The following is a 69461-nucleotide window of genomic DNA, read 5'->3' as shown; positions in this document are numbered from 1 at the left end:
AACTTAAGATTTTTTTTTCAATGGAAAGTAGAAAAATAATTTTTACATAGAAAAATTCAATTAGGATATAATACTATTTTGGCTCCAACGTTTGAGCTGATTTGGATCTTAACATTTCAAATGTCTTATTTTTATTTTAAAAGGTTTCAAACGAGTTCAATTTTGTCATATCATTAAATTTGACACGAATAATTAAAAAAATGACTAACGTAGATGTTAACAACATTATTGTTAAGTCATATATTCTTCTATGTGTTAGAGAAATATAACCAAAACCTTCTTATAATACTTCTTTTTGTCGGCTTTTTGTAAAAAAATGCTAAACTCTATTAATCAATCATCAACACTCCACAATCAAAGTAAAACTTTTACATTAGCAATAGTTAATGGTGGAAACTCAGGTGCAGTCGACTTCACGTGAAGTTGATACCTGAGAGTCGTTAGATGAAAATTTAGTCAAATTAGTCAAATCATCTAACGGCTCTCAGATATTAACTTCACGTGAAGTCTATTCCACCTGAGTTTTCACTATAGTTAATAGATCGATTTTATTTATGTACTGAAATTAAACATTATTACCTCTTTAATATGCTAATTGTTTATGTCAAAGTGAATCGTGGGACAACATTAAACACCTTTAAATATTTTGAGACTGAAATTAAAAATTTAAAACTTTTTAAAATTGAAATAGTTAGAACTTGATCCAATATTAGAACCAAAATAATACTTTGCCAATTGAAAATTATTAGATTTAATAATAAATGAGTTAATTCGCACTTGATTTACTTAAAAGTGTGTAAGTATGCAAATAATAGGCTGAAACAACCGTAAAGAAAGAATCAAGACATATGAAAAACGATGAAACCAAAAGGTTGGTTAATTTAATTTGGTATATATAGTCCGATCCACTTGATTGCCATCATAAAAAGGAATATGGAAGTTAAAGTTTATTAATTATAGCACCATTACTTGTCTTCTCATTAGAAAAGTGATTTCTTCTTTTTCTTTTTTCTTTTTTTTTTAAACGAGTGTTCTAAAATTATTTATTAAAAAGTAAGTAAAATAAAATTTTTAATGAAAATATATTTTTTTAATTTCTTATACATTAAATGTATTAACAACTTTTTATTTATTGTTTTTTTTATTTTTAAAAAAAAAAAACAAGAAACAAGTTCTCTACTATTTCCTCTTGTTTCTAGCACGAGTCACTACTATTGTGTTGGCCACTAGGTTGATAAGGATAAGGATAGCCTCTTTCATGACAAATATAGGAGATTGCATTTAAAATTGGAAAATTTTCAACTATACCGATATATTAGTATTTCAATAATTTTTAATTGTTGATTTTAATTATAAAAAATATATATAATATATAATTAAGATTAATGGTTAAAATTTATTAAAATACAAGTATATTGATACTTAAAGCTTTTCTTTAAAATTAACTACTATATAACTCGTATAGAATATATAAAAATACAAAATTCATTAAAATTATACAAAACAACACACACGTATATGATTGGATTTTAGTTTACACTTTACACACAACATTTTTGAATTAGTAGCTTCCAAAACAAAAGGGAAAAAAAAAAGATGGTATTAAAAAAGAACTTGGTTTAAGCCCAAATTTGTTAGTCTACTAGTGATTCTGATAATTCATACTTTGCAGTTTGCAACTAAATTAAGAAAAAGTGGTCCCTTTTTGCTTGGCTTTGTAGTGAGAATTGATGTTCTCATATAAAGATATATGCTTTTCAATCAGATTATTCATCAAGGTGATAAATGTATAAATCATCAAAGCAACACATTTGAAGTGATGCATGACATTGAGTAAGTATTAAGATTCATCATGAAAACTTGGATTTGTCAATTGCAATGATGAATATATATATATAAGAAAAACAAATTGGACGGTTTCATATTTATTTTAGGATATGGTTCTCTAATTTAATAATTATATTAAGAACCTAAGTTTTTATTTCTCTTATGTCATATAAATATAAAATGTTAATTATGGTCACCACAAATAAATCAACTATAGGCCAAAAGAAGGATTTTTATAAATGAAATAATTGAATGAAGTATTTATCAAATGAAGGAAGATGAGTTAATTTGATTTGTCTCCAACCACAAGGGCCACACCATACCTAACAGCAAAAGTGAATAAAATAAATGTTGTTACCAGAACATATGAATAAACTAAAGTTCTAAAGTACATACCCTACAACCTCACTAGCTTTTGTCATCTATACCTGCATTGCATGCATTAATAATATTGCAGACCTTCAACCTGTTTCTATATTTATTTATTTATTTAAAATTGAAAACGTAAAGATTCAGAAAACTCCAAAAGTGAATATATATCTCTCAACATTGTAATAATAAGATTACCTTGTCAGTTCCACATTGCAAGTAACTTTCATTTATTGCATTAACAATTAGTGAGAAGAGAAATTTTATTGATTATTTTCATAAGAGTATTTATTTTTTGGCCACTTGAGATAATGTTATCTAATAAATAAAAAGTTAAATTATATTTTTAATGAAATTATAAATTGGTCCCTATTTTTTAAAAGTTTGTAATTAAGTTCCTAAAAAAAATTAAATTTATAATTTAGTTTTTGCCGTTCAAAAAGTATTTAATTTAACAGAATATTTTCAATATATTCTCTATTTTAACAGACTATTCTCAACATATGTTGAGAATATTCTGATAAATCAACACTTTTTGAATGGTAAAGATTAAATTACAAATTTTAATTTTCTTTAAAAATTCAATTACAAATTTTTAAAGTGTAAAAACCAATTTGTAATTTCACTAAAAATATAGGAACCAACTATATAATTTAACTTAAATAAAATGACTTGATTCTTCAGCAAAGGTTGATGACACAAGATTGATATAGTTGATTCCCTCTGTCCCTAATTAAAAAAAGTAGTCCCAAAAAAAAAAAAGGGACGAAGAAAGAAAACAACACAAAATCCTTAAAATGAAAGTGAGAATGAGATGGAATTGCTGGCAAAAATAGCAACCCATTTCGTATAATCATATCATTCTAATTTCTATTCCACCCCCATTACCTATGATTGCAAATATTTTTAACTTTTATTTTTGGTATTAAAATTTTAAGTTGGTTTCACACTGATTAATTTATCCAAATTAGACTCTTTTAATTAGCACTTATAAAGAAATACTTAGAAATATTCCACTAAAATAATTAATTGTACCAACCATAGGCCCATAGCTTTGCTAACATGCTGCCATAAAAGGTCACATTTTGAGTCATTACTCATTAGTTAATTATATAATCATGATAATTTCTTTTTCCATTCTCACAATGTTTAGTTTAATTATGAGAAAATATTAGCATCCAAGCTTAAACTTGGAACCAAGTGTCCAAGTCTCAACATTTTTATCTATCTGAAGATCAGAGACGTACAATTTCTGTAGCAAAAGCATAATTTTTCATCTATGCCAAGAGTTGCACGTGAAGTTGTGCCAAATCAGATACATACACGTACACTCAACATATATATAAATTTTTAATTATATTTTTGGGCAAATCACTATATTAAATCAAGGGGAGCAAAAAATTACACAAATTCGCCAAACCAAAAATTATTTCATGAATCAACCAATGCACATTTTTATATAATTCGAATTAGGTTGTTTCGAACTTGATTTACATGTAACACACACCCACTAATTCGAATCAACCTGATTCGAATTACACACATACAATAATTCGAATCAAGATGATTCGAATTACACCATGATTTATTAAAAAAATTAATAATTTAAAATTAAAAAAATATACTGAATTTAAATTTTTAATTATATTTTTTTTTCAAAGATAAATATTATTTTATTAATATAAAATAAAAGTGTTTCCATAAGAAAGTACAAAAGAATTGAGTATTCCCATTTATCATCAGTTGTGACTGAAAGACTAAGAGCTTAAAGAAGAGTAAAGTAAGAGTAAAGAAAAAGTAGCATCTATCAGGTATGGTTCACGAGTTCATGTACTAAATTGCTAGCTTCTTTCACTATCTCTGGTGCTGGGCTTATTACCTTCTCAAAAACACACCGATTCCTCGCTTTCCAAGTGCTCCAACACAACACCGCTATGAGGAGGGTCTTTTGTCTACCGTCGAATTGAGCCACTGCCCAGGATAAGACTCGTTGCCACCAATTGAAAAAAGTTTCTTCTTCTCTCATCCATAGGTCAGGGGTTATTAAGCTTAGGCTCTATATTATTGAAGACAGGGGGCATTGGAACAAAGCATGAGAAATTAATTCAGCCTTCAACATGCATCTTGGACAAGTGGTAGGAGTGGATGCGAACCGGCTATGAACTTGTTGCAACACCGGAAGCTTTTTATGAAGAATTTTTCATAGAAAAATCTTAATTTTATGTGGTAATTTCAACTCTCAAATGCTATTCCAGACTCTGTTGTGTATGTTCTGGGACCTCAATGAAGTAGGAGAATGAAAGAATCCATAAGCAATTTTGTATCCTGACCCAACTTCATATATACCAGATTTTGTCCAGCACCAATTAACTTCATCCTCCTCCTCTGTTGGTTTGATTGAAAAAATTTTATTGCATATATCAATTGAAAAAATCGACTCAATCAGATTTTTATTCCAACTTCTATCAGGATTTAGTAACGCACTAACGTAATACACTTGCATATTTGGCGGGATTGTGAGTGCATTTTGAGGGACATTAAGGGGCACTGGTGGTGGGAGCCAGGGGTCATGGAAGATGCGAACATTAGTGCCAGAGCCTATTTTCCATAACAAGCCTTTCTCGATCACCTTGCGCCCTTCAAGAACACTTCTTCAACCCCACGACGATACGCTTCCTATCTCTGCATGTAGGAAATCTGTATATCTGAAATATTTAGCTTTGAGCATTCTTGATATAGTAGAATTAGGGTATTTTATTAGACGCCAACATTGCTTGCCCAATAAAGCCAAATTTTGCGCCCTTAGATCCTTGATCCCCAGCCCTCCATCTTTCTTTGGTCTCGTCATTGTGTCCCATTTAATCCAAACCATTCTTCGTTCTACGCCTTTTTGACCCCACCAAAATTGCGAGAGCATGCTATGAATCTCAGTCAACAGCGTGTCCGGGAGCTTGAAACAAGAGAGTGTATAAATAGGAATCGCCTCCCACACCGCTCTCAATAGCGTGTGCCTGCCACCTGATGACAATATACTTCTTTTCCAACCCATAATCCTCTTCTGAACTTTATCCTTGATAGCTCCAAATGTTGCTTTCTTTGATTTTTGAACTATAGAGGGCAGTCCCAGGTATTTGTCTTGTGCTCCGATATGTTCAATATTTAGTGTATGAGCAACTGCTAGTCTTGTGTTCTAAGGAGTGTTGTGACTGAAAAAGATAGCCGACTTATTCAAATTGACTTTTTGCCCACTAAAACCCTCATAGGTCTCCAGCAATTCTAGAATGCTTTGGCTTGTATTAGGTGCGCTCTTGCAAAAAAGGATTGAATCATCAACAAACAAAAGGTGATTAATTGTTTGGCATCTCCGATTAACTTGAACTCCTTGGATTAATCTGTTTTGCTCTGCCTTGTGTAGCAAGAAGGAAAGTCCTTCTGCACAAAAAAGAAAGAGATATGGAGATAGGGGGTCACCCTGTCGGATGCCCCTATTTAGCCTAAAATAGCCAAATGGTTGACCTTCCACAACAACAGAGTAAGAAACAGTCGTTACCAATTCCTTAGTCCATTTAATCCATTTAGCATCAAACCCCAGCTTATCCATAATATACCATAAAAATGCCATTCAACCCTATCATAAGCCTTGCTCATGTCTAGTTTAATAGCCATCTCATGCTCTGCCCCACTTCTCTTATTTTTCAAATAGTGCATACATTCGTGGGCAATTAGAATATTATCTGAAATGAGTCTTCCTTTGAGAAACGCACTCTGATTTGGACTTATAATTTTATTCATAATACCTTGTAATCGGTGCACCATAACTTTAGAAATAATTTTATACATAACTGAAGACAAACTGATCGGTCGTACCTGAGTCATGTCACTGGCATCTGGCACCTTTGGAATCAAACAAATTTGAGTATGATTGAAACTTTTTAAAATTCTGTCACTGTGAAAGAAACTTCTCACTGCCTTAAAAACGTCACCTCCAACTATATCCCAGAAAAAGTAAAAAAACTTAGCTGTAAACCCGTCATCACCAGGAGCACTCTGAGCATGAACACTAAATGTAGCTCTTTTGACCTCGTCCATAGTTACTGGCCTTTGGAGCCTACGGTTCATAGAAGCTGTAACCTTAGACTCCAAATCCTCTAAGTATGGATTCAGATCAGCCGAACAAGAAGAAGTAAAAATATCGCAAAAGTAGTCATCAGCTACCTTTGCAATATCCTCCGGTTTCGATGCAATCTCATTGTCCCTCCCCACTAATCTCCAAATTATGTTCCTTCGCATCCTTGATTGAAATTTCTGGTGAAAGAATCTAGTGTTCTGATCTCTTTCTTTTAGCCACTTGATTCTAGATTTTTCTCGCCAATAGCTCTCTTCTTTCAAATATGTCAGCTCCAACTTCTCTTCCAAACTGGTAACCTCCTCTCCCCCATTGATTCCAGCCACTCGCAACTCCTGTAGTTTAGCTTGAAGGTCCTCAATTTCTTTCCGGGAGTTTGCTTTGTGAGTTTTCTGCCATTGAACTAGTCTATGTCTACAAACTTTCAACTTTTGGGCCAAGGAGAACATAGCCGAGCCTACAACTTCCATTCTCCACACTTCACTGACAATTCTCTTGACATCCTCTTCTCCACACCAACGTTCCTGGTATTTAAACCGCCTTTTACTATGCCAGGATTGAGGTTCGGTTTCCATCAAAATTGGAGCATGATCCGAGCCTGACTCTATGAGCCTGTGCACCACTGCATTCGGAAACTTCAACTTCCATTCCATCCCAACTAAATAGCGGTCAAGCCTCTCCTTCACCAAATCCTCTCCTTGTCTTCGATTTGTCCACGTGAAAGGGTGCCCCACCATTCCAATATCCACCAATTCGTTACTGTCAATAAAATTAGTGAATGTTGCAATGGTGGTTGCTGATTTTTGGCCTCCACCCTCCTTTTCCGCTTGGCTTGTTATAGCATTAAAATCGCCTGCAATTACCACTTTTCCTTCCATGTGTTGGCTCATTGTTATAAGCTCCTCAAACTGTAAGGATCGAATTTGTTCTGAACAACTCAAATGGACACCAATGAACGCCCATACCTCACTGCTTCCGACTTCTTTAATTTCGGCTGCCACAAAAACTTCTCCACTGCTAATAATTTGAACACTGATGCTGTCCTTCCAAGCTAGCACAAGTCCTCCTGCCACTCCTGCCGGGTTAACAATATGCCAGTTTTAATTACATTTTTATCGTGTCAAAAACATTTAATTTAACGAAATATATTGAGATATATTCGTTGATGGTCTAAAATAAATAAAAATATTTGTGTAATACTTATTATTAAAATTGAACTAATTACAAATTTAAAAATTGATATTAAAACTCAATTAAAAACCTTTAAAAAAATAAAAATTTAATTATAAATTTTTAAAAAAAATATAAAACTTAACATAATAATTTAACCAAATAAATTTTATCTCTATTAATGTTAGTGATGAAAGTGACAAGAATAGAAAATGAAATTTTAAATTTGTATCCCAACTTATTAACAAGATACTAAATGCATATATTTTTTATATATTGTTAGTTGTACTAATTAAACAAACAGTGAATATGCGATAAGATATTCATGTTATTTTATTAATGATAAGGGTAACCAAACACAGCTTTAGAATCATGAAATTTCAACATCTATTAAAAAATATTCCCACCACTTTTCTGCAACATAGCTGTCTCTGTTACCTAAGCATTTGCAAATTGGTATAATAATTGAAATTAATTACAATATTCTCCAAAACCACTAACTACAACAACATATGACGAATTGAAACTTTGCAAGCACCTTAGTGTAAGTGTGTGTGGGTCAATTAGTCACACCACTAATATGGAAATGGTGTCCCCTCTCTTAATACTTTTGTCATTGTCTCTTTGTTCTTTTGCTATAAACTTATCTCAATGGGGAATTGGCATATTAATCCACGCCATAATTTTCTGATGGAAAAACTTGACAGCTTTGAAAATGATATTTGGCTTGATTGGAATATGAGCCTAAGTCTACGCCTCCAAAAGATATAAAAAAAAATGAAATTTCCCCAACTTTATTAAACAAGTCTTTTTCTTTGATAAATACTATAATATATAACTCAAAACGTGTGTAGAGATTCATGATCCTTATTGTTTCATTTAACTTAGATGGGAATTTTGACTACTACAGGATGTTGGTCATGCATGCACACCATACTTGAATGTAGACTGAATCAAACAATGGTAATATAAAATACTTTTTCATTTTTTTAATTTTATTTTATTTAGGGTATTTTTTTCGAAAATAATTTTGATGTTGGGTTAAAAATGATATTTTTTAGGATTATGAGTTATTAGAATATTAATTTTATTAGAATATTAATTTTAAATATGACACTATTTGATTTAGGGTGTAAAATACAAAATTAAAAAATAAAATTTTTTTAAACTGAAATCAAACATTTTAATTTCTATTTTATAAAAAAAAATAAAAAATAAAAAATTCAAATTGAAACTATCGATTTTTTCTTTAAATTAAAATTTTAAAAACTGAAATTAAATTTTAAAATTTTTTTTTAGAAAATACAAAATTTAAAAATTTGAAATTAGACCCTTTAATTTTACTATCTGCTAAATGGCTCCCATATTTTAAAGAAACACACAAAAAAAGACAATATACTTAAAATCTCACGTTTTGGCCTTGTATTAATTTTTTTTGCTTACTTTTTCATCTTTTTTATTTTGGTTAGGATGTGTGTTGTTGGTTGATGTTTTATTTTAAAATTTTGTTAAAAAAATTATTTTTTATTTTTACTTCTCAATTTTTTTTCACAAAACAAAAAAAAAATTACAAATGAAAATAGAAAATAAAAACATAAAAATAAATGTATGTTTTCTTATTTTTTTATTTATTTATAAATTAATATATTTGGATATAAACTAAGCATTATTCTCCACATACAAGTCATTTTTCGATATAAGTCTATACAAGTCATTTATATTCACGCGCGCACGTTTTTTTATGCCGTTATTGCACGTTATTTTTCTCTTTCGTTATCGTCGTCACCAACATTACCACCTCCTCCTCCTCTTCCTCCTTTTTTTCATTAGAATTTCTTCTCCTCCTTTCTTTTTCTCATTCTCCTCTATCATCAGTTATCTTGTTGTTAAAAATAATAAATAATTCAAGTTCAGATTGTCAATTGAACCAGAACGAAATTGATTATTGTTTTGAATCCAATTATGTGGCTGGGGTATGGCTCAATTCTAGTTAATGTTTTCGTTAGTAGTTTATGATTCTTTAGGTGAATAATATTTTTGTTTGTAAAAATTGTTGTTCATCTTTGATTGTTTGAATTGAATGTAATGTAAAAGTTTTGCATTAGAGAAAATATTTTTCTGTATTTGCAGTAAATTTAGGTGTAACACGGAAATATTTGGGTGTAACACGAAAATATTTTCGGTGTTTGTGTGCTGATAAGTTCTGCATAATTCAAAACTCTTTTTCTTTCTCTTCCTCATCTTCTGCTGCTTCTTCTTCTTCTTTTTCATCATCATTATCATCATATTTTTTTTCTTATTCATCTCAAGTTTTTTCTTGTTTTACTCTCTTAATAAGAAAAAAAAATCAAACAAAGAAGAAGATGAAACACATAATGATACAAAATTACTTGGAAGAGAATGAATTTACATTCATTTAACTAAAAAAAAAAAGAAATAAGAAAAAAAAGAAGAAGAAGAAAATGCAGCATTAGAAGAAACATTTTTCTATATTTGAACAAATTTGGGTATAACACGAAGATATTTGAGTGTATTATTTAAGAATTTTCGGTGTATGTATGCTGATAAGTTCTGCATAATTCAAAACTCTTTCTATTCCTCCTCCTCATCTTTTGCTGCTTTTTTTTTTTATTCATCATTTTCTTTTTGTTTTACCTTCTCAAGTTTCTTCTTGTTTTACTCTCTTAACAAAAATAAAAACAAAATAATCAAACAAAGAAGAAGAAGAAACACATAATGTTGCAAATTATTTAGAAGATGATGAACTTACATTCATTCAACTAAAAGAAAGAAAGAAATAAAGAAAAAAAATGCAGGATTAGAGGAAACATTTTTCTGTATTTGCAGCAAATTTGGATGTAACACGAAGATATTTAAGCATATTGTTTAAGAATTTTCAGTATATGTATGCTGATAAATTTTGCATAATTCAAAACTCTTCTTCTTCCTCCTCTTCATCTTCTAATACTTCTACTTCTTTATCTTCTTATTTCATATTCTTATAATTTTTTTTGGGAGAAAAAAATAAAACAAAGAAAAAAAATGCATAATGTTGTAAAATCAATAAAAAGAAAAAGGGGAAAAAAATGCATCAATAACAACGGTAATCAAAAAAATAATAATGAAGATGAAACACGCGAAAAAAATAAAAAAGAGAAATACAAAGAAAAAAGAGAAGAAGAAGGAAGAGGAGGAAGAGAAAGAATGCAGAATAAAAAGAGAAACAACATGATTTGCACGGGCGTTATGTAAGTAGATTTTGTTGGGGATAAGTTGTATGTGTAGCAGCACTCATAAATTAAATACACCAAATGTGTTGGCTTTTTATATTTTGGCTAAGAAGAAGGAAAAGAAGAATGTGATCATGAAGAAGAGGTTTGGCAACAGAAAGATTATTGAAAAGCTTCAAGGGGACATCAGCAATGTGCCCTTCAATCCAAATTACATTACAACATGAAGAGGGATCATTTCTGAAATCCACAAAAATAAAATAATGAAAACTAACAACAAAATCTACATACATGATCTTTCAATCAAGAAAGAAACTTACAAATCCTAAGCATCTCTGACTCCAACCAATCATAACTAAACAGCCTCAGCAGCAAGAGAATTCAAATTAGAACAAGAAGCACCATTATCATCACCACCAACAATTTGGCCTTTACTCAAATCCAATACATCCTTATAAGTACCACAAGGCTTATAAAAGTTTCTTCCTTTTGTGAAATACCTTCCACTTCCAAACCTTGAGCTTGAAGAAGAAACTTGTTCAGCAGATTTAGAACTTGAACTATGCTCCAAAACACCATTACCATTACCATCAGCATCTCTTAGAAACTCAGGCTCCTCAGTTGTAGCCATAAGATCCATCAAGTTACTACTAAATCCCAAATCAGAATAGACCCTCCTTGAATACCTCATTGCAGATTTAGACAACCTCTCATCCAAGAAATCAAGTTCCAATCTTGAACTCATTTTGTCTTTCTCATTATTATTATTAGAATCATTTCTTGTTGCTGCTTCAACTGGCCTTCCCATAGTCTCAACCATCATGCAAGGATTATTGAAACCATTCCATGAATGAAGAGGAACCAATTTACACAAACCATTGAGCCAATTCACAATCTCACTCATGGAAGGCCTTCTCTCCCTACAATTCCTAACACACTTTGCAGCAATCAAAGCCAATTGCTTCCTCACAATAGGATCCTTAGGAGGAGCAATCCTTGGATCATAAACACTCATAAGCTTCCCTTTCTTTATCAATGGAATGGCCCAATCCACAATAGAAGGTGGTGAATATGTTACATCAATGGCTTTCCTTCCACTAATAATCTCAAGCAACAAAATCCCAAAACTAAAGACATCATTTTTAGTGCTCAAATTATCAGGAGTAACATAACAAGGATCAAGGTACCCCATTGTGCCAGCTGGTGGAGTTGACCTTAGTCTATAATCATCAACATGGCACATAAGAGCCAAACCAAAATCACCTAACCTTGCATTGAAGTTTCTATCAATCAGAACATTTGCTGATTTAATATCTCTGTGGATCACAGGTGGTGTTGATGAATGAAGGGTATCAATTGCCTTTGCAGTTTGCAATGCCAAACGAACCCTTCTTCCCCAATTCGGAAGCTTGTTGTTATTGTTATTATTAGAAGAAGAAGAAGAATGAAGAACATCATAGAGTGTTCCATTGCTCATGAACTCAACAACCAGAAGCCTGTCCTGTGAATCATTTGTGAAACCAACCAGGTTCACCAGCCTCGGGCTCTGGATTTTGGACAAGATATCGATCTCGTTGTCAACCTCGTTGTTGCTGATGATGAACTCTGGTGCAGATGCAGAGGAAGAAGAAGAAGAAACCATTGGCGATGGTTTTGGAGGTAAATTATGATGATGGGGTCTTGATGGTCTTTTCACTGCCACAGGACGGCCACGTACAACAGCTTTATAGACATAACCATGGCTTCCTTTGCCGAGGAGCTTGCGCTCTGAGAAGCCATTGGTGGCAGCTTCAAGGTCACTGTAATGGAAGTGTTGGATCTTGATGGGTTTTTCTTTTTCTTTGTTGTTCTGTTTCTTTGAGGTGGTGGTGGTGGAAGAAGAAGAAGAAGAAGGTGATGGTGTGAGTGAATTGGAGGTTGAAACTGCGGATTCAGCTCTGCAAGAGAAACTGAGGTACCCCATCAATCAAAGTTTCAAGCTTTTGGTGTGAATCAATGAAGGGGTGGAAGAGAAAGAAGCTGATACAACACAACACAACAATGGCTTCCGCTTTGGGCTGCGTGTTAAGGATGTCTTTTTATTCTTTTTCTTTTTTAATATTTTTTTATCCTTAAAAATAATTAAATAATTTTCTACTACTAATGGGGTCAAATAATCTTACACTCTAATTAACACGAATGTAAGAAAACATGAAATTACGGCCGCTAGTGCAATAGATTTTTAATATAGAAAATTTTTATTAAAATATGAATGTTTGCTATGATATATTTATTGAAAAAATAAAAAATTAACGAAAATTAAGTTTAGTCAAAGGCAAATGGAATCTGAATAGAGATTTAATTTTTATGCATTATCTATGAAAATATATTTTATATAAATACGTAATTACATAGTATTTTGAATTTATAAAAATAATTATATTATACTCATTACATGAATTATCACTAAAAAGTAAATTTTAGTAAAATCTATAAAAGCATTTATTTTAAAAAATTTATTTGATTTTTATATATAAACAGAGAAAAATGAGAAATATTAATTAATTTATTTTCAAAAATACAGAAAAAAAAAGTAACGTTTATACAATTTATTTAAATTAAAATGTTAAAAGTTAATTTTCAGTTCACATAAGCTTAATTATACATTTATGCTTCAACAATCGGTTAGGACTGGAAGAAATGTTGTTGAATGTTGATTACTTGATGCTGTCGGGGCAGATAATTAATGATTTGTTTAATGTTGTGTTTATGGGATAACACAATGTGCAGCGGTTTGTTCCTTCATTAATTAAATGGAGTTTTGTTTGGTGAGGTTCTCTCTCTCTCTCTCTCTCTCTCTCGTTAGAAAGTAGAGACAGATATGATGATAGGAATGAAAAAGCAGAAGAAAAAAGAGGCCCTACTTTTTGGAAGGATCCCATAAATGGTTGGAAGGTGCTTTTTTTGTGTGTATTAATACTGATAAACAACTACTATTATTAACAAGGATAAAATAATGTTTTACTATCTGGACAAAATTTATTTAAAAAATATATATATTTAAACAAATTTGTAGTTGAGGTCAAATAATGAAATCATTAAGAGGGGCTAACTTGAAAGAGCAAAATGCAATTAAGAAGATTCACGGATTGGATTAAATTTTCAACTTTGAATTAAATTGAAGGAACCACCCGAAACTTGATCTCACCTGTGACATACATGCACTTTTTTAGGAAATGCATTTGATAGTAATTACTACTTATTACTGAATGTATGCACATACTTGACTTGACTACACTCACAATTCACTTTTCCACATGTTTGACTCAACTGTGTTTTCCTACTCTAACCAAGTCTCTTTTTTTGTTTTTTTCCTGAGGGGTATCTTTGGTAATTTAAGGGGGAGAAAATATTACTTATGCTTTGACACATTGGAGGCTAACTTTTTTTTAGATATTGATCAAATTTTGGTGCAACACTCCCTTATTGAATTTTATGAATAGTACGTATGTGGAGAGTGCATTGTCAATATACAGGTGTACTCTGCTATTTCTAGAATTTGAAAGAACATCATAAAATCTAATAATTAAATATTATATTAAAATTTGATCAATATCTACAAAAATTATGCGTATATTAAAGGTTAATTTTTTATATTAAGATATTATTGGTAATTTTTGCTAATATTACAATATTTTAGTATAATACAGTGATATAAAATTATACCAGATATGAAAAAATCATGAATAATAATTTTAAATAAGACAAAAATTATAAATCACGATTTCAAATAAGATAAAAAGTGATCTGAAAATTGTGAGCACAATTTTAATTATAAAAAAAATGGTAATTTATAAAATTATAAATCACGTTTTTTTGTTATACAAATCAGTATTCACTGTTTGTGTTAAATTAGACTCATATTAATATATTACACAACTTCATTCATCATATAAAAAATAGTTAGCATATATATTGAAAGCTAGGCTAACACACACACACACAAAAAGATATATATATATATATATATATATATATATATATATATATATATATATATATATATATATAAAAGAAGATAAATTTCAATTAATACTATCAATATTACATTTTTATTCTTTTTCTTAAAATTATATTATTATTTGGGTCAAATTAAAAAATAAATTATTAGAAGTAAAATGATAAATGAAAAAACATTTTAAAATTTGAATATTTGCAAACCAAACAAATATTATGAAAGAAGAGAATAATAAACTTTTTAAACCTAAAATTATACGTGATTTTTAGTCATTCCAACGAAATTAGAAAGTAATCATAAACTCAAACGAGAATCGCACAAAATACAAAACACATACAATACTCCATGCTCAAAGGAAATATACATAAAATTAGTCATTAAATTATTGGTTCAATCTTTTTAAAAGTACAATCACATTTCTTTTTATTAAGACGGGACTAAAACACCCAAACAAAACTAAAACATTAGAAAACGGATTACAAAAATTCCTCTACAATCATCAGCAATGATATATTTAAATGTGAGTAAAATATCTACAAATTTGGAGGGGATCTAAGGCCTTCTCTGCCCAACTAATCTAAAGCTGCCCTCTCTATAGATAATTTAGATATGGCTAAAAATTAACGTTTCGCACTCTATGATTAAAGAAATGTTTCTAAAGAGAGGATTAATTTATTGTAAATTTAAATTTTATTTAAAAATTTATTATTAGTTAATAAATTACAGTATATATAAGATAAAATTTAAAATTCTAACACTTATTTAATCAGACGAGTAAACTAACCTAAATCAGTTCTAATTATTAAGTTTATAATTTCATGCTGGAAAAAATATATATAACGTGTTCTTGATTTTGGGTCATGAAAAATGTACATACCCGTGTGGTGAAGCTGGGCCCCAACAAGAGAGATAGGAACAAATTGAAGGAACCCTAATCCAAATAGGTTAGTGGGTATTCGCCACTTTTGGAAGCCCAAATGAGTAATTTGTGGGCACTGCAGTCTGCACCTTACCATGCACGAAAGCCACCCATCAACCTACCCTATCTTATTCTCCCACCTGTCCCATGTGCCACGTGGCTATTCCATCAACCACCCACCACAAAAAAATGCATTTTGCTAATTTTGGGTTTTGTAAAGTTTGCATGTGTTTTTCAATTTTTTTTTAAGTTCTGATAGTTATGTTTGGTAAAATAAAATAAGAGTGATTTTTAATAAATATAAGTTGTAATAATTTTATTTGGTAAATTGTTTTAAAGTTTAAAATAATTTTAATAAACATAAATATGATAAATAATAATAATAAATTTAAATATTTATAAAATTATATCAAGATATTTTAATTTTGAAATGTATAAATTAATTTTGAAAAAAAAAATTATAAGTGCTTTAAAAAATATCCTATCATTTAAAAGCTAAAAACACAAAACACTGACAAAGAAACATTTGTATACTACCAATTAAGAGTTGTTTTTTTTGTTGGTCATTAAGAGTTGTTTGATCTATATTCAGTTCTAGTCAATTTGTTTGTATACTAATGCTAGTGAAAAACTTTGAGATATTATCAAATCTTTGACCTTCCTGGGTGTTTTTTTTTTTGGACTAGGAGGCCCTTTGCATTGTGTGTTAAGGCTTGGAGGACAAATGGAGCTTAACTTGTTGGGCCAGTAATCAGTTAGTTGTGTTTGACAAAAAAAAAAAAAAACAGCCACTAAGGTCTAGCTGAGATGACATATTAACATGTCTTTTTGTCAATGAGCCTTGGCTCTAATGACATTTCTCCCCCCTCCCCACCTCAAGGTCTAGAGTTCAAATCCTAGAGAATGCAATTGAAAAAAAATGTGATAAAATATGTGAGGAGTGTATGAATATATTGTGTACCTAAAATTGGGGGTTGTTCAATCTACGACAAAAAAAAAAAAAACATATCTTTCAATATGCATTCGAATTTAAATCTTGACTATGCTAGGTGGTGGATAAAAATCCTTAAAAATGTTGAGTGTGTAAATGTATTGTATGTGTGAGTTTATGATGCAAGGACCTAAAATTAGAGACGGTTCAATTTATCTACCAAAAAAAAAACAAAAAAAAAAACCATGTACAGTTGTACACTCAGTTTAGGTATATGAATGTGTAGTGTACTAACATATAATGTGTAGGATTAGAAGTTGTTTAATAAAACCCATCCTCCTGAATAAAAAAAATGTTAAAATTTGCATTATAATTTTTAAAATTTTTTTATTTTTAATTTGTATCTAATCTCTAAAACGCTCCTCTTATTAGAATTTTTAAAGACGAGATAGATATTATACAAAAATGTTATTTGTATACTAAATTAATTATAAAGATCAGTCATTAATATATTTATATATAAATACATATTATTTAATTTATCTTCAACGTATATTTATTCAACATATATTTTATAATAGTAACTGATTTTGATATACACCTAGCATGATTGATGTTACATTATATATTAATCATTATAAAAGTTTTCAATGGCCTAAACAATGGGGTTGAATCTATGACTTTTTAAAATTTTATTTTAACTTCAAAATACGGAGTCTACGAAAGTAATTATAAAGGAGACAAATTACTTTTGCCTCATAACAAACACATCAGAAACAGAACAGAGAAGAAAAAAGTATAAAATTATATATCCTGGTTCAACCACCTTATACAATGTGGCCTACATCCAATCTCCACTATAACTATGGTAGAATTTTCACTGTCTTTTCAAAGAGTTACATTAACCAATTTCTTAAGATTCTTCCTAATTCTATCCGAGACAAATCAAACTTCTAACCAAACTTGATTTGGTTCGGTCACTTCCTAGACTATTAACACTAAGTGCTCACCCAACTTAACAAATGATAGATTTCAGATATAAGAAACAAAACAGAACATAATTACAAAGAGATTGACATAATTTTTAGCTTTTCTCCAAGTTAATTCTCTTTACCTTTTCTCTCAATAGTTTTTTCTAAATTCTCACATTTATACTTTTTTCATTAATTAAAACAAAGAAAGATAAACTAAAGAACCAGAATAATTAATAGAAAAATATGAAAGAGAAGAATTAAAACAGCTTGAAAGCTATAAGCATAACCCGATTTTAGAACTCTCTAATGTTGTCTTCCATCTTGGCAGAATGCCCTCTTTAACGTAGGTGCATTGTTTCCAAAATTTCATATTTAAGTGATACGAGTGCTGAGTAGATTTAGATTTATGAGTTGTCTCTCCTTGCCTCAATATTCGGCTAGTTACTCTTTTATGTATGGGATAACGTCTCTAAAACTTGATTAGAGGTAAGAGTCAACACTTTGAATCTTGAACCAGCTGAGTTCTTCTTCTCCCAAGAAATTGAAGCAGAAAATTAGGGTTGAAAATCAGATATGAGAAGAGAGATGGACAGCAACGGTGACTTGATCAAAAAACTTTCAATGTGTTAGCCAAATTCACACTCTTAATCTTATGCTTTGGTCCCAAATTATATTCTCGGCCTTTAATTTGCAGAAAAAAAAAATCTTCATTTTCTTTTTCTTATTCTAATTGTAATTACTTCTTTAAAGTAGCTTCAACAAATTATTGTGTGTGCACAAGAATAATTATTTTGCTTATTTTTTTTTTTAAACATCCTTGATTTAAGAATTTGATTTGAGCTAGTCTCCAATCTTTTACTTTTTTTTTTCTCCTTTTTCTCTTTGGTGCTTAATGAAAAAGTGAAACACTTCTTCATATAGGTTTAAACCAATTCTAAACTTGCTTATTTGTTTGTGAAATTTAACAATGTTGAATATAGTGCAAATTCCAATCTATTTGCCCAAAAACTAGCAGCATTAGGTCTTTTTTCAATGTCTTTGATGGGCCAAGAAAATAAGCACCTAATTACTTTGCTTAGGTCTAAAGTTTAGCCCAATATTTTACTACATTAATACTTATTATGACCTACATAATAAAACACACTTTAAATAATTTTGGACGTTTAATCCAACTAAATATAATATGTTTGTCATAACAAAAAATATGATTATTATTTTTTAAACTCAACACACTGATACAATTTTAAAGTATAATAATGGTAAAAATGTTATATAATCTAAAATTAAAGGAGGCAACATAGAATTTTACTACCAACTTAAAAGGGTAATGTCCCATAATCACGTAAACTTCCAATGAAATGATAATTATCAATTCTTCATGTGAATATAGCATTAAATAAATCGGTGTTACCCGTTACGTATTGTTTCAATGTTTCTACTTAAAAGTAAAAATCTTGGCGCTATAAAAGGGGTGGGGAGTGGGGACCTTGCATAACGCATCCTTTAAACTTTAAAGTAGGTCTATGGGATTCTACGGCTACTTGCCCCTGTTTTTACTCTAGTATTGCATATTTGCATATCACCAATTCACCCACCACGCTCAACAAAATAAAAATGAACCGTGATACAATCTAACAGTTTTTTCATATTGGAAAGTTGTTTGAGTTTTTAATTACCAGTCCAAAATTCTAACAATCCACACTTTCTGGTCAACGCACAGACAGATTTTTTGGTTTCCATGTGTTACATCACAGGATAATGTAATCTCAGCATAAATCTTCTACAAAGATAATGAAAAATTAAACTAAGTTCTAGACCAAAAAAAAAAAAAAACTAAGTTATTATGTAAACCACCGCCAAAAAATGCAACTCCAAGTCATAGGTTCTTAATTTATCATTAAATTTCGAGGAGTGCTAGGAGACCAGTAACTTTTATGATTTGTAGCCATCAAATAGCCATCAATGATGATTTTAATAGTATGAGATTGATATGAGATTTCATCCAATGGCTCACTTTTTTTGCTGGTTACATGCTGGCCAAAATTTAATAAAGCTGCTGGTCCCCTAAACTTTTCCTTAAATTTCCCCAAACACATGGCAAATTGGCAATATCATATTCATATGTCAATGCTACCTTATTTTGTGTGTGGCTTTCTCAAGGTCCACCTTTGATTTTGAGGTATAATTCCAAAGTCTCGTTAATTGTCGAGTCTTAACCAATCTTTAAGGATTGTTCTCACGAATTAGATTCTTAAGCAGTTATGGAGGGTGATATTATCATGGTCATCAAGGTGAACATTTCAGTTGTGATATCTTTATGCTATTGTTATTGGATTGGTAGATCAATCTCTGCAGGAACAAGAAGACTTCTCTTTTTAGCTCCTATCATATGCTTCTTCCTCTTCATCCCTTTCAACTTCTCAAGTGTGCACTTGAGAGGCAACACTGGATTCTTCTTTGCATGGCTTGGAACCTTCAAACTCATTCTCTTTGCCTTCAACAAAGGTCCCTTGTCCTCTGATCCATCAATTTCTTTAGGACGTTTTGTAGCTTCTGCTTCCCTTCCTATCAAGATCCAACAGAATCAACCACACATCAGATCCAAAACCTCTCAAGATGGCAAAACCCCACCACCTCCAGATCCATCAAAACATTCCAAAAGTTCACATTTTGTGACCAATCCATCTTCAGAAACGCCAAAAACCAATGGCCAGAGCAAAGAAAAGACATCTCCTACCAACCCCAGCAAAGGTCACACCCCACTTATACCATATGCAATAAAGGCCATTCTTTTGGCTTCTTTGGTGAAACTGTATGATTACAGTGATCAGATCCACCCAAAAGTCATTTTTGGCATGTACTGTTTCCATATTTACTTCATGTTAGAGCTTCTGTTAGCTACTTTTGCTGCACTGGCTAGAACCATGGGGATGGAGCTGGAGCCACAATTCAATAATCCACTACTCTCCACTTCACTCCAGGACTTCTGGGGCAGAAGGTGGAACCTCATGGTCACCAGCATTTTACGCCCGGCAGTTTACCAGCCGTCATTGAAAGCCACAATGAATGTGGTTGGTCCCAGCTGGGCTCCATTGCCAGCAGTTTTTGCAACTTTTGTGGTATCAGGGATAATGCATGAGCTGATTTTATACTATATGGGGAGGATGCCACCCACCTTGAGGATGATGGAGTTCTTTGTCCTTCATGGATTGTGTTTGATGGTGGAGATTGTGTTAAAGAAGACACTTGGATCCACGCGGCGGTTGCCGAGATTGGTGTCCGGACTGTTGACCTTTGGATTTGTTTCTGCCACCAGCTTTTGGTTGTTCCTGCCTGAGTTCGTCCGCTGTCACATTGATGTCATGGCGTTTGAGGATTATGCTGCCTTGGGAGCATTTCTCAAGAATCTCAGTGCTGCATTCTGAGTTCTCTTTGATGATTTGAGCATTGTTTGAACCTCAGAACAAAAAGGAGTTTTTATAGTTCTCCCCCAACTAAATGACAAGTATTTCATGTTGTTGCTAACACCATGAACGAGAATAGTGTATCATTTTGAATTGAACTAAAAATTTTACATGCTCCATATGATTCTGTTTTTATATTTGGCATATGAATCAATCTATAAATTGGAGTCTTGATTAAAACTAATGAAAATTGAAGGGAAAAGTTCAAATGTATTTGACAAATATCATACTTTGATTACACGTATGATCTTAATATTTGCTATAAGAGGATAAGCTTCCTCAAGATAATACATTATGGATAACTTCTGCTACAACAATGAATCAATGCCTATAGTACAGTTGATATTAAATATTTGGCCTAGGTTTTGCCATTTTTTCAATTTTTTGTTATTAATTCATTAAAATACATAGAATGGAGGTCGAATCACGATGGATCTAAATGCCAGTTAATTTCTAAGTGAGAGCAGTCGAGTGAGCCTTTCACTCTATTTAAAGCTGCTTGCCTGTGTTGCAGCAACGGACGTGAGGGATCTTCAATCTGTTTGGAGCTGCTGCCACCTTGACTTTTGCGGGGAGATTTCCTTGAGAAATCTTTCCATTTTGATTCAAACACACAAGCTACAATGATGAAGGAACACAGTACAAAATACATTAACTGTAAAGACATGAGAAACTACCAATGCTGCAAAGATCTTTGCAGCTTAAACATAACAAGATGAGACAATTATCTTCGTCAATGATGGTCTAAGAGAAAGAGAAAAACAAGTCACAGAATAACACTAAAGTGTAGACATCATTTTCATCTTATTTGCCAGAACTCAGCTAGAACCAATTATTTCAACAACAACAAAAACAACAAAGCATGATCCCGCCAACTAGGGTAAGTTGGTTACATGGATCAAACGATAACATTACACCTTGTCTTGGATCATGTTTGTAGTATCCCATTTATGCTCAAATCTCCTTTTAAATTTCTTTATAATCTAGGATAGATTACTACAGCTGGGAAAACATCCCCTTTAGCAATAAAAACACATTATTTGTATTTGTCAAAATCATTGCATCAAACCACCATATCACATTACACCATTGCAAGAACAGATGAGCAAAATTTGACTGATTTGCTCACTCTTTACAGTTTCTACTCTCTAAAAGCCAATAGTGGCAGAAACTTGCAACATCTTTCAACAATTTATCAATTATCTTACTCCGGAAATATGTTGGGCTTAAAGTTATAACCATGAAAAGAAATCATGCAGTGTCTTGGCAACTGGTATAAACAAAAGCACATGAAAAGTACAAATGTATTAATATACCTTCACTCCGGTCTGCAAAACCACAAATGAGGCATGCACAAATCCATGGCCTTCCAGCACGGGATGCTTTTGCACCACCCTTAAGCTTGCCGTTATGCTGCTTCAATCTACACCAATTAAGATAAGCACAAATTAAATATCTACTCCCTCAACTCCATGGCAAGTTGCAGACAACAGCATTACAAAATAAAGGGCAATAACAGAAACAACTTCATGAAAAGAACAAAATTTAAATTAAAATGCAAAAGCAAGTCAATGGCAAACAGGAAAGTAACAATTTATGCAGCTTTAGTCTGACTGAAAATTAAGTATTCTAAACCAAGCATAGTACTTTTACCATACCAATACCATGAAAATCTGAATTCATTGTATACAATACAGAGAGGCATTGAAGTTTCCATAGCATAATACAAGTTTACAACATGAGTATATTGAGTTTCCTTGATATCCAATCTAACCCCAGGCCCCAACACTAATCTCTGATTAATTTAATGAGAAAAAATAGAAACAAGGTTACATAAGCATGATCAATTTCAAAAATACAAGTATGATTGAGGGATAAAAATTAACAAAAGCAAAACTTTGAGGTCCCAGGTGAACGGATCAGAATCTGATTACAAGTAAATAGAATTTGGGAGCTACATCTATAACGATGCAGCTCAGTAGAAGGTGAAATTGGAGTTACCGGCGAGGGAAATTGGTTGTGACCCCAACGTAGGTTTTGATTGGGTGGTTGGTGGAGAGGATCAGATAAACGCACCAAGACTCCGATTTTGGTTCGGAATTGAAATTCAGGTGTGATGTGGAAGCAGTAGGGGGTGAGGATTTGGATAAATTAGGGTTTACATTTGGGCGTTTGATGGAGCGAAATGCCCCCGATATCGTTCTCATTCTCTACTCTCCATTACATTGCGTATCCTTCGTATTTGTTCTTTCATGCTTTTTCTCCCAACCGTTGAAGACAACTACTTCCAACTTTTTAAATAGAAACCTTTAAAGTGGATTCTCATTTTTTTTATTTGAATAAATTATCATTTTTTCGGGGAGAAAATGATATTTTCAAAAAATTATATTTTAATCCAGTAATTTCATTTTGATAAAATAAATTACTTTCTTTTTTATAAAATAGAAAATAATTTATGTATTTAATCTAATTTTTTTAGAATATTTAAAAATACATATAAAAGAAAAAACACTTACCATAAAATTATCAAGAGCTATTTTTTAAGAAATTTAAGAAAAATCCAAATTTGATAGCTTAAAATATTTTTAAATAATTTTATCAAATTGAAATTATTTTTTGAGTCAGTTTATCAAATTAAAATAATTTCTTATATTAGAAGATCCTTTTATCGAACATTAAATTTTTGAAGCCAAAATAATATTTTATTCTTTTATTTGTTGAAAATAAATTGATAAACGTTCTCCAATAAAGGATTCCATTTTTAATGTTTTAAACCATATACTAATTACTAGCAAATTAATGTCGTGTGCATTGTTGTTGCTTCATAGTTCTACGATTATGTATGAACACGTAAACCATTTTCGACTAAATCACTCTAATCACTATAGTGTGCTATGCCATACCATAGCAAACTGATTCTACAATAAGTCAATTGCACTTGTTTCATTTTCTTTATACACAAAATATACAATTTTTTCCTTATCTTCTCAAGAGGGCATAATTGATCATACATCATTGTTGTGACTTGGCTGCCAAATTCCTTAACTTGGAGCCTGAATTGATGTAAGATATTAGCCTGTCCCACAAGGAAACTGTGGACCCAAAATATCTTACCATCACTGATTTTTTTGAACCTTCTCTGATGTATTCCAACTCCCTAGCAATGGCATTAGTATGTTTCTTGCTGTCTAGCTCATCAAGCAGTGGCAATGAGAGAGAGCCACTGGACTCAAGGTGTCTGATCCAACCCCTTAGTAAGAAATTTATCACCTGCACACAATGATATGATCTGAATGACCAATGCTACAATAATAATCTTGGACGAGAATTTCAGAATGAACTCAAGTGGTATAACACTAACTCAAAGTCGAATAATCAAACTTTTTATTGGGTAAGACACCGAGCCGCGCAAAAAGCGAGTCGAGATGCCTCACTACTCATAGGTTGGTGTAGGGGTCAACTTAACAATATAATAGGGCAATATTGTAGGTACATTTACATGTCCCCAAGACCCCAACTATTCAAACATGGATCCATCATTGGTGTAACTGACTGAATTCATGTTGAAAGTGTCAATAAACATGAGACATTTTTGTGAAAACAAAATTCTAGCAATGCTTTTTACTCTCTTAACCTCTCTTTTATTTTAATCTATTTGTGTATGTTAAGCATTTGCCATGAAGGGGAGCGTTGGAGAAGGGTTGGGTTGTCTCTGTGTGGCCTCAAAGCTACGGATTCAAGCCACGGAATCTAATTATTAGGTTAGACGGTTTACATTACACCCTTGGGGATGCACTTTTAAGCATTTGCCATAACAGTCACATGGAACTAGAAAATGAGGAAGGGATGCTAGTTGCATACCTCAGGGACTTCATCATGAGGGCAGTGACCGGCGGGGCTGATCTGATAGTATGGAGCTTCAGGCACTTGTTTCTTCACTTGCACTCCCCATATTGGCTTCACCCATGGATCTTCTTTCCCATACATCAGGCATATCGGCACATCGTTTTCTCTACATCTACATTGCAAACAACACTCAAAATCCTCAAGGTTTGAACCATAAATCATAAATGCCACAGCAGTATTCAAATTCTTAATGCTATAATTGTTTTAGTATTCTGCTACCTAGATAAAGCTTCAGCAAAAGATATTTCAGCCTGAGGAGCAAACATGATTGAAGCAAACGATGCTGCGGCAGCAGGGTGCCTTGTGGTTTCAATTATGCGCGAAAACACATTATCTACATTTGTCGAATGATCTGCATAAACCTGATTAAGCACCTGAGCAATGCTTGCAGGGTCACTAATTTTCTCCCACCTAAAGGTCAAAACAGAACGTTTTATAAGAAACATGCCTTTTCAAAGAGACAAATGAATAACATTGAATGAAACTTACACCAATTCTGTGAACCTCCTTATACTAGAAGGTAGAGGAAATGTTCCTGCCCATGGAAACAATTTCGCTATCCGTGGATTCTTGATTGGATTAGGAAGAAACCCCCAAAAAGGTGTTGCATTAAGCAATGTGACACCCTTCACCAAATGAGGGTTTCGTGCTGCGAAATACAATGCAACATATCCTCCTAGTGAGTTCCCCACAATATAAACAGGCTCCCGGATCACCTGCCGAAAACCAAAAACACAGTCATTCCACTAAAAATCAATAAATTTTTCAAAGTTAGTAGTTGCAACCAATCTAAGACAATGTCATTTACCTCTTCAATGAAGTATCTAACTTGATCTTGCCACAAATCAGCAGAGTAAACAAGCTTAGTTGCCCAAGGTTCAGCTTCTTCTCCAAAACCCCATGAAGAAGTACTATCCCTATCCATATCCCTTTCACCTTCCTTAATCTTAGGGGCAGGATCTTCAAAAGCAAGGGACATTCCTTGGCCTAGAAAATCCAATGCCCACACTTTATTATCACGCCCCAAATCCTTAAGCTGTTTCTCATAATGGAAAGAACCAACACCAAAACCAGGAAGAAAAAGAACATTAGGTGAACCAATGTTTTCACAACCAGCTTTCTCATAGTGTACATTAAGTTTAGGTTTCCATTGCCAGAAACAACTACTTATAGGAGCACCAAATTCACCATTTGAACCATCTGGTAACCCTGGAACTAGAATCTTAGAAGCAGCATGTTCATCAATCCCTGCAATTTCATCTTCACTACCAATCACATAGCCATCAGAAGTTCCACTATAAACCCTGAAACTCTTCAATCTTCTGGACTCTTCTGGAACACTTAGTGACCTATCATGAAATCTCATGGAATCACTTCTGGGTACGGTGTTGGAACAAGAAATTCCATGATTTACAAAGCTTGGAAACCATGATTGGCGTGAATTGAAGTTCTTTTCAACCAATTTCCACTTTGTCTGCACCACTTGGCAGCATGGTGTGGAACCATAACAGAGAATTTCCATACCCAAAATCTCAAATCTGCACTAACAAGCCATAGCAAGTGAACTCAGTAGAAATTCAACAAAAACTTTTGTGATCATCATATAAAGATTTCAACTTTAACAGCATACATATTTAATTAAACTTAATTATAATTCCAGTGAAAGAGACTATCTCAGCTGCTATTAAAAGCTTTAAATAGTGGAAAATTGAAAACGAAAAACAATAAATTAGTAGCAGTAGTAGTAGTTGTACCTTTTAATTTAATGAAGAAGGTAGCATGAGAATCTTCTTCTCCTTCCGGAAAAACTGGGAAAGTTCAGTGAGGTATTTTAATTAGAAAGATTCAGTTGAGTCAATGGGTTTATTTATTCGTTGCTTGCAAGGCTCTTCTTCTTTTACAAGCCAATTAAAAAAGAAAACAAAAAAGAAAATAGAGAATGGAGAAGGGTCCGAAAATTGGGAAAGATGCAAGACGTAGAGAAAGACAAGATGACACCTAATGAAACACGTGTTCGACATCCACCACCACTATCGAGGGACCGAATCTACCTACTTCTTTATCTCACACTTTTAACACGTGCCAACTTATATTTTTTCTCCTTTTTTTTCTTTCTTTTATATATTTACTTAAGTGCTAACAAATTTTAGATTTATACTAAAATTAATCGTCAAAATCAACTAATAACACGAAAAATTTATTTAAGTATCACTAAATTATAAAAAAATACTTTTTATTTTTTATTATATTTAGCAAAATTGAGTATGGAAAAATTATATCATTTGAGCGTTAACCATGTTAACAAAAGCTAATATAAACGTTAAAAAATTTATTAACAAAATCTTTCTAATTATTATTATTATTATTATTATTATTATTATTATTTATACTTTTTAACTATTATAATTTTGATCTTTGATTGAAGAATAAATATCTATTTTAAATTATGAATAACTTAAACATTAATAAAATTGACCACGAATAATTTAAATAAATTTTATATCTATTAATATTTAATTTTATTAGACATTTTTAACCAATCGTTAATTTAAATAGATGCAATTAGTCTCTTTAATATTGATAATTGGTCATAAATGTCTAATAAAACTAAACATGGATGGATATAAAATTTATTTAAATTATTACAATTAATTGTGGACATCTAAATTATTTATAATTAGAAATGAGTATTTATTCAAAAATCTTTTCCGATCCAGTAGCATAAAATATTACATGTAAGCAAACAGGATTTTTTATTTTTATAAATTAAATAAATATAATAATTATTAAAATAAATAATTTAAAAAATATTTACCAAAAGATTTCTCTTATCTTGTTTATATTGTAAACTAGAGAATTTTGTATGTATATAAGGGTAAACGAGATAAGACAGATGTATGCGACATGTGTTTATCTCGTTTACACTGTAAATAAGATATATGTATTTTTTTTTAAAAAAATTTAAAAATAATAAAAAATATTAATAATATCAATAATCCAAACTTTTGGCATGCAATTAGTACATAAAAAAATGAGTAAAAGAGATTAAAATTAATATGTTTGATCAATTTTAATTCATTTTAAATGATAGAGATTAATACGTTTACTTAAGAATCATTAAACTTTCCACTATTAATACGGTTACTGTTTAAAAATTTAAAATATAATTTAAATACACGTGATTTATTTAATGATCCAGTTAATTCATATATCACTACTCTATTGGTATATAATATAAAATTTTTTTTACTTAAATTATATTTCAAAATTTTTATGTACTCTCATGTAATAAATAAAATTTATATGTACTCCCGTACAATAAAAAAAGTATGTAAATATAGAAGAAACAAATATATTAATAATATATAGTTAAAAATATATTTGTAATTGCTCATTATTAATAATGTACTAAAAATATATTTGTAATTACCTATTATTAATAGTGGACAACATATTTTTATTTAGGAAAGTTTTAGAAACATTAACTTTATGTTGGACTTATTCTCGACTCTTTGTATACTGAAATTTGTGGAATAATAAGGTAATGTGCAATAGAACGACTAGGGTTGTATGATTGATTATTAGCTTATGCTTTTGAAATTGTTTATTCTGTAAAAAATAATTATATTATTTGGTGGGATGCCTTTACTTTATGGGGATATTTTGTAGAACTTTTTTGAATTTCTGATGTCATTAATGTCTTGATTGCTTCTACTTCAATTGGATGTTTTGTTGAAATTTTGAAAAAAAAAAAAAGGTCATATTATTGAAGCTTAAATGGTTAGCACTTTGCGACAATGTTTTCAATTCATCATTCATGCAGCTCTTTATTATTCATATTCACTCACTCCTTTTATTTTTTTTATGGGAGTACATATAAATTTTATTTATTGCATAAGAATACATCAAAATTTAAAACATAATTTAAATAAAAAAAAATTTCATATTATATACCAATAGAGTAGTGACATGAATTAATTGGGTCATTAAATAAATTAGGTGTATTTAAATTATATTTTAAATTTTTAAATATTAGGTAGTTAAAAACGAGATAATCATATTAATAGTGGACAATTTAATGATTTCTAAATAAACGTGTTAACTTTTATCATTTAAAATAGACTAAAATTAATCAAAAATATCAATTTTAATTTTTTCTACCAATTTTTTTATGTATTAATTACATGACAAAAATTTGGATTATTAATATTATTAATATTTTTTATTATTTTTATTTTTTTTAAAAAATACATATATCTCGTTTACAAGGTTGGAGAGAATCGAATAGAGGAGGAGTATCTGTGGCTGCAATTGTTGGGATGGGAGGGGTAGGAAAGACCACTCTTGCTCAGGTTTTATACAGTGACACAAAGGTGAGGAACCATTTTCAGTTAAGATCATGGGCCTCTATTTCGGAGACATATGATGTGTCTGAAATAACCGAAAAAGTTTTTTATTCCTTGACTTTGTCACATTCAAATATCATAGACTTGAATGTACTCCAAATCAAACTCAAAAAGAGATTTTCGGGACAAAAATTTCTACTTGTTTTAGATGGGTTTTGGAATAAAAACTTTTTTGATTGGACATTTTTCAAATGACTTTTATATTATGAAGCTGGAGAAGTAGAATTATTGTCACCACACAGTCAAACCGTTACAATGGCGATTCGTGCTGATTTAACTCATTCTCTATTGCTTCTATGGCGTGATGATGCTTGGAAGTTATTCTCAACTCATACTTTCAAGTGTGGGAACTCAGATGAGAGTTCTGTATTAGCAGAGATTGGCCAGAAAATATTGAAAAAATACAATGGCCTCCCTCTAGCTGTAAAAGTATTGGAGAATTTTCTACGTTCTAAAGATGATGCAGAGGAATGGAAAAGAATATCCAATAATCAGATATGGGAGTTAAAGTGCTAGAAGTAGCATACTTCCTACTTTGAAATTGAGTTATAGTTATTTTCTGGCGCAGTTGAAGCGATGCTTTACCTTTTGCTCCATCTTTCTCAAAGGCTATGAAGTCAAAAAATGGAACTTGATTTATTTATGAGTGAATTAAATTTTGTAGGTACTCTCTTTAGTATTAATTTTAAATTTAAATTATATATATTAATTGAGATATAATTTTTAACTGACAAAATTTTTAAATTTTTTATGTATTCTCTTAAATATTAAATTTTAAATTTAAATTATATATATTAATACTCAAGAGAGTACATCAAAAATTAAAAAATTTGAAGTATTATTTGAATTGATTTAGTGTAAATTCTAGTAAAAAATTGTCAGTAGATAGAGGTCAGTGAATAGAAGAAGCAATGTGTTAATAGTGGATAGTTAAATTAATAGTGGACCGTCCAAAAATTATATTTAAAATGGACAGTTTATCTTTTCTATTATTTAAAATGGACGGTTTATCTTTTCTATTATTTAAAGACGTCTATCTTTTCTATTATTTGAAACGTTTTATTTTTAAGAATTTGATCCAATTTAAATTATTAATATTTTTTATTATTTTTAAAAATTATATTTAATTATTTATAAATGTATACAGTAAACGAGATAAATAAATATAATATAAATTAATAAATAAGCTATAAATTATTTATTTTGGTAATTAAAATAATCAAATTATTTATTTAAAAAAATAATCCAACAAATTTTAGGTTTATACTAAAATTAATCAACAAAATCAACTAGTAATACGAAGAATTTATTCAAGTATCACTAATATATAAGAAAATATTTTTTATTTTTTAGTATATTTAACAAAATTTTAATAGTAAAAATAAAATAAAACTATAATTTATATTTTTTTAAAGATTTTTTATATTTTAAAAAAAAGATATCTTTAACATTATAAGTAAACAAATATTTTTTTGTTGTCATACTCAAATATAATTGTTAAATAAAAAAACACTTTTACATAAAATATCTAAAAATAAAATTATTTTTTTTAAATCTTAAAAAAATCACTTAAAATATTTTTTGTTAAAAATGTATTCAAATAAATTTAAAATACATATTAAAATATAAAATATATATTAAAAATAAGTTAAATAATATATGTATATATAAATACATAATGACTAATTTTAATATATAAATAATATTTTTTAAAAAATTAAATATCAATTTTAATTCACTATAAATATGTCGGAGAAATATGAGAAGTTTCTTTTTATTGGTGAATTTTTTCGTGTTTTCAAAATTTTGTTCGGACTTATTTAAAAGTAGAAATAGAATGAAGTAGAATCTACTTCTTTATTTTTTAATCTTATGAGTAAATATTAGATATTTTTTATTTATTTTTTGGGTGAGAAGTTTATTTATTTATTTTTTTTCATTTTAAAATCTGCCAGTGAAAATTATTTTCAACATGGAAAAGTAGATCAATTTTTTTTTTGGTCTTAAAAGCATATCAACTTTTTTTTTTCAAGTGGATTAAATAGTTTTTACTTCTAAATATTATCCATGCATTACACACTCACACACATTGTATGAATATATTTTTTTTTGTAAAACTTGAATGAATTATGCTATATATATACTAAAATCAACCACTAAAATTATCAGTATAAAATACATATTAGAATACAAATTGTTACGATGGGTAACCGGAGATTATTGGGCTGGACTCGCTGGGTTGGCCCAATCGTCTGTGGAGGGAAGCTTTCGGGCGGATTGGTGTCTTCAGGGCCTCCTTCCGACTTGTGAATACTAGTGAATGGGGGTGGTACCTGCAAAGACACTCCGATGCCTAAGTCAGCAAGGGCGTAAGCAGGTCTAGAGAGTATTGGAACTTAGAGATACCTGAGAGGTGTCAGTGTATTTATAGGGGTGAGCCAATAACCACCGTTGGAGTAGTGCCACCTTTTTAGGTGGATAACCGTCCCTTTTATCTAGGGGAAGTTGAGATATGGTACCTGGAAGTGGGTAGAGAGATTTTAGGGGCAGTTACTCATTTGAATAAGTGTTTATCTGCCAGCTAATCCTCGTCCCCGACTTCTTTAGGGTAAGTCGTGGTAAGAACCGACTTCGTAGAGAAGAGGTCGGTGCTAGGTGAGGCTCAACCCTTCGGATTGGGCCTTTTATTTGTACCTGGGCCTTATCGTTGGGTCAGGGTATGAACAGTGCCCCTACTCGAGCCCAATTTCTTTTAAGAGTTTGGGTTCGAGTATTCTACTCGGGGACGTAGCCGACTTGGGAGGGAACCGACGTATTTGTTTGGAACCGACGTGACTTTTGTGACTTTTGATTTTTCACAGTTACGTCTAATCAAACGTCGCGTCTGTTAGAGGTTCGCGTAGGTATTGATTACCTTGGTAACGGTGCACCCATTAATGACTTCCCCGTTTTTACCATTATGCCCCTAACGTGTTTATAAATACTTTCCCTCTCTTTCATTGTTTCGTTTCTGCGATTTTTCAAATTTCCTCTTCACCTGTTCGTGCTGCACTCTTGCGTTTGAAGGCTTTCATCTCCTCCAACCTTTTTCAGATAAAGGTTAGATTTTTCTTCTTCTCCTTTTGCAACATGCTTTCGGTTTGCATGCTTTTATTTTTCGGATGGATAGGTTGATTCGTAGGTTTCTGTTTGATTCCGTACTTCCCCCTTAGAGACCATGTTTTTTATTTTCTTTTCTTTTTCCTTTGTAGGTTTTACCAAAACCCTTTTTAAAAGAAAGAAAATGTCTTTTGTTGAAAGTCTTGCTCAGTGGGTCGATGTTACGGTCTTGGAGGAGGAACCTTTGGTTGACACTGATTTTCTTACTGATCTTCGCACTCGCCACCGGCTCTGCACCTCTGATGAGGATGAGCCGAAGTATGAACTACTTGCCCCGGGTCCAGAAGACCGGGTCTGTTTTGGGAGGGCTTCGGAGGCAGCCCCTCATTTCTTTTTTATGTATGAGAGCATGCTTACCCGCCTGGGCGTTTTCCTTCCTTTTTCTGACTTTGAGATGGATGTTTTACGCCACTGCCGTGTTGCACCTACTCAGCTTCATCCCAATTCCTGGGGTTTTCTGAAAATTTATCAATTTGTCAGCCATGCTTTGGACTTTCCGACTTCCTTGAGGATTTTCTTTTTTCTTTTTCATATGACTAAGCCCTTCAGTGGGCAAAATAATAAGCAACAATGGGTGTCCTTCCGGGCTATACAAGGTCGGAGGGTCTTCACCCTTTTTGATGAATCTTTCCATGACTTCAAAAATTATTTTTTCAAAGTGCAAGCTGTAGAAGGTCACCACCCCTTTTTCCTGGATGAGACTTCTTCCCCTCGCTTCCCTCTGTATTGGTTGGAGGCCTCCCCCTGTGAGAAATATGGTCTGGATGACCTGGATGAGGTGGAGGCTGCCATTGTGGGGTTCCTCCGAGAAGTATGGGGGAGGGCCCCATATCTGGATACTAAAAAATTTCTCCAAGGGTCCCCGACCTTTGTTCAGACACAATTAGGTAGCTTTTATTTGTTTTATTGGATTTCCAACTTGTCTGACTATCTTTTTCCGACTTGTCTAACCTTTTGGCTACTACTTGCTTTTACAGAGATGGCGAGGAGGAATTCGAATGAGTCTTACCAAAGGGTCCAGGAAGCCAGGGCGAGGTCCCGGGCTAGAACTGGTGGTGCCAGGGCAGTTATCTCTCCCCCTCCTCCTCCTCGAAATTTGGGGACTCCTTCTGAACCTATTGTTATCTCTTCTCCTGCTCCTTCTCAGCCGTCTCCTCCCCTCCGATCCTCCCCTGAGCCTGAAAGGAAGAAGCGCAAGGCTTTAGAGCCTAGTTCTTCTTTCGAGGGTGAAGCCAAGATGGATGCCCCTGAATTTATCTGGAAGTACATCTATCCTCATGCCCGTATAGGCTTGGATGATGTTTCTGTCCGGAACCACCTCACTATTCTGGCTCAGGAGAGTATCAGGGCGGCGGCGGTGTACACCAAGTTTCTTGATATTTTCGAGAAGACTCCTCTTAGCTCTCTTGGTTCGTCCTCGAGGGCTAAAGAGTTGGAGGAGAGACTTCTTTTATATCAAGAACATGAGAAGAAGTTGAAGGAGGAGGTCGCCAAACTAGAGGAGGAGAGGAAGGGTCTCCAGGAGAGGGAGAGCAAGTTGCAGGCCCAGTGCAACATGGAAGTCGGTTTAAGGCTGAAGGCGCAGGAGAGCTATTCAAGCCTTTTTGAGGACCTTGTGGGTGTGAAAAAAGATCTGCTGAATGCTCGGACTACCTATGTCGAGTTGGAGGACTCTATTGCCGAGGGATCTGAGGAGGCTTGGAGGATTTTTAAGGAGCAAGTCGGAGTTATTGCTCCTGGCTTGGATCTCTCTCCTTTAGATCCTGATAAGGTCGTCATTGATGGTGCTATAGTGTCTCCTCCTGCCCCCCAAGTTGTTTCCGAGTCAGACTTGAAGACTCGGGGGCAGAGGATTATTGAGTCCCCTCCTCGCTCAAAGGATGCTCCGAGCTCTTCAAAGGTTCCTCCGACTTCCTCTCCATCTCCTATGGATGCCTCTCTCCCTGGTCCTGACGTTGCTCCAACTACTCTTCCTGGCTCTGGTGGTGATCCGTCTACTCCTCTTCCGAAAAAATAACTTTATTGGCTATATGGGGGCCTGGCCTGTGGGTCCCCCCTTTTTTAAACTCTTTCTTTGTTTGTGTTGGTGGTGATTGAACAATTTCTTCTGGCCTATTAAGGCCGTAAACAAAATATTTATAAGTACCCTTTTTTGGATAAGGGTTTTGAGTTTCGAAGAATACCCTTTTTTGGATAAGGGTCTTAGTTACCTTTTGCGTGTACGCTTTTCTGACTTCAGTTTCTGAAAAACCCCTTTTCGATCTTTTCAGTTTTGAAAACCTTTTTCCTGGCTGTCTGTCCCTTTCGTCTCTAAGGACTTTAGGACAGTACTTACGCTTTAATAGGTTTTTCGATCTCTTTTGCTATTCCTTATACTCAACTTTGTCTTATTGAGTTCTATGACTTAGGTTATTTTTGTGATGCATTTTCTTTTCTACTCGGTTTGAATGTCTCCGAGTTTTTCACGATCGACTTTTATAACCTCTTTACACCGACTTGTACCTCGTCGTTTTATCTTGACGACCATCTAGGTCGGTTCATGGGATTTTCACGTTTTGTCGAGCTTAAGTCGGCGCGTTTCGTAGGAAGAAGAAAAAATAAACGAGAAGGAATTTATAAGAGATATTGTAAAAGATCTTTATTAATTTTGGGAAGGTATTTTACTGCTACTAAGGGTTTTTAATAATTTTTTCCCCCTTAGCCTCTACTATGATGCCTCATTAAAAATCCTTCTTCAGAAAAAACCCTCTAACGTTTGGGAAAAAATCGTGAAGTTGGGAAAAGAGTACATCAGGGAGTAGAGTTCGCTCTTAGCTATAGTACCTTTTTATATTACAAGCATGCCACGATCTTGGTAACTCGGCGCCGCTTAGGTCGGTCACCTTATAATAACCTTTTCCTAAGACCTCGCTGACTTTGTAGGGTCCTTTCTAGTTGGCAGCGAGTTTTCCTTCCCCCGATTTGTTGACTCCTATGTCGTTTCTGATTAAGACCAGATCGCTTAGTGCAAAACTTCTTTGAATGACTTTCTTGTTGTATCTGGTAGCCATCCTTTGCTTCAGCGCTGCTTCTCTTATCTGGGCTTGTTCTCGGACTTCGAGGAGCAATTCTAGCTCCTCTTTGTGCCCCTGTATGTTTCCGATTTCATCATGGAGAATCACCCTTGGGCTTTGCTCGCTGATTTCTACTGGTATCATAGCTTCTACCCCATAGACAAGTCGGAAGGGCGTTTCTCCAGTGGCAGATTGTGGTGTTGTCCGATAAGCCCACAACACTTGCGGGAGTTCTTCTGTCCAGGCTCCCTTTGCTTCTTGTAGTCTTTTCTTTAGCCCTGCCAGTATGACTTTGTTGGCTGCCTCGGCTTGTCCATTGGCTTGTGGGTGTTCTACCGAGGTGAACTGGTGTTTGATTTTCATACTGGCCACCAGGCTTCTGAAGGTGGAGTCGGTGAATTGGGTTCTATTATCTGTAGTGATGGAATAAGGGATCCCATACCTTGTGATGATATTTTTGTAGAGGAACCTCCGACTTTTTTGGGCTGTGATGGTAGCCAGTGGTTCTGCTTCTATCCATTTTGTGAAGTAGTCTATTCCCACGATCAAATATTTAACTTGTCCTGGCGCTTGGGGAAAGGGACCTAACAAATGCATTCCCCACTTTGCGAAGGGCCATGGAGAAGTTATACTGATGAGCTCCTCGGGGGGAGCCACGTGGAAGTTTGCATGCATTTGGCATGGTTGACATTTTTTCACAAATTCTGTGGCATCTTTCTGCAAGGTCGGCCAATAGAATCCAGCCCGAATTACTTTCCTGGCAAGCGACCTGGCTCCGAGATGATTTCCGCAGATTCCGCTGTGGACCTCCTCTAATACCTCGGTGGTTCTCGAGGTCGGTACGCACTTTAACAATGGTGTTGATATTCCTCTTCTATAGAGAATATTTTTCACCAGAGTGTAATGTTGTGCTTCCCTCCGGATTTTCTTAGCCTCTTTTTTCTCTTTGGGGAGGATGTCGAATTTCATGTATTCGACCAAGGGGTTCATCCATCCGAGGTTTAGTCTGGTTACCTCAAGGACCATTTGCGTTTCCTCCATTTTTACCACAGAGGGTTCTTGGAGAGTTTTCTGGATCAGGCTTCTGTTATTCCCTCCTGGCTTGGTACTTGCTAACTTGGATAGGGCGTCTACTCTGCTATTTAGATCCCGAGTTATATGTTTGACCTCGGTTTCCGCAAAGCGCCCAAGATGCTCCAGAGTTTTTTCCAAGTACCTCTTCATGTTTGGGTCTTTTGCCTGATACTCTCCACTTATCTAGGAGGTCACTACTTGGGAGTCGCTATATATCATCACTTTTGTAGCACCAACTTCTTCTGCTAGCTTCAACCCGGCAATCAGGGCTTCATATTCTGCCTGATTATTTGAAGCTGGGAATTCAAATTTGAGGGAAACCTCTATTTGGGTTCCCCTTTCGTCCACTAATATTATGCCTGCACCGCTTCCTATCTTGTTTGAGGATCCGTCTACATAGAGTTCCCATGTAGTTGGTTTATCCTCTTGATCTCCTGCATACTCTGCTATGAAGTCGGTAAGGAATTGGGCTTTAATTGCCGTCCGAGTTTTGTACCTTAAGTCAAACTCGGAGAGCTCTATTGCCCATTGAACCATTCTCCCTACAACATTCGTCTTTTGGAGGATTTGCTTCATGGGTTGGTTCGTGCGGACTCTTATTGTATGAGCTTGAAAGTAAGGTCGTAGCCTTCGTGAGGCTACCACTAAGGAGTAGGCAAACTTCTCAAGTTTGTGGTACCTTAGTTCGGGACCTTGTAGAACTTTGCTGATGAAATACACTGGATGCTGACCGGCCTCGTCTTCTCTTATCAGGGCTGACGCGACAGCCTTTCTGCTACAGATAAGTATAGGACGAGGTCTTCTCCAACTACAGGTCGGGTCAGGATCGGAGGTTGACTCAAGAATCTCTTGAACTCCTGGAACGCCTCTTCGCATTCAGGAGTCCACTCGAACTGACATCCCTTCCTCAATAAGGAGAATAGTGGAAGGGATTTTAGTGCTGATCCTGCCAAGAATCTGGAGAGGGCTGCAAGTCGGCCGTTTAGCTGCTGGACCTCTCTTAAGCAAGTCGGGGTCTTTATTTCCAAGATAGCTTTACACTTATCGGGATTTGCTTCAATCCCTCTCTGTGTTAGCATAAAACCCAGGAATTTTCCAGCTTCTACCGCGAAGGCACACTTTGCGGGATTTAGCCTCATCCCGTGTGACCTTATGGTGTCAAAGACTTGCGAGAGGTCTGTCAAGAGGTCGATTTCTCCCTTGGTTTTTACTAGCATGTCGTCGACGTAGACTTCTATTAAGCTTAAATTCGAATGTGATTATTAAAGAGACATATGATATGCCATTCAACCAAGTCCCCATCAACTTTTATTTTTTTGGTATTGAAACGGGGTTATAAAAACCCAGAAAACAAAAGCCTAAATACAAACTAAACGGGGTAAGGTAGCCCCTATTTCATCATCACTGAGGATACTAACTAGATCTGAAGGAGGTAAATCCCAAAACACAAAATCATCATCTAGATTTAAACTCTTTTTTGCTAGGCAATCAGCACATTTATTGCCTTCCCTATAAATTTGTACAAAACGTGTACTCCAATCCTTCCTTTTCCACTCATTTACTTTTCTAATTACAGGATTTGGATGAGAGGCCAATTTCTTTCTTCTGTTGAGTCTCTGAACCACCGCAACATCATCTACTTCCACGACCACTTTCCTGAAGCCCATCGTCCATGCGAGCTCTAATCCCTTTACCACTCTCCATAGTTCTGCTGTGAACGCTGTCGCTTCTCCAGTTCGATGTGAAAAACCAGTAATCCACCGCCTTTCATTATTCCTCAGAAGACCGCCGCAGCCACTTCTGCCTGGGTTCTTCTGTGCAGCCCCGTTTGTGTTCAACTTTACCCATCCCTCTGGAGGCGGCTTCCAATTGACATGCTTCTCTATTCTCCTTCCTTGGCGACCGACCTGGTAAGACCTCTCCATGGCTTCTTTAATTTCAGTCACTTGCTTGATGATTCCTGTTTGTGGGTTTGGGTGGTCTCTTGTAGTTTTGTTCGTGAATTTCTCTATTGCGCCAATACCATAGTCTCCAGATAGTTAGAATGAAGATGTTCCTCCACTCAAAATTTCGATTATTACCCATTTGTTGCCTGAAATTGACTTCAATCTAGTTTTTCCAATTGAGATGGAAAAATCTTGGAATTTCTGATGTTTTAATGAGTTTTATCCATATGGTAGAAACTTTAGGACTGTCCCTTAAAGCATGCATAAGATCTTCTTGGCCTCCCTTGCATAATTGACATTCCCCATTTTCCCCAAATAATTTTGTCTTTCTATGATTTGTCATGACTCTATTATGCATAGCTGTCTAGACGAAAACTTTTGCTCACTGAGGTCCCTTCCAACTCCATAGCTCTGTCCAAATAGTTTTTACCTTTTTTGGCCAATTTGAGAGACTTTTGTATGTTGTGTTGACTGCAAAATTCCCATCAATTGAAAGCTTCCAACACACCTTGTCATCCTCATTTTCTTCTTTTGGAGGGCTCATGTGACATATCTTTTTAATGCTGTCTTGCGGTAAATGGAGTCTGAGCTTTTCTAAATCCCACTCACCATTTGTAGATGTCCATTCCCACACAAAATTGTCCAAATCCACATTGACAAGATTAATATCCTTTTCTATTAAAATACCTTCTCTTTTCACCCATTGATCTCTCCAAAAATAGGTGGATAAGTCGTTGCTAACATAGTGAACAGAATGCTCTTGAAAAACAGGCCAGATCTTTTTAAGCTCCTTCCACAAACTTGGGTCCGTAGACTTATAATTTGCATTGTTGTTTAATCTTCCCCCATTATAATATTTATGGGATAGCATCCTCACCCAAAGAGCTTCCAAATTTTCCATTGCTTGCCATATGATTTTGAGCATGAACGCATCATTCATGGTTGAAAGTTTTCTGAATCCGAGACCCCCAAGTGCTTCGGTTGACAAAGGGTTTTCCAACCAATCAGGTGCATTCTTCTTTGGTTAGGCTCCTCTCCCCAAATGAAACTTCTTTGAATCTTTTTCACCTCCAGATATATTCCTTTGGATATCCTCTCATGTTGCATATTGTAGTTCAAAACTAGATTTAGAATAGTTTGAGCTAGCGTAAGTCTCCCTGCCAAAGACAAACACTTAGTCTTCCACCCTTTCAGCTTGCTATAGACTCTTCCCAATATTTTTTTAAAATTATCTGTACTCCTCCCATTGTTAGTGATGAGGGCTCCAAGATATCTTCCAAGATCTTTTTGCTCTTTGAAACCTGGAAGATTGGAGATCTCATGTCTAGTGGTAGCAGTTGCACTTTTAGAAAAAAACTATGGAAGTTTTTTCCTTATTAATCTTAAGGCCTGAGGCCTTACAAAAAGTATCCATCACTTGCATAACATTCATTATTAGGTCATTGGTAGCTTCTACAAATAGTAAAAGGTCATCCGCAAACATAAGGTGAGAAATATTCGGTCCTTCTGTCCCAACTTTCATGGGTCTCCAATTTTTATTTTGCATATTATTCTCAAATAAATAGGATAACTTATCCATACAGATGACAAAGAGATAGGGAGATAATGGGTCTCCCTACCTCAAGCCTCTGTTAGGAGTAAATTCTTCAGTTCTACTACCATTCCAAATAATATTATAAGTGACAGATTGAATGTAAGACATAATATTTTAATTAATTGCTCTGAGAATTTAAACTCCTGAAGTCTTTTTTCCAAGAAACTCCAATTAAGCCTGTCATAGGCTTTCTCGAAGTCAATTTTAATGGCCATTGATGCGGTATTTACAACCACACTTACTAACCGGCAAGTGCACCGGGTCGTACCAAGTAATACCTTACGTGAGTAAGGGTCGATCCCACGAGGATTGATGGATTAAGCAACAATAGCGTTTGATTGGATTAGTTAGACAGACAGAAAATAGTGTTGAGATGCAATCGTGCAGAAAATAAAATAGTAAAATAAATAAGTTGGGAATAAAATATGGAGAAGGCAGTTAAGGTTTTAGAGTTATCTATTTTTCCTGATTAATTTTTCTTACTAACTATTTTAATCATGTAGGATTTAATTTATGGCAAACTATATGTGACTAGACCTTAATTCCTTAGACCTTCCTAGTCTCCTTTAAAATTCATCAACAGCCAATTCCTTGGTCAATTAATTCCAATTAGAGGGTGATAATCAATTTCTAATTTATATGCCACAAAAACTCTAATTACCCAAAAATAAAAGGATTATATGTCATGTATCCCGTTAAATCCAAATAATTAAAATTTAGGAGAAATTATTTTCAAGCTTTTGTTCAAGTAAAGAGCTTTTCCAAGTTTTACAAGAACTCAAATAGAAAGAGGGTCATACTTCCGTTCCACCCAAATTCATAAAATAAAGAGCGAAAACAATTCTTAAATTATAAATCCACACATAAATTAAAATAGTAAAAGCAATAAAATTAATCCATAGAAATAGACAGAGCTCCTAACCTTAACAGTGGAGGTTTAGTTGCTCATGGAAAAGAGAAAATAAGGATTCAGGTCCAAATGTACCGAGTTACAATCTGATGGCATCAGATCCCTTTTTATATCTAATCCTAATAAATTTAAAATCTAATATTTAAAATTAAACTCAAAATAATATCTTTTCCTCATTTAAGATTTGAATTTAAATTCGAATTAATTAACAAGTCTTCAACTGATGGGTGGGGACCACTTGATTTGTCCATTCTGTAGCTTCTAATCTGTGATTTATTGGCTAAGAACTGGGTCAAAACGGCCCAGAAATCACCCCCAGCATTTTCTACATTTTCTGCACGTGGCGCATGTGACGCGTCCGCGTCGTCCACACGATCGCGTTATTGTGATTTCCTCCATTCCGCGCGGTCGCGTGAGCCATGCGTCCGCGTCGGTATTCGCTGGTCATCTCCTTGGCTTCTTCTCTTTCTCTGCAGAAACTCCATCAAATTCCGCCAAATGCTACCTAAAATAAACAGTATTGTACAAAACTCAAAATAGCATCCATAGTGGCTAAAATATAATTAATTCTTAATTAAATTCAACAATTTAGATGCAAATTCACTAGGAAAAGATAGACAAGATGCTCACGCATCACAACACCAAACTTAAACTGTTGCTTGTCCTCAAGCAACCAAAACTAATATAAGCTTAGGATGTGAATTTGCATGAGAATGAGAGTTCGATTAAGCCCATGTCTTCTCTTATAGTGGGGTTTACAACTGCAATCCTGAACAGTTTTGGCATCTCACTTTATCCTTTGAAGTTCAGAATGATTGGCATCCATAGGAACTCAGAATTCAGATAGTGTTATTGACTCTCCTAGTTCAATATGTTGATTCTTGAACACAGCTACTTTATGAGTCTTGGCTGTGACCCTAAGCATTTGTTTTCCAGTATTACCACCGGATACATAAATGCCACAGACACATAACTAGGTGAACCTTTTCAGATTGTGACTCAGCTTTGCTAGAGTCCCCAGTTAGAGGTGCCCAGAGTTCTTAAGCACACTCTTTTTGCTTTGGATCATGACTTTAACCGTTCAGTCTCAAGCTTTTCACTTAACACCTTCACGCCACAAGCACATGGTTAGGGATAGCTTGATTTAGCCGCTTAGGCCAGGATTTTATTCCTTAGGGCCCTCCTATCCATTAATGCTCAAAGTCTTGGATCCTTTTTACCCTTTGCCTTTTAGTTTAAAGGGTTATTGGCTTTTTCTGCTTGCTTTTTCTTTTTCTTGTTTTTTTTTTCGCAAGCCTTGTGTTTTCACTGCTTTTTCTTGCTTCAAGAATCAATTTTATGATTTTTCATATTATCAATAACATTTTTTTTCATCATTCTTTCAAGAGCCAACAATTTTAACATTCATAAGCTTCACTATCAAAATTATGCACTGTTCAAGCATGCGTTCAGAATCACAAAAAATACCACCACATTTAAGTAAATAAGACTATTATTCAATATAGACCCACTTTCTCATGCAATATATCACTTTTATAATTTTTTTTTATTTAAGCTCAGTGAGTAATACATGAGACATCTTTTCAGAATTAAAGCAATAGAAAAACTAAACTAGTCCTAGGATTCTAACTAATAAAGGATCATGCAACAATCAAAGCAAAATAACAGGAAACCGGAACATAACATAGAAAAAGAGGGGAGGAATAAAAAATGAAAGGAACTCAACCACCTTAATTATCCTAGCGGTCGCTTTATTCTTCAGGTTGTGCTCCTTCGCGAAGATGATTCGCCTCCCTTTTGTACTAGAAAACCTGTAAGCGCAGCGTCAACACCAAACTTAAGGGTTTGCTTGTCCTCAAGCAAAGAAGAACTGAAAATAGAAAAGACAAATATTAAAATGAAAGAAAAAATAAAAGGATAAGAGAATAAGAGAGAAGTAGGATTGGGAGAAAGAGAGAAAGAAAACTGGGCGGCGCAAGCGACGCGGTCGCGCGCATTGCTCTTATACGGATTGACGCGATCGCGTCGGTCACGCGGTCGCGTGACCTAGTTTGTGCTTCTGGCGCGAGTGCAGCCTCGTGCCAACACAACTCTCTGTTCAAATTGATATAATTGCCAAACTTGGGGTGACGCGATCACATGGGGCATGCGATCGCGCGAGAGGGCAGTTAATGGGGTACGACGCGGCCGCATGGGGCATGCGGTCGCATGAAGGGAATTGCGCGTCCAGCGCCAGTCCAGCACCACTCTAGCACAACTTTCAGCTGTGCACTCGTTTTACGTCGAAAATCAGGGCACGCGGCCGCGTGGGTCACGTGATCGCGTGGGAGGCCATTACGCCCATACGATGCGGACGCATTGGCGACGCGGTCGCGTGGGACGAATTGTGCCATTGGCACGCCTCCAGCGTGACTCTCTGTTCGTTTTTATTTTTCTCTTCTCCCCTTGCGACGCGGACGCGTCGCTGATGCGGTCGCGTCGCGTAGCTCTTTTTTTTTTAACTTGAGGTGGTCGGTTCCTAGAAGAACATAGCTGCATGATCAGAGAATTAGTAAGAACTCAATAAAAACAAAATAACTAAGAAAAACTACTATGAAAAATGGCAAAGGATACGAAATTATCGGATTGCCTCCCGACAAGCGCTTCTTTAACATCACTAGCTTGACGGTCAGTTCTGCTAGTTCAGCAGATGAGTGGACCTCTGGCGGTCAATCTCGCCTCCAAGATAGTGCTTCAACCTCTGGCCATTCACTGTAAATTTCCTATCAGAATTTTCTTCCTGTATTTCCACATGACCATATGGCGAGGCTCTGGTAACCACAAACGGTCCTGACCATCGGGATTTCAGCTTCCCGGGAAAGAATTTTAGCCTTGAATTATACAGAAGCACTCTTTGTCCTGGCTCAAAGACTCTGATGACAATCTTCTTATCATGCAGTAACTTGGTTCTCTCCTTATAGAGCTTGGCATTCTCATAGGCTGAGTATCTGAATTCATCAAGCTCATTCAACTAAAGCATCCGCTTAATTCCTGCAGCTTCTGAATCAAGATTCAGGTACCTGATTGCCCAATAAGCCTTGTGCTCCAGCTCCACTGGCAAGTGACAGGCTTTGCCATAGACCAACTGATACGGGGACATGCCAATTGGAGTCTTGTATGCTGTCCGGTATGCCCAGAGAGCATCATCAAGCTTCCTAGACCAGTCCTTTCTTGAAACACTGACAGTCTTCTCCAGAATCCTCTTAAGCTCCCTGTTGGAAACTTCAACCTGTCCACTTGTCTGAGGGTGATAGGGGGTTTCCACCTTATGATGGACTCCATATCTATGCAGAAGAGAGTCCAACTGTCTGTTACAGAAGTGACTTCTTCCATCACTAATGAGTGTCCTTGGGACACCAAACCGGCTAAAGATATATCTCTGAAGAAAGCTCATTACCACCTTGGCATCATTGGTGGGTAGAGCTACAGCTTCCACCCACTTGGACACATAATCAACTGCCACTAGAATATAGTTGTTTGAATGTGAGGGTGGAAAAGGTCCCATGAAATCAATACCCCACACATCAAACAACTCAACCTCAAGAAGTCCCTGCTGTGGCATTTCATGGTTAGCAGGGAGATTTGTAGCTTTTTCACATCTGCCACAGTGCTTTACGAAAGCTCTTGAGTCCCTGAAGAGAGTCGGCCAGTAAAACCCGCTCTGAAGGACTTTTGTAGCTGTCCTCTCACCACCAAAATGGCCTCCATACTCAGAACTATGACAGTGCCAGAGAATCTGCTGTTTTTCTTCATCTGGGACACACCTCCGGATAATTCCATCCGAACACCTTTTAAAAAGGTATGGTTCCTCCCAAATGTAGTACTTTGCATCAGTCAATAGCTTCTTCACTTGTTGCCTACTGTACTCTCTTGGGATAAAATTCATGGCCTTATAATTTGCAATGTCTGCAAACCATGGAGCCTGCTAAATGAGGAACAATTGCTCATCCGAAAATGTCTCAGTTACCGCTGTGGGTGGTTGCATTCCTGCTTCAGGTTCAATTCTGGAGAGATGGTCAGCTACTTGATTTTCTGACCCTTTCCTGTCTTTTATTTCAATATCAAACTCCTGAAGGAGCAACACCCATCTGATTAATCTTGGTTTAGAATCCTGTTTGGTTAGAAGGTACTTCAAAGCAGCATGGTCAGTATAAACAATAACCTTAGAACCAAGTAAATAGGACCTAAACTTATCAACAGCATACACAACAGCTAATAATTCCTTTTCTGTAGTTATGTAATTCTTTTGAGCATCATTTAACACACGACTGGCATAATAAATGACATGTACAAGCTTACCATGCCTCTGTCCTAAAACAGCTCCTATAGCAAAATCACTAGCATCACACATTAATTCAAATGGTAAATCCCAGTCAGGGGGAGCTATAATGGGAGCAGAAGTAAGGTTTGCTTTCAGAGTTTCAAAAGCATTCAGACAATCAGAATCAAAGACAAAAGGAACATCAACAACCAACAGGTTGCTCAATGGTTTAGCAATTTTAGAAAAATCCTTTATAAATCTTCTATAAAATCCTGCATGACCCAAGAAACTCCTAATTGCCTTAACATTAGTTGGTGGTGGTAATTTTTCAATTACCTCCACCTTTGCTCTGTCAACCTCAATTCTCTTACTTGAAATCCGGTGTCCAAGAACAATGCCTTCTGTAACCATAAAATGACATTTTTCCCAATTTAAAATAAGATTTGATTCTTGACACCGTTTCAAGACAAGAGATAAATGTTTAAGGCATGATGCAAAAGAATTACCAAAAACAGAAAAGTCATCCATAAATATTTCAATAAACTTTTCAACCATATGAGAAAAAATTGAAAGCATACACCTCTGAAAAGTTTCTGGAGCATTGCAAAAACCAAATGGCATTCTCCTGTAAGCAAATACTCCAAAGGGGCATGTGAATGCTGTCTTTTCTTGATCTTGAGGGTCCACTGCAATTTGATTATATCCAGAATATCCATCTAGAAAACAATAAAAAGCATGACCAGCTAACCTCTCAAGCATCTGATCAATGAAGGGGAGGGGAAAATGATCTTTCCTTGTAGCAGTGTTGAGCCTCCTGTAATCTATGCACATTCTCCATCCTGTGACTGTTCTGGTAGGAATAAGCTCATTCTTTTCATTCTTGATCACTGTCATCCCTCCTTTCTTGGGAACTACCTGCACAGGACTTACCCAAGGACTGTCAGAAATAGGGTAAATAATACCTGCTTCCCATAACTTCATTACCTCCTTTTGGACCACCTCTTTCATAGTTGGATTGAGTCTCCTTTGTGGTTGCACAACTGGTTTAGCATCATCTTCAAGAAGGATCTTGTGCATACACCTGGTTGGACTAATCCCCTTCAAGTCACTAATAGTCCACCCAAGAGCTGTTTTATGGCTCCTGAGCACTGAAATAAGCGCCTCCTCTTCTTCAGGCTTCAGAGAAGAGCTAATAATCACTGGATATGAATCATTTTTACCCAAAAACACATATTTCAGAGAAGGGGGTAAGGGTTTAAGCTCAAGCTTGGGGGCTTCCTCCTCCTTAATTGGCGTGTTCATCAGCTCCTTTTGGGGTGGTGAATCATCAACTTCAACTACTTCACACTCAGAAATAGGATCTAGAACATCATCAAGTACCTCAGTTTCCAGTACTTCTTGAACAAGTGGTTCAATAACATCTATTTTCATACACCCCTCAGAATCATTGGGGTGTTTGAGGGCTTCAAAAACATTTAAGACCACTTGTTCTTCATTGACCCTCAGGGTTAATTCACCCTTTTGCACATCAATCAGAGCTCTACCTGTAGCTAAAAAGGGTCTACCAAGTATAATAGATGGTTTTACCTCCTCTTCCATGTCTAATATAACAAAATCAACAGGAAAGATAAATGGTCCTACTTTCACAAGTAAATTTTCAACAACACCCACAGGTAATTTGATAGAAAGATCAGCAAGTTGAAGAGAAATACGAGTGGATTTTACCTCCTCAATTTGAAGCTTTTTCATCACTGAAAGTGGCATGAGGTTGATGCTAGCTCCAAGATCACATAAAGCTCTCTGAATGCCGACTTCTCCAATGGTGCAAGGAATAACAAAGCTTCCTGGGTCTGGCATCTTCTCAGGAAGGGTGTGTTGAATAATAGCACTGCATTCTTTGGTTAACACCACAGTTTCTTGCTCCTTCCAATTCCTCTTGCATGTCAACAACTCTTTCATAAATTTAGCATAGAGAGGCATTTGCTCCAGAGCCTCTGCAAAAGGAATGTTGATCTGCAGCTTCTTGAAGACATCTAAAAATTTAGAGAATTGCTTTTCTTTGGACGCCTTCTGAAGCCTCTGAGGATATGGCATTTTTGGCTTGTATTCAGGGGCCTTTGGCAAGGTGGGATAAGTGTCAAGAGAGTCAGGAAATGGGTTGTCTGCACGTTTAGGAGGGGCGTGCTCTGCTTCTTCCTTCTTCTCCTCTGGAGCTTCCTTTTCAACTAGATCTTCATTGACCTTAGTTTCAGAACCAGCTACCTTACCACTTCTCAATTGAATGGCCTTGCAATCTTCTCTTGGGTTCACCACTGTATCACTAGGGAATGTATTTGGAGACCTTTCAGGTAATTGCTTGCTCATTTGACCCATTTGCATCTCCAAGTTTCTAATAGAGGCTTTGGTTTCTTGCATGAAACTCATCATCATCTCCCATTTAGAATCTTCTTGGGATTTAGAATTTGTCTGCTGAGGTGGTTGTTGTTGCTGAGACTGAAATTGGCGGTTATTATGGTTGTTCTGTTGAAAACCACCCTGAAAATTATTGTTGAAGTTCTGAGGTTTCTGAGGTTGATCTCTCTACCCAAAATTTGGGTGATTCCTCCATCCCTGATTGTATGTCTTAGAATATGGATCATTGTTGGGATTTCTAGGACCACTCCCCATGTAATTCACCTGTTCAGAAGAGGGTTGAGCATAATCATAATTATCATTTTGCATAAAGTTACCTGTCATGTCATAGGAGATATCTTGGGGTGGATTTTGAGTGTTGATAGCTGAGACTTGCATGCCACCCATCTGTTGAGTAAGCAGATTTATCTGCTAAGACATAAGCTTGTTCTGAGCAAGAAGAGCATTAACAGCTTCTACTTCCAACATGCCTCTCTTCTGAGCGGCCTCAGAGTTCACAGGATTCCTGTTAGATGTGTATAAATATTGGTTGCTTGCAACCAATTCAATCAGATCAATAGTCTCCTCTGGTGTCTTCTTCTTGTGCAATGAACCGCCTGCAGAAGTGTCTAGGCTCATCTTTGACATCTCTCCTAAGCCTTCATAAAAGATATCCAGTTGGGTCCATTTGGAGAACATGTCCGGAGGGCATTGCCTAGTCAGTAGCTTGTATCTCTCCCATGCTTCATAAAGAGTTTCACCATCCTTTTGCTTGAAAGTCTGAACCTCCAACCTCAGCTTAGTTAGCTTATTTGGTGGGAAAAATTTAGTGAGAAATTCCGTGACAACCTTTTCCCACGTATTCAGACTCTCCTTCGGTTGGGAATCTAGCCATAGCTTTGCTTTATCCCTCAGAGCAAATGGGAAAAGCATGAGTTTGTACACCTCTGGGTTCACTCCATTTGTCTTCACAGTATCACATATCTGCAGGAAATCAGATATGAACTGATTTGGATCTTCATGAGGAAGTCCATGATACTGGCAGTTTTGCTGCACCAGGGTGACCAGTTGTGGCTTCAACTCAAAGTTGTTTGCAGTTATAGGAGGCACCACAATACTTTTTCCATAAAGATCCGCAGTAGGGGCAGAATAAGAGCCAAGCACTTTTCTCTACTGATCATCCCCATTCGGATTTACCACATTGGCATTAGCATTATTATTTGCCATAGTGGATTCTGTAGCCTTGCAAAGTCTTGCTTGTTGTAAACGTCGCCTGAAAGTTCTTTCAGGTTCAGGATCAAAGTCTAAGAGATGTTCTTTGTCTCTATTCCTGCGCATACACAAGCAGAAAACAAGAAAAAATGGGACTCTCTACGTCAGAGTGCAGAGAAGTCCCTGTGAGGTAACCTGTGTAAAATAATAAAATAAAAATGCTAAGTAAATAAATAAAAATTCGAAAATTTTAAAAATAAAAATAAACAGAAAAAAATTAAAATAAAAATAAATAGAAGACACCAAACTTAATTTCAAAAATTAAGAATAAAAATAATGATTTAAAATATTTTTATTTTTTTTATTTTTTTTATTTTTTTATTTTTAGATAAAAATAAAATAAAACTAATAGAATATAAAAAGTAAATATATAAAAAAAATAAACAAAGTAAAACGAAGAAAGAAAAAGAAAAAAAATGAAAATGAAAAGAGAAATAAAATAAAACCAAAAAAATTCGACGTGATTTAAAAAAAAAAAAATTTAACGGAAGTAAACAAAATTAATAAAACGGGGCAGGGGAGTTTGCTAACGGAAAAACAAGGAAAATTTTAAATTTTTTTTTGAAATAATAATAAAATAATATTTAAATAAAATTAAAATTAAAACGCCTAATCTAAACAATCAAACAATTAATAGTTATTGATCACAATCAATCCCCGGTAACGGCGCCAAAAACTTGATGCGGTATTTACAATCACACTTACTAACCGGCAAGTGCACTGGGTCGTACCAAGTAATACCTTACGTGAGTAAGGGTCGATCCCACGAGGATTGATGGATTAAGCAACAATAGCGTTTGATTGGATTAGTTAGACAGACAGAAAATAGTGTTGAGATACAATCGTGCAGAAAATAAAATAGTAAAATAAATAAGTTAGGAATAAAATATGGAGAAGGCAGTTAAGGTTTCAGAGTTATCTATTTTTCCTGATTAATTTTTCTTACTAACTATTTTAATCATGTAGGATTTAATTTATGGCAAACTATATGTGACTAGACCCTAATTCCTTAGACCTTCCTAGTCTCCTCTAAAATTCATCAACAGCCAATTCCTTGGTCAATTAATTCCAATTAGAGGGTGATAATCAATTTCTAGTTTATATGCCACAAAAACTCTAATTACCCAAAAATAAAAGGATTATATGTCACGTATCCCGTTAAATCCAAATAATTAAAATTTAGGAGAAATTGTTTTCAAGCTTTTGTTCAAGTAAAGAGCTTTTCCAAGTTTTACAAGAACTCAAATAGAAAGAGGGTCATACTTCCGTTCCACCCAAATTTATAAAATAAAGAGCGAAAACAATTCTTAAATTATAAATCCACACATAAATTAAAATAGTAAAAGCAATAAAATTAATCCACAGAAATAGACAGAGCTCCTAACCTTAACAGTGGAGGTTTAGTTGCTCATGGAAAAGAGAAAATAAGGATTCAGGTCCAAATGTACCGAGTTACAATCTGATGGCATCAGATCCCTTTTTATATCTAATCCTAATAAATTTAAAATCTAATATTTAAAATTAAACTCAAAATAATATCTTTTCCTCATTTAATATTTGAATTTAAATTCAAATTAATTAACAAGTCTTCAACTGATGGGAGGGGACCACTTGATTTGTCCATTCTGCAGCTTCTAATATGTGATTTCTGGGCTAAGAACTGGGTCAAAACGGCCCAGAAATCGCCCCCAACGTTTTCTACATTTTCTGCACGTGGTGCATGTGACGCGTCCGCGTCGTCCACGCATTCGCGTCATTTGTGCAGATTCCAGTCCACGCGATCGCGTCAGGCATGCGATCGCGTCATTGTGATTTCCTCCATTCCGCGCGGTCGCGTGAGCCATGCGTCCGCGTCGGTATTCGCTGGTCATCTCCTTGGCTTCTTCTCTTTCTCTGCAGAAACTCCATCAAATTCCGCCAAATGCTACCTAAAATAAACAGTATTGTACAAAACTCAATAGCATCCATAGTGGCTAAAATATAATTAATTCTTAATTAAATTCAACAATTTAGATGCAAATTCACTAGGAAAAGATAGACAAGATGCTCACGCATCAGCCATAAATTGCTTCATTTCTTTCATGCACCTCATGGTGTGCATCATCTCTTTGGCAATAAGAATATTATCTTGAATCTTCCTTTCCGGAATGAAACTTGATTGGTTGACTGCTATTCTATCATTCAAATGTGGTTTGATTCTTTCCACCAAAATCTTGGTCAAGACTTTGTAACTCACATTGAATAGAGCAATAGGCCGAAATTGAGAGACAAATTCTGGGCTATTAAGTTTAGGCACAAGAGTTAGTAGAGTGTTGTTGCATTGCTTTATAAGATCCGGATATTGCCAGCAGCAGTTGATAAAATCATACAGCTTCCCTTTCATTAAATCCCAGTTATTCTTGTAGATAAGAGATGAAAATCCGTCACTTCCTGGTGCTTTAAACGATCTAATACTGTAGAGAGCATTTTTTATTTCCTCTTCAGTGTGCTCCGCTATGAGTTTCCTGTAAACACAAGCGCTGAAATTAGGTAAAGTATCATATAAGTTTTCAATTGGACTAATGCTCACCTGTTCTCGATAGATGCTTTGAAAATGGTTTATGATATGGTCTTTCAATTCGTCATCCTCTTCTATCTAGCTTCCATCTGTTCTTCTGAGTTTCTGAAGTTTGTTCCTTCTCCTCCTAATGACAGTCTTAGTATGATAATACTTGGTGTTCCTATCTCCTTCCACTATCCATTGTTGTCTTGATTTTTGCATCCAAAAAGTCTCTTCTTTATCTAGTACGTCTTCTAACTCTTTATTGAGATCTTGCTCTAATTTGTCCAGATACCAATTGTTACCATAAGATCTACTCATCTGAATGCCACTTATTCTGTTCAAAATTCTTCTCTTGATCTTGAAGATATTTCCAAAAGTTTCTTTATTCCACTTCTGGAGGTCTTCTTTAAGTTCCACCAAGGATTCTAAGAGAGAGTTGTTCTTGTTCTAACTAGTGTTCAAGTAGTTTTGAAATTCTTGATGCATTCCCCGCATAGCTTCGAATCTGAAGGGTCTATCTTGGCCTCTTAGCCTCTCTCTTTCATTTCTAATAAGGAGGGGGTGGTGGTCAGAGTTTGTTCTCGCAAGAACTTCTACCACGACTTCATGAAATCTTGTCCTCCAAGAATGATTAGCGAGAGCTCTGTCTAGTCTTTTAAAGACTCTATCTTGTCCTTCCCATTGTGGTCCTCTTCAAGTGTAGCGAGACCCTATGAAACCCAAATCAATTAGACCCCATCTATTTATCCAACCGGAGAACACTTTGCAATCTCTGTTACTAATAGTAGCACCGCCTTTTTTTCTGAGTTGTCTTTAATTTCATTAAAATCACCAGCTATCAACCAATCTCTCATAGTCTGATTAGCTATATTGAGAATTTTAGGCCATAATTCCCTTCTATTCTGACTCTGAGGACTGGCATAGACTGCTGTGAGAAATCGTTCCTTTTCACTCTGAGTTTGGATTTTAACATGTAAATATTGACTATGCTTTTCTATGGTGGTTATGTTGATATCTGGTCTATTCCAGCAGATCCATATGCCTCCTACAAATCCTTGAGCTTCTTCTAAAATAGAGTAAGAGAAATCAAGGTTATGTATCACTCTTTTTGCTGTGTCTCCACTGCATTTAGTTTCCAAAAGAATAGCAATGTCTGGTCTATGTTGTCTCCTCATTTCTTTAAAGATGCGCCTAAAAGTCTCACTAGCCGCGCCTCGCACATTTTAAATAAGAGTAATCATTAAAACAAAAAGGATGACAGAAAAGGTAGATAAACCAGTTGTTAAACCAAAAAACAGACAGAAATTAGAAAGCTAAAGCTAAAGAGAAAGCATGGAGCAGATCAATGCATCTGCATGTCTACATCCTCTAATATACTCATATCTGGTGTGGTGTAGTCCAACCCCTTCAATTAGCCTCATGCTTGGCTCCTTTTCCAAGGAATCCATCACTATATCTTCTTTTTCTATTATGTCCGCTTCCATAAGGTCAGGGGATCTTCCTTCCTTTTGTTGGTTTTGGTTAGAAGGTTCAATCCCTTCCTCCATGAACGATGGAGTTGACAATTTTGCCTCCATCCAATTCTCTTCATGGTGGTTATGGTTCACCCTTTCAATTTGCATTGTAGTAGACTCTCTTTGTTCTCCTGTTTTCTTTTGATTTTGCTCTGGTTCTTGATTTCTTTGTTCTTGCTTTTCTGTGTTCTTGGTGTTGTTTTGTTTGGCCTTTACTTTTTGAGCAGGCTGACTGCTCTTTTTACTTTGTTTTTGTTCTAATTGTGCTTTTGCCTTGCTTTTGTTTTGTTGTTCCTTCTCTCTTTTTCCTTGTGTGTCTTTCTCTTGTTCTCTTTGTTCTTCAATTCCTTGCCCTTGGGCTTTTGGATTTTCCTCTATATGTAGCACGCCAAATCTGCCTTGGTTTCTTTTTATTTGTGGGACTTCTCTTTGTCTACTTGTTTCCTCTCTGTTTCTGATAACATCTTCTTTTTGTCCTTTCTTTCCTCTTTTTAGCCTCTGGACCACCATCCATTCCCCAAAACTACTATTATTCTCAGTAATTACTTGCTTTCCTGTGTCATTCTTGCTTGTGCTAGCTTTCTCTTTTTGCATGTCTTGTTGTTTTTTACTGTTGTTTTCTTGTTGTACACCTGTAATAGCTTCAGCACTTTGATTCTCTTGTTGCTTTTTTGTTGTTTCTTCCTTTCTCTTATTGTTTGGATAGTGTTGTTGATCATGATCTACTCTTCCATAGGTGAAACAAATATGGTGGATACCCTCATATTCAATGTGGTACTCCCTACCATTTATTAGATATCTCCCCAGTAATGGTTTGGTTAGATCAACTTCAACGCACAGCCTAGCAAACTTGCCCCTGCTCATGTCTGCCATGTTGTTATAAATTTTTGTTGTTCTCCCAATTAAATTGTCAATTTGCCTCAGCACAGTTCTATCATATAATTCAATAGGCAGTCCCGGTAATCTTACCCAAAGGATTGAAGTTTGGCTCCCACATTCTCAGTGCTAAGTAGTGGTCATAGATTTTTCATGGTCCCTCTAATAGAGCGAAATCAAAGTCTTCAGATGAGTAAAATTTTACTAGATAGTAGTCATTGCTCAAGTCAATAACGTCTATACTCCCTTTCTTACTCCACATATTTTTCAGCCTCCTTTTCATGGCTGCATATCCAATCCTTCTTCCTAGTAATTTCACTATAAAAGAGTCCCACCAAGGCTTCCACAGTTCCCTCTCTATGGACTCACTAATCACAATGTTATAGATCCCCTTCTCCATTTCTTCCACTCTGATTCTTTTGTTGCCGCTGCTTTGGGAGTCCATTCCATCATGTATTTTTCCCCTGTCATTAGCTGCTCCTTTTTCATCTTCTGTTTTTTCCTCTTCTTCCTCCTCACTGAGACTATCGTCTTCCATTTGATCTCCGTCAGGACCTCCTTTCACCATTTGAGCGAAAGTGATTTTTTTGTTTTGTTTTTGTCCATTTTCTGTGGTTTCGGTCATTTAGTCATCCTCCCTTAGAACCAGTATTTGTGTCCCAGAGAAGCCCTCTGTATCATTCTGCACCTTTTTAGTGCTTCTTTTGAGCTGATCTTGTTCTTCTGGCGATGGCTGACGGTCGTGTGGAGCCCCAACTGGGGTTCCGGTATTGGTCATGTGAGTGGAAGCAAAGCTAACGATAATATTGTATGGAGAGAAAAATTCAATATTACACAATTAGCCTCCATCAACTTAAATATATGATAGAGTGACGTTGGGCTTTTTTTTATCCAGCGAAAAACAAAAGACTCGTATTAGTGTAGATCTTCTAAGGTCCAGTTTGGATAAACAACTTAATTAAGTTTCTTTTAAAAAAATGGTTTAAACAATAAATGACTATATTAAAAGTAGCTTATAAATAAGTTATTTTTATTTGGATTTTTAGTTCTAAAAGTACTTATTTTATAGAAATGTGATAAAAAAATAGTAGTATTATGAGAGAAGTCATTTTTTTACCTTCTCTATAAGCTCCTAAATAGTTTCTTAGAAAGCCACAATTTAATTTTGAAAATTATACCAGACATTAATACTACTACTTTTTATAAATCAAAAATTAAAAAAAAATTACTTTTGAAACTTCCCAAACGAACCCTAAATCTCATTATTTTGAGTGCATTACACCTAAATGAATTCTATTTTAAAATTAATTTCTATGAAATTTGATGGTCAAATTAATACCCAATTTTAAATTGGTTAAATTAATGATGTTAGTGAAATGTTGACTTGTAAAATTATGATGAGAAATATGTTTTCTAACTAATTAAATTGGTTTTCAATATTTATATAATAATCAAATTGATCATTTAATTTTAAAATTTATTTAGTCTTTTAGTCTTAAACCGTATATTAAATTATTATGTTTTTAGTCTTTTAGTCTTAAACCGTGTATATATATATATATATATATATATAGTCACCAAAAAAAAATTATTATGTTTTTTGTAATGAGCCAGTTAACCATTTTAACAAAAGCTAATATAAACGTTAAAAAAATTATTAGCAAAATCTTTCTAATAATTATTATTATTATTATTTATTTATACTTTTTAACTATTATAATTTTGATTTTGATTGAAGAATAAATAATATCTATTTTCAATTATGAATAATTTAAACATTGATAAGGTTAACCACAAATAATTTAAATAAATTTTATATTCATGAATATTTAGTTTTATTAGACATTTTTAACCAATTGTTAATTTAAATAGATGGCGTTAGTCTCTTTAATATTGACAATTGGTCATAAATGTATAATAAAACTAAACATTGATGGATATAAAATTTATTTAAATTATTTTCAATTAATTGTTGACATCTAAATTATTTGTAGTTAGAAATGAATATAGCATAAAATACTTGTAAGCATGTGGAAAATCTGAAAAAAGTGAGGAGCATATAGCATTAAATTAAGCTTGGTCCCCATAACCCAATAACCCAATCACGAGGCATGAATTAGGATTATGGATAATCCCATGAGGATGATAAGGCCACCCCAATTTTAAGAGTAAAACCCTCCTCCGTTTCCTATCATTTATAAAATGAATCTGGAATTTTTTAACCATTAGAAAATAATATTACGATTTTTATTTATTTTTTTCGTGTGATCGAAAAGATTTTTTTGTCAATTTTTAGATAAAAATAATTAGAAAAGCTTAATAGTTAGAAGACGCCAAAAGAACATTTCGATTCCAAAAAAAAAAAAATAGATAAAGACTGCGTTGTTATTTTTTAATGATTAAAAAACGTCAGATTCTTTTTATAAATAGTTAGAGACAGAGAAGAGATTATTTTTATTATAATTCCCTCTTGTCACTTGTTTTCATATGCTCCTCATTAACTCACTAAATATGCTCTCTAGCGATGATGGTCATAACCTTTTGCACAAGTTTCTTCAGTTAAAATAAAATGCATGGGGTTACTGTTAACCTATATCTTTTAGTCTTTTTAAAATTTACACCAATAATTCTTTTATGTTTTTTGTCATTAATTATTTAAAAAATACTACTTATTCTTTAAATTTTAATTTTTAGTTAGTCTTTAAATTTAATAATATATTATTTTAATTCTTTAATTAATTATGTCTCTTTTTTAAAAATTTATTATTATTTAATTAATTTAAATACTCACTATTATGATATTAATTATTGAAAAAATTAAAAAAGTTATTTATTTATTTATTTTTATTTAAAACTAAATAAAAAATAATATTTAAAGGATATCTAATTCCATTGTAATTATTTTGATGTATGGGTTTTGGCATGGATATAATGAAAAATTAAATTGAAATGTGATTTACATAAATGCAACTATGCAAGGCTTCCAAAAATTGTGACTATGGGATTTTCTAAATTTGATATGATATCGCAAAAAATAGAGTACTATCTTAGTTTTTAAGATTTTGGTTATGTCTTAATATTAATATTTAAATCATTTTATTTTTGTCTCAAAATTTTAATTCATTTTATTTTTATTCTATAGTTAAAATTATTTTTTCAAAAAATATTATTTGTTCTATTATTACCATGATTTTATTTCTTCATTTGTTTATGCATATATTATTGTTTATAAAGAAACAAATTTGGCTAGTACTTCATATATTTCAGAAAATTTATTACAATAAAATAGACCAAAATTGAGAATGATAGGATAATTGACAAAAAATATATTATCCAACTTATTTCTATTAATATATGATGGATATTTAGGGTTGGGAACTAAGATAGAGAAGGACAATATATACAGTAACTTAACGTGAAGGTTTCCTTAACATTTTGCGTGCCAGGATTTCCGATTCGTATATATATGAATTTGTTTAAGATATTCTAATTCTAAATATTGCAACTTGCAAGATTCTTTCAGCTTCAATATGATTCTTCTTTAAAATTCATTTTTCTTTTTTGTGCTTTATAAAAAAAAGGGAAAAATAATATTTATCGTGTTTTAGAAACTGATTAACATTAAAATGAATGAGTTACAATTAGGCTAACAACAATAGAAAAATGGGATTTTTCAGCCACGATTTAAATCTAGCTAGAAAGAAGTGATAATTAAGCAACTAAAAAGAAATAAACTAAAGAAAAATTTGTGTTGCGTGCGAGCAGAAAAAGAATCAGATCAAAGTGCAGAAGAATCAACAATTGATGGGAACTAAGGATATTTTTGACAAACATTTTTCATAATAATTGCAAATGTTTCATAATCTAGAGGAACATATTAGTACGATAAAAAGAAAAATAACTACACCAATAAAATGAGATTAAATTACTCCAATAAAATTGAACACTAAATAACCCAATAAAAGGAGAAAATACTAACCAAATTCAATGGGTTAAGTAGCCATAAAACATGTTTAGAATATAGTTAGTTATTATTTATTTATTCAGAAATTAGAATAACCGCACGTACAATTATCGTTTGGTAATAACAGAGGAGCCAAATCCTTTAGTAATATAGTTGAATCTTCCTTTGTAAATTATCGTTTTTGTCCATAATATTTAGGTAAATTTTATTTGTGTTCTTAATATTTGAATTATTTTATTTATATTTTTAATATTTATAAAAATAATTTAATATTATCTTGTTATTAATTATAAATTATATTTTTCAATTATTCTTATTTGAATGTATTCATTCTTAATTAGGTCTTATTTAAATGTGTTTGATTTTAATATTGTATCCACTATTTGTTCAGGTTCAATTATGTTCCTACAAAAGTGAGTGAGTGATTAGTTTCAATTTTTAATGAGCTATTATCTGGAGTGAATCATCAATTCTGTCATAGACATTTGTATTCTAGCATCAACAAGAGATTTTCAAAACTTTAACTAAAGCTCGTAATATATAATTCAGAGTAGGATAATATTGAATCACTTTACAAATGTTAAGAATACAATTAAAATATAACAAAAGTAAAAAATATATTATGTTAGATATTAAAAAAGAGAACATAAGAAAAATTCAATAAGCTGTTGCTTTAGGTATTCGAAAAGGAAAAGTATAGGAAGCCAAGTGTCCACCAGACAAGAATTGAACAATTCAATTGATAATGATTAATTTTAAATTATTTTTTCAAATTTAAAATTTGATTAATTGACATTAATGGTATTTTTGAATCAAAACTTATCCTAATTTATTTTCACTTCCACTCACCATTCACTACACAAAACCACAAATCCTAATCCCTCTTCCCAATGCCCCACGCTGCTGCGGTTTCGTCCTCGCGCCGCTAGCGTCACTGTAGCACTATCCTCGCGCGCCATCGCCGGTCGTCCTTGCATCATTCTCTGCCACCTCATCTGTCGTTCGCGCAGGAAAGACAGTCACCATCGCGCTTCTACTTCACCCTCCTCGCGTCCCATCGCGACTCCCCATCGCTCGCCCGACGCACCTTTGCCGCTCGCGACTCCCCATCGCTCGCCACTCGGACTCCACGACTCTCCATCCGTCGCGACGCAGCCACCACCAGGTCCCATTCGCGACGCGCGATCAACAACTACTCCGATCTATGGCGACTCCTCTACTCATCGCAACACGCTACCGCGAGTCCCCCACTATCCACGCAACGCCGTCTAAGAGGTTGTCGCCGGCCACCTTGCGACTCTTCTTCTTCTCCTCCTCCTATTTGGTTTTGAATGATTTTTTAACTAGTTTTTTATGTTTCTTTTTTCTACAGTTCGAATGATTCTTTTTATTAGTTTTGGATGATTCTTTTTCTTAGGATTTGGGTTATTCTTTTAATTAGTTTTGGATGATTCTTTTTTCTATGTTTTGTATGTTTTTTTCTTAGGATTTGGATGATTCTTTATCTTATATTTTGGTACTTTTTATTTTTTGGAGTTTCGAAGTTTTTTTTTGAAAAGAGGAATTAGTGTTTGCATAATAAATGGTAAAAGGTGAATTAGAGTAAGAAGAGGCAAGTAATAATCATTAATTTTGTATCTTTTAAAAAAAATTAATAACCACTAATTAATGACAATTAATGTTATTAATTAGTATAAAATATAATTCAAAAATATTTGTTGGCTTATTGTTGGCTAGATCCTTTTTGGTTCCCTAGCGGGATTCATTAGGAAAAGACAACTGCAAATAAACTTAGATAAGTGTTGCTTTAAGTCTATAAAAAAATCAGAAAAAACTTATACATCAAGTGTTACGTTAGGTATATGAAAAGACAATTTTAAAAAAATCTGGACAAGTGTTGCTTTATGTATTAAAAAATATAATTTGTAAAAAAGGTTACCATAAAGTTTTTGTTAAAGTGTTGTGTTTGATCCTCTAAGGCAACCCTTATGTGGAGTTGCGTTTTTTGTAAAAAAAAAAAAGGTAACATTTCCTGAATATTACTATAAAAAGGATTCCTTTTGATACATAAAAGTGTTGCCTTAGACCAAAAGTAACCGGTTAACGGCCGTATATAGCTAATCCTCCAAAATGCGTTGCATTTTGTTGGAAAAGTGTTTGATCAAAGGCAACAATTTTCTTTATTATAGACAACATTTTTAAAGGATTGTTTCAACCCAAATTTATTGTAGTGCAAATAAGACGATTTATGTAAGCCCCATAATTTTTAAAAATTTTATTATAAATTAATTTTAAGTTTAATTATTTATTTATAACTTTAATTTTAGAAATTTTTTTATTAAAAATAATTAAAGTAAGTTTTGATTAATTGAGTTTGAAATAAATTATTATTCTTATTCAATTTTATAATTATTGAAGTATTTTCTATATTTAAATTATAAAGTTTAGTAATTGTACAATAATAGGAATTTTATATGATTTGATTTAAATAATGGAGGTTTCAGAATTTAATACTTTTAATTTTTACAGACAAAGAAAATTAATTATATTATCTCTATTCCTTTAATTAGAGTATTTCATTGAAATTAATTTATAAATTTATGATTAAATAATATTTTTTAAAGGTAATTTTGTTGAATCAAAATTGGTTTTCAATTACTCTATTACTCCTAATTTTAGTAAAATGACTAAATTGCCCTTAACCCTAATTTTGCTACACTCACCGCCTCACCACCGCCACACCCCCTCATCCATTGCTTATGCACACAAACACACCCACACATAGCAGAGATGAAGGAAAGGAAAATAAAAAGAAAGGGGAAAAGAGGAGAAGGGCTGCGATCAGAAGAAGGGAAGGGAGAAGGAAACGTTGCCGCCGTTTAGCCTCTCCCTGTCGCCGTCGTACTACCACTGAACCGCCGATCACGTTGCGCAGAGTTTAAGAAGAGAGAGAAGTCATTTCCTGAACTGAGATGAAAGAGGAGACGCCGCCGAGGTGCCATCGCCGTTCCTTCGTTGCTGCCGCGGTTGACAGAAGAAAGAGCGAGATCCGAGAGAGCTGTGAGGGAAGGGCGTCGCCGGAGGAGAGCCTAGCTCCGCTGCCGCCACTGTTCGTCGCGCCGTCACCAGTCGCAAGAGAGAGAGACGGGCCATGAGGGAGCTGCCGCCGTGGACAAGCCGTCGTGTTTCTGTCGTCGCCGCCAGATCCGCCGCTGCCAAAGCTTCTGACCACGCCTCTGCCGCCCGAGATCCGCTGCCGTCGCCGGAAAAAAAAAAAGCACTGCCGATAAGGGTTTTAAGCTTGGCTTCTATTCTTTTGGATTCCGGGAACCTTTATCGTCACTGCATGTTTATTTCAGCTATCCGCCGCCGCTACTTGTTGTTCTGAACTGTTGCACCGTCGTTGCCACCGTTCGGGTCACTGGAAACGTGGCAGTAATCACCGGAACCACCATCGGAGTTACCGTTATTTCAGTTCAGTCGTTTGTCCTTGTTTGGGTAAGCAATGTGTTCCAAAACCTATAAATTAGTATTTCTGTTTTAAGTTATTTAAGGATCTAAGGTCTTGGTGTCATAGGATCGAGTTACGGGTCTTGATTGCTGAGTTCTATGGTTGTTGCATACAGCATTAAGGTGTTGCTTCATCACCGGAGCTGCTATTACTCTATTTTCTCGATTATTTGTAAGCCCAGTAAGTCGTTCCTTATTCCAAACTCTTTTAGTTGCTGTTCTGTTATAGATTATTGAGTTTACGCGACATTAATGTTTTAGGATTGAGCTAAGGCTATGTTTAGAGGCTGTGGCTGCTGCGGAGACGGTCGGTATTGATGCTGTTGCTGTGGAATAAGAATAGAAATGTAGTTTGTCGCGTAGTTGGATCACGAATGAGGTAGGAATTTTTCTTAAAATTTATTTTATATTACAAAGTTGTTATAAATAGATATTGATGCATATATGTGATTATATTTGTCTTGTGATTATAATCACATATATATATATATATATATATATATATATATATATATATATATGTGATTATATTTGTCTTGTGGATGTAGTTGTTTGATTGCTTAAGTGATGTACGGTTGTTGATAAGAAATAGGTTTGAAAAGTTATTTACTTGATTATTATGAAAAGTGATTTTTCTTGGTTTGGAGTTAAAGCGGTTTGATTTTGAGTCGGTCTGATTTTATAAATGATTTAATACTTGAGATGGTTTGATTTTAAAAAGAGTTTTATTATTGGAATTGGTCTGATTTGAAAATAATTTGATATTGGAACTGGTTGAATTTTGGAAAGTGATTGAGATTTGGAAATGATTGAGGAAGGGTTTGAGGAATGTCTGGATGGGACCCGAAAATGGTGGCAGAGTCCGAGTTTTAGAGGAGATGTTGTCAAAATTTTTGTAAAATTGGAAGTTTCATTTGAAGTAATTAATTAAAAAGTTTTATTTTTAAACATTATATGTTTTTTTTTAACAAAGAGCTCAACACAATACAGTGGAGCGTAAACTAACAAATGAAGACCAAGTAAAATAAGCAGAAAACTATCCCTAGTGTCATCTCCGGCATTGCCATCAACAACAAAAGGGGTCTAAACCACACCACTCTGTATAACTGACTATGGACTTCTGGAACACCTCCTCCGCACTTCCTTCCTTGTTATTGAAAATCTGTTCGATCCTCTCTAACCAAACGTTCCAAATAACCGAGAAAAAACATATGAGCCATTTGTTGCCCTCCCCCTTCCTGTTAGCAACACCTGTCCAACTTTCGAAGTGTTCTCTTAGTGAACCCGGAATAGACCACAATCTCCCAAAGTCAGATAGCCATTGACACCATACCTGCCAAGTAAACTCATAGCCTAGAAACAAGTGATGAATATATTCAGTATCCTTGTTACACAGTACGCATATGTTATCACCATGACTAATAATTCTCAGTCTATGCAATCTTTCTTTTGTGTTCACTCTTCCTATCAAAGCAAACCAAATAAACAACTCCACTCGTGGCGGAACCAAGCCTTTCCAAATAGTTCTGGTGAAGCTGTAGCTGGTTATTTCCTCCGGGAGCGTTTCTGATTGCACCACCTGCACAAAGGAGTTAGTTGAAAATATACCTTCCTTGTCGAACTTCCAAACAACTCTGTCATGCTCATCATGTGCTATCTTAACTGGCCTTAAAGTTTCGTGTAATTGATCCACTAATTCCAACTCCCATTGGTATAAGTCTCTCCTCCACTGGAAGTTCCAAATCCACTCTAGCCCATCCCAAAACCCACAATCCCCTATAACAGATCCTTTTTGGTTTGAAAGAGAGAAAAGCCTAGAAAAACTTATCTTTAGCGAACCACTTTGTAGCCAGACATCTTCCCAGAAACGAGTTCGCCTACCATCACCCACCTCCATAGATAACCCCGTAATGATTTTATTCCTCACATTAGTATCCCTGATCTGCATCTGACAGATATCCTTCCATGGGCCCCCTCTAGAAGGTAATGTCTGAGCTGATAGCATCACATTGGGGTTCAATTCATAGCAAGAGCACACGATCTTCTTCCATAAAGGACACTCCTCTTTTGAAAACCTCCACCACCACTTGAAAAGAAGTGCAGTATTTCTAATCACTACATTACCCACCCCCAGCCCTCCCATCTTCTTAGGTGCCTGAACCACCTCCCACTTAACAAGTGCCAAACCATTTCTACCTTCCTCCTTGCTCCACAGGAATCTCCTCTGCAATGATATCAACTTTTCTGCCACTGCCTTCGGCATCTTATACAGACTCAAGTAGTACACCGACAAGCTATTTAACACAGATTTAATAAGGACAAGCTTACCCGCTTTATTGAGTACTTTTGCCTTCCACAAGCTGAGCTTCTCCTCAACCTTGTCAATTACCGGTTTCCAAGTCCTAACCAATCTGGGGTTAGCTCCTAAGGAAATGCCAAGATATCTGATCGGAAGGCTGGCCTCCTCACATCCCAATAAGTTGCACATATTGTAGGACCACTGCTGTTCGCAATTTATTGGGATTAAACTTGATTTATCAAAAAGTTAATGGTTAACCCTGACATCATCTCAAAGCATCTTAGCAACATGGCATAGTTCCTGATGGTCTCCTCCTCTGGTGGATAGAATAAAATAGTATCATCTGTAAACTGTAGATGTGACAACTCTATATTGTCCTTTCCAATCAGTAGTGGCTGAATCCGTTTGTTCCTAACTGCCTCCCCTATCATCCTATGCAGAACATCAACAACCAGAACAAACAGAAATGGAGATAGTGGATCACCTTGTCTCAAGCCCCTCTCTAACTTAAACGGTTTAGATGGAGAGCCATTAATCATGATCGACATAGACACTGTACCAATACACTCCTTCACCCATTGCCTCCATCTCCGTCCAAAGCCCATCTTCTGTAGCACTATATCCACAAAATTCCATTTTACCCGGTCATAAGCTTTCTGGAAATCTAGTTTAATGATTGCCGCTTTCTTCTTCCTTGCCTTTAACCAGTGCACTGTTTCACATGCAATAAGAGCCCCATCATGTATTTTCCGACCCTTCATAAATGCGCTCTGAGTCTCTCCTACCAGACCTGGAATGACTGATCTCATCCTCCTAACCATCACCTTGGAGATTACTTTATAAACACAACCTACCATGCTGATCGGGCGAAGGTCCTTGATCTCCTTTGCTCTGGTGAACTTAGGTGCAAGGGCCACCCAAGTGATATTGGAATCAGAAGGCAATCTTGATGATTGAAAGAAATCCATAACAGCTGCCATGAACTCTACCCTAATCTCATTCCAGCACTTCTTGATGAAATTCATGTTATACCCATCACTCCCTGGAGCCTTGGATGATTCACAATCCCAAACAGCTTCTTTAATCTCCTCCATTGTCGGTATACTCTCCAGAGCTATCGAGTCTTCTTCATTTATCCGATTTACCAGACCATCCCTGAAACCCACAACCGGTGATCTCTCCTGGTGATACAGATCTTTATAAAAATCTCTTATGGCAATCTTGATCCGAGCTTGATTTCTTATCAACCTTCCATTAATTACCAGTGTATCAAGTCTATTGTTTCTTCTCCTCGCCGACGCCAAGTTATAGAAGTACCTGGTGTTCTTATCCATATCCTTCGCATGCTTTGAACGCGACATCTGCTTCCAGTGTATTTCTTTTCTGACATACCACTGCTTACAACAGCTTACTAGAGCCTTCCTTCTAGCCTCCATAGTACCATCATAAACTCCAATTGCTACCAAGTCATCTACCTTCCTTATCTCCTCCTCAAACCACTGTATTTTCTTGTCCATGTCACCAAATTTCTCCTTATGCCATCTTCCCAAAGGCACTGTTAAAGCCTTCAGCTTTTCTGTGAAATGTACCGCACCAAGATTCCTCCATTCTTCTCTGACCAATCTTAGAAAACCGTCATGTGTAAACCAGGAATCCAAGCTACGAACGGGTCGAGGGCCACCTCTGAATATGGTATCCTCCACAATGATTGGACAGTGATCTGACAGGCCTCTCGGCCCCCTTTTTAACCGAATCTCTGGAAACTCCTCCGTCCATTCCATACTCAGTAAAACTCTATCAATGCGACTGCAAGAGCGGCCTCTAAACCATGTAAATTTTCGATCATTCAACGGTAGATCCACTAACTGCATGTCTTGTATCCAACACTTAAAATCTTCTGCAGATCCTGTTAACCTGTCCTGACCTTTCCTCTCTTCCACCTGAGTAACCTCATTAAAGTCACCCATGTAGCATATTGGAACTTGACAGAACCGGCTATAAAGCTCAGTTCCTCCCATACAACAAGTTTTTCCGTTCTAGTATGAGCACCATATACTAAACAGAAAGCACAAGGAAAACTATTTTTCAATAAGACTCCTTCGACACATAACCACCTCTCCCCTTTGTAGCAGTTATTCATTCTAAATAACATGACATTCCACATTAACAACAGCCCCCCAGACGTGCCATCCGAGCCTACATACTCCCACCCCACAGCGTCGCTCCCCCAATAACGAATTACATCAAACTTAGTGACAATTTGCATTTTAGTCTCAACCAGACCTAACATATTCAGCTTCTGTTTATTTTTTAGATCTTTAACCATACTCTGCTTACCAACCCCCCTAACCCCCTAACATTCCAAGAACTGAAAATCATTTTAAATCGTTATTACACACCTTTTTGAGCTTTTTTGGTCTGCAGTGACGTGCCTTTTCTTTTTGCTTAGCCAGTCTCCTCTTTTGAGCAAGCGTCTCATTCTGTTCTTGAAGAATCGCCATTATGTCATCATCCTCATCGCACTGAACTGCTCCGGATTCGACTGACAGCTCCCATGCCTTTTTATTTTCGACCAGCTGTGCTTCTCTTTCATGATTCGTATCACCACTGAGCCCCTGGTTCCCGGATTCAATAGCCACACCTGTCCCATTATCACCACTTCCCTCATCAAGCCTTGCACAAGCCAGATTCATACCACCTGCACACGTCTCCTTGCCGTCTCCCTCAAGCCCATCTGCCCTGGAGGAACTGACCACTTCTATCGCCGGCAGAGACTTCACCGAGGATGAAGAGGTTCGGTCTAGTGTATCCAAACCCGTCGCGTCGTGTCCAGCCACCACACCTGCAGGTCCGCGCTCAACTCGACAGCCATTCTGATCGAAGGCTCGGGAGTCCAAACCAGCCGCGTCATGTCCAGCTACCACACCTTTCGAGCCGCGCTCAACTCGACAGTCATCCCGATCGCAAGCTCGTGAGTCGACGTTGCATCGTGCTTCACCGGCGCTTCTAGCATCCAGACGCATCCCTCCAGCACAGGTGTACGCAGCTGCGCGCAAACCACAAGAATGGACGCATGTGACCGGTTAGAGTCCAACCCGACCCGTCATCTTGGTCCAGCCTGCATCATCAGCATCATTTGGGCCTTCTGATGGTGTGAAGCAGCCCAAAACTATAGCTGTCTCATTTGTGCCATCCGTTTCCTTAATGGGCCAGCCCCTAAGCCCTGTTTGCTTTTGGTTTTTCTTACAACAGCCACCAGATTTATGCCCATCAAGCCCATAATCCCAACTAGCCGTTCTTTCAGACTCACCATCAGTAACCAGATCACGACATCCCTTGAAATCAGCTAAGCCATCAATAACAGCATCCTCCGTTACCCTCTGAGTTTTAAAGTCAATTAAATTGCAATAACTCCATTCATTCAAAATATTTTCGGGAATTACCAATCTATCCTTATCAGCTTCTCCCTCTCCTGGTCCTCCATCAACTATCGGATCTCCGCTTGTCACTGGTACCATCGAGTTCAAGTTGCTTGTACCCACAATGTCGCAAGCTTCTGGGGGACCAGTTTTGTTGACGTCCTGAAACTTACAACTTGTTCCAAAATTCTCGTACCCAACCTCTTTAACTAGAACATCGAATCCACTAGTACCAATAGTGATGTGAACCCACTCACTGATAGTGTCCATAAGACAAGTATCGATTTGTACCCGTCCCACGCTAAACGAGAGACATGATTTCGTGGCTTCGTCGCACCGCACAACTTCTCCCCATTGACTGCCTATCAGCTTGAATGTCTCCTCAGACCACGTATGCAAAGGGACACCAAAACACTCGAGCCATACTCTTCGAGTTTCGCTACGCTCCTCCTCGTCCCATCTCCATACGCTATGGAAGAACTTCAAAATATTGTTCATTTTGAATGTGAAGGCTTCTTCAGCACTTAAAATACTGTCAAAAGTCAGGAGTGCTTTGTACGCTCCTAATTCTCTTACTTCCACGACTTGCGGCACATTCTTCCTTATCATGTCCCTCAGGGAATTGTAGTCGATAACCGTAGTCGTACCGCCTACTAGGCTTCTCTGCAACCAGACTAGGTTCTCTTTTGCCACGAACACTTCTATCTTCTTCGCCCACCCATTGCCGTGGGGATCTCCTTTTTTCCCTTCTTTCCTCACCTCTTTCACTTTCCTCCCTGGAGCCTTTTGACTAGCCTCATTTTGAGGTTGAGACTTGACTATATTCTGAACGTTAGGTGCCTCCTGATGTCTCTTGATATTCGTCACTTCGTTGGTACGTCGATATCGAGCTTCTCCTACCAAAACTACATTGCCTCGTAGTCTCATCCTATTCATTTCCGCAATAGCCTTCAAAGCTCCACCTTTTGTTGTGTACCGGATGAACGCAAAGATATACGCTGTTCCATTTTTTTGTTTCCGTGATAAGTAAATATCATTTATACGCCCCGTCCAGTTGAACAAATGGTATAGTTCCTTCTTCGATATGTCGTCCGGAAGATGTTCTACAAAGATAGTAAACGATTCGTTTTCCAAACGGTAGTACTCTTCTCGATTCCAAACCCTAGGATCTCTGTTCAAATGCCTAATTCTACCCTTTCCGGTGTTTCCCACCCCTCCTCTCTCTCTCTCTCTATAACTCTCATTCTCTCTATTATTTTGTTTCTAATTTTTTTATACAAAAAAAAATAAACATTATATGTTTTAAGATTGATTTATTTATCAAAGAAAGAATTATATTTTGAATTGGGATTGTTAATGAACGGAATGGAAAGAAAGATGATGAGGATTTTCTTTGAAATATAATTTTTGAATGAATTTAGAAATGAGATTTGGATTGATGAATGATTATGATGTTGAGAATGTTGAGATATGATCTTTGAATTATTCATATGGCTTATGAATTTGAATTATCTGAGATACGAGGTTCCTTGGATAAAGTACCATGGCTTGCCACCACGTGTACCAGGTTGAAAACTCGATACTCTGTTGACCCTACGACGTAAGTGTGACCAAGCACTATAAATTCCCGGAAATGTAACCCCCATTGAGCAATATTGATTATTTGAGAAAAAGCTATGCATAGACTCTTGGGGATGCACGTCGAGGGACAGTCTAAGGTTTTTGGACTTGTTGGGTTGGCTGGATAACCGACAGATGAGCCTCATCAGCCATAGGACAGGCATGCATCATATGCATTTGTATGCTTTGCTTGAGTTTGAACTTGTTTTGGTTTGCCTAATTGTTAAATTGTTCTTAACTACTACCTGAACTATTTGCTGTAACTGCTACCTAAACCTGTGCTTTTCTTGTCTGTCTTGCATGTGTTTGTCTTGGTATGCTATATTTGAGAATGAACTTTGGTGCTGAATTAATGATTATGTTGATAGATTGCGTGGTTGGTTTCTGATTGAGATTTTCTTATAAGAAAAGAAAGATTTTGGATTTCTGAAAGGTTAAACATTATTTCATTGAAAAGGTTTTGAATGATTAGCTATTGGTTTTTAAAAGGATTCATAAGGCAATAATAATCACTAAGCTTGAAAACAGTTTTCTTATTAATTATCTTCTTATGATAATTCTGAAACTCCGTAGTGAGACCGTGTGATTAGGTTCTCACCCCCTACAGCTTTACCTTTTCAGGAATCGGATAAGTGAGCATTATGAAGAGTTATACTGCGTTTTGGTTTATATGATATTGTATTGCTTAGATAATTTTTC

The 69461-nt window shown here is 35.0% G+C and overlaps 4 protein-coding genes and 1 non-coding gene across 6 annotated transcripts; 2 read left to right on the top strand and 3 right to left on the bottom strand.

Annotated features, from left to right (window-relative positions):
* Positions 1 to 10868: 10868 nt before the first annotated feature.
* On the bottom strand, positions 10869 to 12913 carry LOC107629666 (Protein kinase superfamily protein). The gene has a single exon (XM_016332505.3). The coding sequence runs from the start codon at positions 12683 to 12685 to the stop codon at positions 11078 to 11080; it is 1608 nt and encodes a 535-aa protein (XP_016187991.1). The 5' UTR covers positions 12686 to 12913; the 3' UTR covers positions 10869 to 11077.
* A 6815-nt stretch (positions 12914 to 19728) lies between these two features.
* LOC107629664 (acyl-CoA--sterol O-acyltransferase 1-like) lies at positions 19729 to 21220 on the top strand. The gene has a single exon (XM_016332503.3). It carries the CDS (start codon positions 19805 to 19807, stop codon positions 20966 to 20968), a length of 1164 nt encoding a protein of 387 aa, XP_016187989.1. The 5' UTR covers positions 19729 to 19804; the 3' UTR covers positions 20969 to 21220.
* LOC107629665 (Excinuclease ABC, C subunit, N-terminal) lies at positions 21198 to 23292 on the bottom strand. Its single transcript, XM_016332504.3, has 3 exons — positions 23009 to 23292; positions 22324 to 22430; positions 21198 to 21625 (listed from the first exon to the last, which is right to left on the bottom strand). Exons 1-3 carry the CDS (start codon positions 23212 to 23214, stop codon positions 21432 to 21434), a joined length of 507 nt encoding a protein of 168 aa, XP_016187990.1. The 5' UTR covers positions 23215 to 23292; the 3' UTR covers positions 21198 to 21431.
* A 573-nt stretch (positions 23293 to 23865) lies between these two features.
* PPH (pheophytinase) lies at positions 23866 to 26945 on the bottom strand. 2 transcript variants are annotated; one of them, XM_016332501.3, is made up of 6 exons: positions 26668 to 26945; positions 25722 to 26451; positions 25403 to 25629; positions 25133 to 25324; positions 24869 to 25025; positions 23866 to 24277 (listed from the first exon to the last, which is right to left on the bottom strand). In XM_016332501.3, the coding sequence occupies exons 2-6, from the start codon at positions 26433 to 26435 to the stop codon at positions 24020 to 24022; spliced, it is 1548 nt and encodes a 515-aa protein (XP_016187987.1). In that variant the 5' UTR covers positions 26436 to 26451; positions 26668 to 26945; the 3' UTR covers positions 23866 to 24019. The 2 variants fall into 2 exon arrangements, with proteins under 2 accessions (XP_016187987.1, XP_016187988.1); XM_016332502.3 differs by having other exon boundaries at positions 25722 to 26456; positions 26668 to 26929.
* A 21498-nt stretch (positions 26946 to 48443) lies between these two features.
* On the top strand, positions 48444 to 48547 carry LOC148569870 (small nucleolar RNA R71). The gene has a single exon (XR_015908886.1). It is a non-coding gene; the product is annotated as a small nucleolar RNA R71 (small nucleolar RNA).
* The last annotated feature ends 20914 nt before the right edge of the window (positions 48548 to 69461 follow it).

This window comes from Arachis ipaensis, chromosome B3 (assembly GCF_059453495.1).
Source record: "Arachis ipaensis isolate K30076 ecotype BB chromosome B3, ASM5945349v1, whole genome shotgun sequence".
Lineage (NCBI taxonomy): Eukaryota > Viridiplantae > Streptophyta > Magnoliopsida > Fabales > Fabaceae > Arachis > Arachis ipaensis.
The sequence above is the reverse complement of the archived record's forward strand: the minus strand, read 5'-3'. Positions and strand labels throughout refer to the sequence as shown.

Coding starts and splice junctions, on each gene's coding strand:
- LOC107629666 (XM_016332505.3), bottom strand. CDS start 12,685: ATGGGGTACCTCAGTTTCTCTTGCAGAGCTGAATCCGCAGTTTCAACC.
- LOC107629664 (XM_016332503.3), top strand. CDS start 19,805: ATGGAGGGTGATATTATCATGGTCATCAAGGTGAACATTTCAGTTGTG.
- LOC107629665 (XM_016332504.3), bottom strand. CDS start 23,214: ATGAGAACGATATCGGGGGCATTTCGCTCCATCAAACGCCCAAATGTA. Junction 22,431..23,008: donor ACAACCAATTTCCCTCGCCG/GTAACTCCAATT, acceptor TAATTGGTGTAG/ATTGAAGCAGCATAACGGCA. Junction 21,626..22,323: donor TTTTGCAGACCGGAGTGAAG/GTATATTAATAC, acceptor TCATCATTGTAG/CTTGTGTGTTTGAATCAAAA.
- PPH (XM_016332501.3), bottom strand. CDS start 26,435: ATGGAAATTCTCTGTTATGGTTCCACACCATGCTGCCAAGTGGTGCAG. Junction 25,630..25,721: donor TTAGATACTTCATTGAAGAG/GTAAATGACATT, acceptor GGTTTTCGGCAG/GTGATCCGGGAGCCTGTTTA. Junction 24,278..24,868: donor CTCATGATGAAGTCCCTGAG/GTATGCAACTAG, acceptor CATTGTGTGCAG/GTGATAAATTTCTTACTAAG.